Source organism: Vigna umbellata, chromosome 1, assembly GCF_029865625.1.
Source record: "Vigna umbellata cultivar VRB3 chromosome 1, Vumbellata_1.0, whole genome shotgun sequence".
Lineage (NCBI taxonomy): Eukaryota > Viridiplantae > Streptophyta > Magnoliopsida > Fabales > Fabaceae > Vigna > Vigna umbellata.
Window position 1 is genome coordinate 106,946,230 of NC_142165.1, and position 72,089 is coordinate 107,018,318.

Sequence of the window (72,089 nt, forward strand, 5' to 3'; positions counted from 1 at the left end):
CAATCAAAGGATTAACACATTTATGAATAGCATCACTCACAAATGCAGGACCAGAAAAAACGTGTGCAGGGATTGCTTGGTGAAAAGATTTGGTGAGTTACTTTTGTCAGCCATAGTAAGAAGTTACCATTTTATTTATTAAGCATGTTTGGACTTTTGTTCCACGAAACTGAACTGAGGTTTAATGCCCTTATAATACACTGACTCATTCCAATACACTGTTTACTAAGAAACCAAGAAAATGTAAGTTTGAAATAACATTGGTCAAAGACATCTTGAACAGAAAAACAAGTATACTATACGTCTTTCGTTTATCTTTTCCAAGATAGGTTCCAAAGTATTTTTATTGGCATATCACGGAGAATAATAACACCCCAAATCGACCAGTTCACATTTATAGAAAAGCAACATGAATTGATTTTCATAACATCGGTTGCACTACTGACATACTTAGACTCTCGAATCCAGTCCACACAGATCTATTGTATGTAAGCAGAACCAATCTATATAAAAATGTACGTTAGTGTTAAAGAATAAAGCCTGGGCTACTGCAAAATTACAGTTTCGGCACAAAAGGCTTCGTAATACGAAATACGGAAAAGAAAAAGACAAGATCGATGCAAGGTTCGCGGCTGCAACACGCATCAATAATTAACCAATGCAAAATCCAGTTACGATGTAGAAAAACTGCATAAGAGTTTTTTGCAATACTCAACAGTTTAATAGATTTACAACGGCTGACGATTCCCTACATTAGTGAAAAATGGGCCTTAGATACTCACTGCACGTATTCCCATAACCGAAATAAAGGAGGAAAAAAGACACATGGAAGAGCTGTGTAGGACAAGATATTGATGACCTCAATCATGAAGTTCAAACACTGAGAAGGGATACGATATGACATGATTACCCCTCATTTGCACCTTGGATACCCTGACAAACTTCGAAAATAAATGAGCTGGAAGAGGTAAATTTTGGGGACGGGAAAAGTTAAGAAAATTATTTCAGGAATATCATACAAAAACAACTATTTGCTCAAAGGCCCAAAATAGCAAACTGAAGAATTGAAGCATATCCACCCACGTTGCTGTATTAATATCTCCCCGCCTCTCAGTGGCACTGTACAGTATTCTCACGTCCTCGATGCAACGCATAAGCTGAATTTACCCCTTTGTAGGTAAATTTCCTTCGTTTCAAAGCTCTATGTATGTAGTCAGAACCACTTACCCACCAGCAAATCTAGACATCAAATGAAACAAATAATCTCCCTTCCTGCATGAGTGAAAGCTTACGATCCATTTACAGCCATCTCTGGTGAGGACTTTGGGGCAACCAATGGACGCTCCTCTCCACCCAATTGTATGTTATCTGATTTTGCATGCAAGCAATCGGAAAAGTTTCTAGAGTCTTCAGCCTCTTTCTCTATGTGATTGTCTTCTCCTGCAGTGTTGCTATTATCGGAACTGCTTCTAGAAATACTTTGTACATCTCCCTGATTATTTTCACTAGAGCCCATCCTCCCCTCAACTATTCGAGCACTCGTCTGAATGCTGATTGACGTTTTCTTACTAGGTAGCGCAGCTTGGCTCAATGTTGAACACAAGGCAGCAAAGACACTATCTTTAGATTTAGAATTCTTTGATAACTTCTGTTTCTTCACAAGTTCAGGTTCCTTATCTTTTGAAGGCAACTTCCTCTTCAGCCTGAGAGACTCCAGTACCCCATCATCTTCCTCAGAAGTTTCAGGCTGCTTCCTTGGTGGTGGTTTGTAATCTTCATCGTCCTCATCATCCTCATAGTCAACCAGTGACCTTGGACTAAAAAGCAAGATGAACAAATAATTTTATAGCATATGGACTACAGAAAGTTAAACATAATACTAAGAAACAGAAGTCTACCTTAACTGTGAATAGCTTGAAGCAACTCCATTGGACAGATTAGGTTGCTGGTGTCCTTTCTGATTCCGCGGAACAGATGCAGAAGCAATATCCTCCTCATCACTAATCAAATACTCGAAAAGTAAGACTCCATGCTAGTTATATAAACAACTGAATCTCCTTAGAATGATCAAGAAAGACGATAATGTACCTGTCCTCATTAAAGTATCGTTCTTCTTCTTTCTCCAAAGCACGCTCATCATTTCGTCTACGAAGGTCCACAACAGTAGCAGCATCTTTTGTCCCACCATTATCCAAACACTGCAAGCAAGCACATAAATTCAAGCCTGTATTTCAACCGCAAGTCATGCTCAAAGAAAAAGATTTACCTGCTCATATTTTACTTTCAGTGCGTGAATGGACGCCAAATACTCAAATTTCACCAGCTGGTCCCAAAAAGAATCAACTATGTATTTCAGCAATGCTTTAAGATTCTCCTGTACAATGCAATGTATCAGTTCAACATTTCTTGAGGCATTTAAGATCCACAACACTTACTAAAGATTCACACCTTCCTAATAAACTCAAAAAGCTCCAGAACAGCAGAATGGAGCAGATTGTAGCGATTGCCGTTAGAAACAAAGGCATCAATGATTGGTTTGAGTACATTATTCCTAGTAACATAATTTATCAAATGCTCATCCTGCAGTTTAACACTCCAAATTGTTAGATAAAATGCAAGTAAATCAGCCAATGAACTGTCTTTTTAAAAGGAAAAACAACCTTGGTAATAAGGTTTACAAATCACATGATTTTTACAATAATCATGAAGTATATTTAAATGAGAAAAAACATTAAATTCTTTTCAGGCTTTCACTGCAGCAAAAGTCAGTTTTATGATAGACAGCTGTCATATCAGAAGCCATGGTGACAATACTAAAGACAAAACCCCCTAAATTATCAAACCAGGTCATCAATGCAGCTGACAAAACTGAGATATCTACCACAAAATAAAATTCTTGTCTTCTTGCACCAATGGGTATTATCTCCACAAATCATAATGAAACAGTAAAAGTTGTACTTTATTTTACTGTATTTGTGCCCAGATTTATTTCTCAATCACCTTTTATTTGGACAGATTTGAAACTTTAGCTATCATAAGAATGTAATAATAGGCCTCTGTCCACATATTGTAAATACCCCCCCTGAACAGTGATAAAATCAGATTAATTCTTTTTGAAGTCAAGGCAATTTGAACTTACATGACGCGAGAGAATAGTTCGTACAAACCGGACAGCACCAATAACTAAGTATCTTTCTGCTCTTCGTGTCAATAGCAATATTTTTTCAAACACATTATTAAGAAGAAAGTTACACCTAAAAACAGCAAAGAGAAAACCATAAACATAATTTCCATGCTTAACAGTACAAAATCAACTGGACACTGCAGAGCAGCAAGAAAATACTTTATTCTGTATGGATGATGTAGGACGCAAAAGCATAGTAATTCACATATGTTTGATAGTATCTCTGGCTTAGTTCCACTTTGACAATGAGCTCTTCGCCGAGAACCTATTGATTTGTCACTTTCACCAGCAGTAGTTTCCGAAGGACAAGATGATGTTATAACCTCAATCAATTGCCCCAAATGCCTCTCAAAGAATATGTCAATAATGGTGTCCCTCTGTCAGATAAAACTAAAATCGTCAATAAAACAAGTTCAAGAATTACCCATCATACAAACATAGAAATAGACTTCATCTTACGTGAAACTTTAACTGACAAGTTTTTCCAACAATTTTCAGCAGATATAATATAAAATACAATTCAATATTCAAAATTTATCCCTGCACAAACAAAACTTAGTGTGTTGGCTTCAAAATGCAAGAAAAGAAAAGAACGATGGAACACCAGCTGATAAATTGAAAAATAGTATTTTTTTTTTTTAAATCATAAAAAAGTACTGCAGACTTTGGCTATCACATGGTCAAAAAGATGTTAGATGAGTTCACTGTTCAAATTACCAGATAAGACATCAATCTTCCTATTACACATTAAATAAAATATAACTGCTCGTAACTTTCTCCATCGACATAACAGTTACTATTCATCATATTCTAATAACCCATAAAAACAGTTAGTATTACATGTTCTAGTATGTAACTGTTTCTGTTCCTACTTTCTGCCAATAACTATCTTAGGTGTCCTTAAATTTAAATTCTCACTATTAAGAAATGGATTTTAATCCTAACTCAATTCCACAAAACTAGCTTATAATGTGAGATTTGTACCCACATATATACTTTAAATTGACATTATCTTTAGTCGATGTGGAACTTCTAACACATTCTTCTCATACCGAGATATATACATCTTGTGCGTGGAACTAAATATTAATGAGTGATTCTAAATTTAAATCTAGAAAGAAAAGGAACACCCAAATACAGTGACTCCAAATGAAAAGCTACCACCAGTAGATTCTAAATTGCACCACCCTCCAACATCAATACATGTTATTAGTTTTCATCAAAGTATAGCAAGCAAAGAAATTCACCATAATAAAATACCACCATAGAAACGTATGCAAGTGCAAAAGAAACTAATATCAGGGCTTGAAAATGTATGTAAATTTTAAGTCAAAGAATTGATTGACAAATTATTAATTTAAGATGAGACACTTAAAAATTAACTACTACAAAAGAAAAACAAACATAAATATTGTTAGAATAATTACTAAGTCTACTTGTTAGTGTAGTCAGTAGGACTAAAATAGAGGGTAGTGAGTTGGGTTATCTCTAATCATTGTACCTAGCAGTCTAGGACAGTGACTTGACCTTCTATCTCTCTATTGTATCAACTCCTTATCTATATAAATAACAGAACATGAGAGGTGTCTTTCAAGCCCTCAAGAACATATTTTTATCTCAAGTAATATATCAGTCAAGAAAGATATCGATCATACAACAAGAAGTTACAAGCAAGGTAAGAATTGATAGGCTCCAGAAAATAGCAGAAATCATGAACCTGTGATCCAGTCAATGTGCATGAGTCCAATAAATTGCGAAGAATTTCAAGAAACTGGCAGTGCATGTTCTCTTCAAAATCTGTTAGCATTCCTTTAACCTGTGTAAAAGATAGCATGCGTAATAAATATGAGCTGGGCTACCCTTTCCAATAAACCATAACTAGATATATAGCAAATCAACTAGTAAATATTGAAACTACGTGGATAGTTTCCACAAATCGCATATTATGTGCAGGTGTATAACTCCATTGTATATAGAAGTTTGTTATTATTTGCTGTAATTGATTTAGTTAGTTAGATGCCTGTTACAACCATTGTGATCAGTTGTTACAAACATTGTGATCAGTTGTTACAACTGTCATGGTCAGTCACAACTGTTTTACCATTGAGTCTGTGTCACAACCGCCGTGGTGTTAACAGAAAAGCAGTAGTCTTAATGTGCAATACAGTCAATAATACCATAAACTCATTTCTTTTCAATATTATGCCTCCCAATAATTACATTTTAATTAGATCCAGAGTGAGGACATGGTGTGGCTGCTTTATCTAAAGGTGGTAGATGCAACACAAGTAGTTTATATAATAAAAATATGCAAAAGCTCACCTTATTAATTTTTATTTTGCAATAAGAAAAGGTCATAAAGACACAAACATAATCTAAAGCATAACTAATTAAAGATATAATAAATTTCAGAATCGTTTTGTATAAACTTATTTAAACAAAAATGCATTAAATTTCAGAATATTTTTTTCCATGTTCCCAGAAATGCAATCAAAAACCCAGAAGCAAGCATCAGTTTCATTAATTTGTGCACGTGAGAGCCTGGTGACTGCATCTTCCAAACTAAATTTACTACCAGGGAACTATATAAAGGCCAAAACACTATCTCCCCCCAAATTGTTTTGAAAAAAACTCACAGAAACATCACTGCAATGAATCACTATCCAGCTTATGGATTTCCAGCCACTTAATTATATTTGGAATTGGAACATCAGATTGGGGCTTCGAATCTCAAAGGAAAACAGACCAATCTGCAACCCACAGATGGGGCCCAATTAAAGAATTCGCACAAAGTCCAATAGAATAATAAGGAACCAAGGATTAGATCAATGGAAAGAAGGCCTCTTCCTATCCTTATCAATGTGGCTGTTAGTCAGAGCAACAATTTCCGCAAGTCAGAAATGAAACAATATTCAAATTTCAAAAAATTTGTTTACTGATTCTAGGAAGAACTTATTTTTCAAATCCTGAGTTGCTTCCAAACACAGGATTAAGCACCCAATTCCACTGAACTGAATTATCCTACTTGGATGATTTTAAAATTGTCAGATGCCCATTTGTCAGATGATTTTAGGTTTTGAAATAAAAATAGAAGTTTGACAGCATGCTTTTATCAACTATTTTAAAAAGAAGAAAACATAGTACATTACAATCCTATTTAGAGTTTCACCTCAGTAATGAGATACATTTAATAAACATTAAAATATCAAAGTAAAACTCCAAATTTGATTGGAGAATAGCACCTACAGTACCACAGATACCGTACGTAAGTTTTGTTCTTCTGAAAATTCAAAATCAGAAAACTGTCTTTAAATTTAAAAGAATAAAAAAAGCTTCTGCAACTTCTAAAACTGTCATAAACAAATTTCTTTTATTTTCTTTTTTAAAATAAATTGTAAAACTATTTTGCAAAAAAGTATAGAATAACCAAAAACAAAAACACTGAAGCACAATCAAACTTATCTATCTAAACCTATCCCCAATTTTCCATTTTTGCCCAGACTTTTTGCAGTAACTGTTCAAAGTTAATGCTAACAGAACAGTCCTCTGGTTAATCATTAATTTCTTTCCCTTGGTTTTGAATCGTTAATCTTTATATCATGGCCTGTATTCATTCTTTGATGTCCGACATCAGTTTTACCATCACTGAATACACACTTATCCTACAACAGTTAGCAGCACTAATACAAGGAAACAAGCAAAACACTCCACTAATAACACAACTGACTTCTGGTTTCAAAATGCAGTTTAGCAACAGAGAACACCATACATAGGTTCACCGATAAAAAATTCTGTCTATTATAAATCTCTGTATACGAATGTCACATAGAAGATATATGTAAACTCATTGCATACAAAACATACCAAAAGTCCTAGAAGGGTAAATCCTTCCTGTCGAACAAAATAGGATCGCAAGAGATTAGGATCTTGATTCAAGAAAAGAATGAGGATATCTGTTCTGCAACCATCACAGTGATTTCATATTAGAAATTAATCATAAGGAATGTACCAAATATAATAATTGAATTGAATTTTACACAAATCAAATTCACAAGGGAGCAATACCCAGTTAGCACAAGCTTCTTGTCTTCACTTTGTAAGACATCAGTGACAACATCAAAGATGCCTTCGTTCATTAGATCCCTGCATACATTCAAATTTGAAATTAATAACCAATGGAATTAAATAACTCCTCAGTTCTATAATAAATAAATGGCATTACAAATGTAATCAGCGTGAGTCAGGTACAAGTATTATGAGTCAAAAAAGTGTAGTAAAAGGTTTCCTACAATGGTTTCATTTAAAAGCTACTATATACATGACTTATCACAGACTATCAAAAGTTTCCTTGACAAATGTGTGCAAATTGTTCTTCAGGTGTTCCACTAGAGCTCAATCAAAAAACCTAATTGGGCTCACCATCACATACTCCATAGCAGACTAAGGAAAAATGTTTTCCACTGAAAGGTACTGAATAACTCCAAAATAAATGGAAGGAAAGCAAGAAGCATCTGTTCATTTAATATACTAAACCAGATTCATTCTTAAGAGACCAGCAGAAAAACCAGCTATCTCATGAGACCATTCAAATGTAACATACCTAAAAAGCCGAAGCTGCTGGACCATCTGCAAGCTCTTGCTCAAACTACAAAATTCATGCAAGAAATAAACCTGTTCACCCCAATAAGAGGAAAACACTGTTTAGAATATAATCTTCGGAAAATCATAAACATCAAACAAGGCATTATTTGGCCACTAAAGAAATATAGCCATACAAGATAGGAAGAACTAATAGTATATAGCCTCAACATAGATGATAACAGCTACATAGACATGATTCATTTTAAAGAAAGTAAAACATAGACCCTATTCTGATAATGAGGTATCTACCAAGTTACTCTATTATGGTGCATATGGGTTTACCTGACTTTTTTGGAAGAAAAGAAATGTGAAGAATAAACAAAGTATTAGAAAGTGGGTTTTAAGCCTAATTCAACTCCACAAAACCGCCTTGTAAAGTGAGGTTTGCACCCCATGTATATATATTATAATTTGACCTTATCTCTAGTAGATGTGGGACTTCCAACACACCCCCTTCACGCCGAGGTATAGACATCTCGTGCGTGATAGTAGAAATTGGGTGGTCTGATAACGGTTTGATAGCGGGTGGAATAAAATAATAGAATGCCCACATAGATCTCGCTAGGATAGGCTTCAACCATGGCTCTGATACCATATTAAGAAAGTGGGTTTTAAGCCTAACTAACAACAAATTATCAATAGAGATAAGGCCAATTCATAGTTTATTAGTGAGTGCAAACCTCACCCTACAAGCCGGTTTTGTGGGGTTGAGTTAGGCTTAAAGTCCACTTCTAACATGGTATCAGAGCCATGGTTAGAGCCTATCCTAGCGATATTTGTTGTTTACGCTCGAGATGTATATACCTCGGCGTGAGAGGGGTATGTTGGAAGTCCCACATCGACTAGAGATAAGACCAATTTATAATACCTCACCCTACAAGCCGGTTTTGTGGGGTTGAGTTAGGCTTAAAGTCCACTTCTAACATGGAATCAGAGCCATGGTTAGAGCCTATCCTAGCGATATTTGTTGTTTACGCTCGAGATGTATATACCTCGGCGTGAGAGGGGTGTTGGAAGTCCCACATCGACTAGAGATAAGGCCAATTTATAGTTTATAAGTGGGTGCAAACCTCACCCTACAGGGGTTGAGTTAGGCTTAAAGCCCACTTTCTAATACAAAGCACTTCACTATTTTCGTTTCAAGTGTGCTGAATGGCATCATTTGATCAATGTAATCAAAATTTCCAAGGGAGATAAGGCTTTGTTGTTGTTACTGCTATTATACTTACACATATGACACAAGAACCTACAAGTATCTGCACTCGTACATGCTTGACAACCAGCCAACAGCATAATGCAGTTACAAACATACTTGCACTTATTTTTCACAGCTAGTGCAAGGATTTTTACAGTCATGAGAAGCCCTCTACTTTTCTCAGGGGAGATTTGCTCTAGTCAAATCCGATTTACACACAGGTACTTGCACTTATGTCTGATCACTATGACTACAGCATGCAGAAGACCTTGGCCCCAAGAGAATCCAGTTGGGACTCAGACAATTTGCAGCAGTCCAGACCAGTTTATGTATGGATTGATGACATCAGTGTCAATTCATTAGCACACCCGATTCAGTATCTAAACTGAACCAGTGATTGGCCTGTTTCATAGTCAAACAGGTCCAGCTGGTGGCCAAGCTTGGTCAGATTTAGTAACATTGATTACAACTACCTTGGTCTAAACTCTATCAATATATATCCTCTGTTCCATCAAAGCAGATGTCAAACTAGCAGATGATGTGAATGCACCACTGCAACTACAAACACTTCAGATTACATGGGTTCACTTTAAACAAACACATTCTTCGAAGGTTTGAACATCACAGGTTGGATATTTAGTTTGTGATCAAGGTGAAGACCGTAGAATAGGAAAACCTTTACTGGAGTAGACAGTGCCCAGCAACAAAGGACATGCATTGTTCAAGGAAATCTGAAAGTGGAGCACAAGGTGTTCCACACCAATAGCACTTACATTGATTAACAATAGAAAACACGACTCAAGACAAAGTATATATTCCAAAGTTTTTAACCATAAAAGCTGATTAGGGGGAATAAATGAAACAGAACAGAGAGACCATTTACAGGGATTGTATTTCTTTTACAAGTGAAAATGTAAAATTTAACCAGATGCGACCTAAAATGTGTAATAATATAAAGCAGGAACAAATTCAAATATGATATGACATCAAGATAGAATTGTACAATAGCACTGCCATATATAAGTTTATTTATTAGATGAGTGGACGTAATAGGGATGGAAGGAGAAGAATTCAAACTCAAGGGATGGTGATCTATGTCCAGAGTACAGAATGTAACTGGAAGGGAATGTTATTAAAAATCATTCCCCTCAATCACATATATTGGTATGAGCATGGTTATCAAACTCGTGAATTTACTCGTTAACACGAGTTTAAGTTTCTACACACAGCGTCCGAGTTAACTCGGAAGTAAACTCATTTTTGGAGTAAACTCGGTAGAATTAGAAGCAAACTCAGTCAACTTGCTCAAACTCGTGAGTTTGCAACCGAGTTGGCAAGTTCAAAGGAGAAATTGTTTAAACCCAAAACAACAAAAACCATAGTCATTTGTGTGCGAACTGGAAAACAAATAACTCGCCGTGATTAGATTGGGGTTTCACCACTCCTCACTGCGTCACCGTCACTTGCCGCTCGTGGCGCACTGCTTGCTCACTGCGCTGTCATTCGTGATGTTGAGGTTACCTCCATTTCGTTCTTCTTCAGCTTTGTGTAGTGGGGCTCTTTTATATTCCAAAAGGTGGGTCTTTTTGATGGTCAGATGCAGCACCGCACTGTTTAGGAGGAAGGGATTATTAAGCAATTTTTATTTTGTAGTGGTGTGCTGCAGCTTTTTGGAAGGGCAATATATATATTATATATTAGACTTTTTAGTTAGGAATTAGGAAATTATTAAGGACTTTTAATTTCATTTTTAAATTAAGAATTAGGGATTATTTTTAGTTATTTAATAATTGTATAATATTTTTTTAATGTTGTAGTTCAAAACTGAAATCAGCAATCAATTTAAAGTGACTAGGAATGAACCAAATTTAATTGAGTGCAGTCTAAGCGTATCCTATTTATTAAAAATAGAAGCAAAAATGCTTCGGAAGAGGTTAGATATTTAAAGTATTTTGAATTGAACTTGTATTTGTATGAACTTGTTTCCTTTGACTATTTTGATTAATTATTTTATTGTAATATTTGAATTAGTATGTTATTTACAATTTTCTTCGTGTGAAGTAAACTCTTACAACGAGTTGAGTCTCTGAGTCAAGTTTACAAAACTTTTTCAAGTTTATGTAAACTCTTGAATTTGACAACCTTGGGTAAGAGATCAAACCCGCAAAGGAGGAACAGCTTTCTTCCAATTATAGCAAAGGAAAAGCAGGTAAAACAAATCTTCAACAAGGCTTACCAAATTCTTTTTGGATTCTTGAGTCGTGGTGGGTGATTTTAGCCTAGCAAACAACTCCTGGATGAATGTACTGTCATCCTTTAATGAAGAGACAACCTAAAAAATAACAGCAGACAACCATAAAGACAACATTCACCAAACAAAATTATATGTCTCCATTCTTTGTTAATCAAATCTTACATAGGCATTGTTTGAATGTATTATGGAGTTAAGATTTGCACCAATACCCTCATCCAATAATCTAGCCAGAACAACATCCTGAAAGTGAGAAGGGAAGGTAAAAATCATAGTGAAGAGGAAAGCAATTAGCCATGAAAGCATAATATAAACCCAAACCTTCAAAAAACCAACTCTATATGTCTGATGAATCTTTGACAGCACAACTGGGTCTTTTATAGGTATAGCCTACAACAGAAAACAGGCAACATACTATTAGGAACAAAATTCCTAAGACATTTACAGAGTAAGGATCCACCTAACTTACAGCTTTCCAAAAGATAAAAAAGAAATAGCATATGATACCTCCTTAAAAACAACATGCTCCTTTAAGAATTTACGATGATGTTGAATATGGGGAAGCTCTGGATCATCTGCATATTGCTAAAACAAGTGGTTCAGAAAAGGTGGAGAGAAAGAATGAAGAAATGAAATTGGGTAAATCACGTAAATCAAATTTAAACCTTTATAAGCCCTGAATACAGCCAACAAATTATTATAAATATTAAAGCAAAACCACATGAGAATAGACATGAAAAAGACTAAACACTTACACTCGAGGGCACCAATAATGTCCACTATAAAGTCATCACAAAAAATTCTCTCAAAAATCGCTGGACTATTTAGCAAAACTGCAATGCAGAAACATATCACTAGAATGAATGAAACATAATTGACAAAATCAGGATCCAAATGAAAAGGGTTTAAGATTGAAGACTGACCAATCCCTTTGACTATTTTGAAAATCATGTGAAGGCCATCAATATTTTCTAAGTCTTCGCACATTCTGAATACTTCCATCAGCTTCCGAAAAAACTCTTGCTGCAATATAAACCCCAATGAAAAAAGAATGTACACGTATATAATATACTAGAAGAAAAGCAGGTAGTGCAGCTCAAAGTGACAGAGTGATAGCACCATTCTCACATGCATTATATGAACAACTATGATGCTCAAATCACAGTGAATTTGATTATATATAGGAACTGGGATAAGGACTGTCCTAGGTCTGTGATATGCACCATTACAGTAAACTCTCTAATCAATTCATAAATTAAAAAAAAAAAAAACTATAAATCATTATACGAAAAGCACAAGTTTGCAAAATGAAGGTCACCAGTGTACCCAATGAAGAAAAAACATGCACAATCACCGGAGTTTTATGTTAGCTTACATCACTTAATATTAGTTCTGTAAGCCGCAACTGATCTGCAAAGCCAGTGTCAACCACAGTCTGCAAACCAAAAGAAAAAATCAACAAAAACATATTAAGTTTAATGGTATGCATGCGTGTATGGTTTCTATTCTAGAAAGATATAAAAAAATCCCAGTCACTAGAAATATGCTCATAGTGTATAATCGGATGCAAACCTCCCTTTACAAGTTAATTTTATGATATAGGTTAGGTTTAAAGTCCCACTTTGAAAGCAAAAAATAGTAAGATTAACATAATGTCCAAACCTTTAAAATCAAAGGAAGTGTTGAAAGCTCAACAGCAGGCAACTCCCTTGGTTCACTATTCACACTGTGAAATGGCTCATCTGAGATATCCAGAAAAAACAATCAGACTTATTCAATAAACCCATAAAAAAGTACATAAATAGCACAATTCAGCGGTATACATTACATTCCTCTGTTGCAGACGCTAAAACTAGCTCATAGGAAATAATATTCATTGGTGATCTTTTGAACATTCAAATATTGACACAAAACATATGCACATCCAACAGAGAGCTAGTAATGAGATTAAATTCGCATTACTTACTATTTAATGTATTAAAATGCATATTCCTCTGCACATTGCAAATATGGTCCCTAAACAAAACATGTATGTTAATTAAGCTCGATATACAGCAGCAGTAAAAAAAAACCAGAAAAATGCAACTTAATAGACAATCATAAGTTAAGTTTTAACCATATGTAAGAGCAACCACTAGTCTCTTGAAAGCTAAGTGCCAGTTCTGTAGCATATTCTGGATCTCTCCATGAGATGATTGTATCTGAAGAGCAAAAAGCATCCATCAAACTGATAAAACAACAGCCCCTTATATTTCAAACATAAATGAATGACAACTTCCCTTTACAGAGAAAGAGAGGAAGGAAGCATAAAAGCTACCAACTACCTTCTTGTTTCCTATAAATATCATCAGAACTGATGCGATGCAACAGTATGGTCTCATTATCGTCTTCATCATAAACAAATAAGCCCAGCTCTTCTGATCGCTGCATTAAGATTTATACTTTAATACTTTAATTATTTTCTATGCAAGGAATCTCAAAATTTGTCCAATAAAAAAAGAAAAAGAAAATATTAAAAACAGGTATAAATGACATGCATTTACATGCAGTAATACCAAATAAGAATATATTTTGTTAATACACAAACCATATTAGCTCTACATCATATACATTTTATCATGGGGAAATCTGAAGATAAAATGGTACTCATATCAGAAGACAGCAGAACTCACCAGTAAAATTAATACTTTCACCAATCCTTCAAATAATGTGTATTAAAAATAGATAATTTTATAATTTTCCAATTCAAAGACAGATAAAAGGCTCCATGGTCGTTAAAATCGTGAACTGATCATGGGATTACGCAACTCAACAATCTTCAGTACCCTACATGACCTGTTTTTCATGCAGCATCTGAAATTGGTGAAATTGACAAGCTGGATTATGGGATAGGTCCATTCATTAGTTATTATGGTTGCCCATTTCACAAACAGAACTTTAACATAATTGAGGTTTAAGAAGATAGTTCAGATATAATGCACAGTGCAAACACTTTAACATAAACTATTTTACAGTCTAACCTCAATTCAAGACTAACAGTTCACCCATTTTATCATGGTGCACCCAACTTTCTTCCATTCAAAAGCCTTAACATGTTGTAGACTATTTTATTAACCCTCAATCACATTATAATCGAGGTGTGACTATATGAATACATTGTCTTACAAGGATGTGGTTGATCCGGAAAACAACATATGGTTGACATATAACTTTTCAAGGACCAACTCAGCTTGGAGGTCCTTTAGCAGAAATGATAGTTTACAAGATTCCAACAAATTGGTGGGAGCATGGGAGTCTGATGGAGATGAACACGTATTTTTAAAAATGTCAATTGGAAATTAAGCTAGAAATGTATACTTGCAGATCCTCAAAGTGTGAACATAACTGAGATTTGCTGTGTTAACATTTTCAAGAGAATGAAAATTCTAATCCGTTGTTAGCCTTTTTAAAATTACATGCTAGTCAACTACTTTTTCATCTTAAATCTTAATTGCATTTTCTTTTGTTTAGGACCACCCCAAAAAGAAGAAATTGACCAAAGCAATAAAGAGATGTTGTATCAATTATGCTAAATCTAGAATGCCCAGAAAGCAATCCAACAATGACGCAACTGGGAGGATGGTGGTGGAGACAACAAAGTTCGGATGTGGACAACTTGGATGGGGATGCTCCAAATTGAAGATAACATGGTTCAAGACAACGGTGAACATCGGTGATGCTTCTAATTGGAGAATTTGGATGATGGACCAAGCAAATATCTTTTGGAGGGTCACTTTTTTACTAACATTTTAGATATGATAATTATATATATAGACTTTAATTTCTGTTCTTGAGTTTCAAAAACTTCATACTGAGTTACTAGTTTATGAGTTATAACCTTATAGATTATGAACTTTTTAATGCAAGTATTTTACAATGACTTTAAGTCTTTGTGTTTTCTTATTAATTGTATATATGTCTGTGAGTGTAAAATTAATAGATCATGAATTCGTAGGATCTTATGAACCATGTTACAATGACATGATTTAAAATCTTCAGTCCCCTTCCCAATTATAAGTTAGATCTTCATTCTAACTACCTTCAAATAACAACAAAAATTGGCAGTATGTTTGAGTGAGGAATTTTGTGAGAGGAAGTCAACTTTTAAGTGAATTTAACATACCACATAAAATTATTTGTTTTTGGCATCATATACAAAGAACTTTCAAAATTAAAGGAATTTTCTACGGGAATTTTTTTCAAATAAAATGAAGGGGTTGCAACTTATGTCTACAGTGAAAAAATTTGGAAGTTCATTTTTACCACGAACTCTCACCTATGTAAGAATCTAGAAAATCGTTTAAGAAAATATATGGTTTTATAAATGACACTCAAATATTTTATTATTAAAAAGTCAATCTATAAATAGAATTTCTATTAAACAAGTTTCATTTTATAAAAACATTCACCTCTCTAAAACTTTTTCTCTAAACATCATCAGCCATCTCTCTAAGATTTTGACTTCATCCTTTGTCTCTTTGAAGATCCGAGCCCACCTTAGGACTCCTAGTGTAGAGACCATCACAACCAACCGATAATATTTGTGATTAGAGTAAGTTTCTCTTTCTCTTGAGTCAGTATTGATCATGGTTGCATGTGGCCTTTAAGGGGACGCATGTGACCTTAGGTAGCTCAATATGAATCACAGCTCTTTTGTGGTTATTTTGTGGTTATGAGAGTATGTTCGGATCATTGATCTGGTTTTTCTTTGTGTAGTTAGAGCTACTTGTGAGAGTTGAGTTGTGTGGACACATGTGGGTGTGTAAATTCTACTTTTGAGGTAAGGGAAGCTAGTAAATTATACAGAGCTAATTGAGTTTGAATGGTTAGGATAAAGTAATGGTTTGATTGATAGTATAATTGATGATTGTACTGGTGTATTGAGATAGTTAGAACTGCTGAAGGTGAAATTATTGTTTTGCAAATTGTTTTTTACAGTATAAAATTGGTGTATAATCTGAAATTGTGGGTTTGATCTGCCAATGGGACCAAGAGGGCATAGTTTGGTAAATGAGATGTTATGAGATGAAATGATTGATAAATGAATTGTTATGAGAATGAATGAGGGCATAGTGGCTTCCAAGGAGGAAGTGTTATACTGAGTGAGTTTAGGGTGTATCGAGTTGTGATGAGATTATCCTAACTCTGTGAGCATCCAACTCACATAGTTGTGAAAGTCAATGGAGGTTCCTACCGATTGGTGCTTCAATATGAAACAATCAAACCCCCATGTATAAAGAATTTACCATGTCATTCTTGAGGAGGGCCATTGGTCCTAGTTTATTGCTCCATGGAAGTGTGAGATGGTATGACAAGTGCAAAATATTTGAGTTTACTCAATACATGTGTCTTCCAAAAGTAGAGTCAAATGTCTAAGTAATTGAAAGTCTTGTCAATGAGGGCAGGTTTGATATAAACATTTGATTCTTGATAAATATGATGAATGGTTGAATTGATGAGAATTGCCTATGTTGTACGAGAATTGTATATCTTATTAGTTTATTACAATTGCACTAGCTTACCTTGTTGTTTATTGTTTGTGTTTTGTTCATCTGCTATGATGTTATACGTGAGAAGAGAGTGCAGGTGGGAGTGGTGGACAGCAGTAAGACTACTAATGTGTTGTTTGGCAAATAGTATTTACACCCTTTATATAATTGTATTTTGTACGTTACTCCTTTGTTAAAAGAGTATTTAATTTTGAAAGATACTATTTTTTTATTTTGAAGGATTGTAAATACAATGTATATATTTATGTGCTTGTTTATGCTAAATATAAAAACTGTAATGCTCTAATCAGTAGTAGTAGAATTATACTAATATAGGGTGTTACAACCTCAACTTTAGTGCATCCCTATCCACATTTCAAGCCCACTACTAAATATAAAATAATAATCGAAGCAATTAAATTCCCATACATTTCAAATTTCTTATAATTTAGCAGTTATCAATGTAAACACTACGTGAGGGAAAACAAAGCAGCTAAAAGTGATGGCAGGTCATTCACTAATGAAAGCTTCAAGCAAATCAAAAGCCTTTTTTCCACTAAGTGTAACAAGCTACTCAAATTAAATGATGTCGTTAACCAAGCTGTCATATCACAAATTAAAGCTTCAAAAAATAAAAAAAGATTCACAAACCTCTAGATAATCAACAGTGACATGACCAGTACCCTGGTCATCCCATTTCCCTTCATCATTTAGACGATATACCTTGACACGCTGAAATCCAGTTAGGAGAGAGATTAAGTAAAAAGAAATTATCATGTGTGCTTCACAACCACACGTTAAAGCAATACAGAAGCCAGGGTTGATAAGAGCACATTGCATGTCAAATACATAATATTGTGTTACAATATAAGTAAAAACAAAACCAAAAAACATGCATAAATCTTCAGTAGACAGCTACGGTCTCATGCAAATATCTATTATTCATGTTATTGAACATGTGAATCTAAATTATAACGTATTAATTCAAAAACAATCTAAATATTCTGCAATAAAGAATGTGAAGCAACTAGCAAATAATAAAAGGCCAAAAAGGAAAATGAAACAAAGTATGAGCCAAATGAAACAATAATGCCCAAACTTCCAAAACTGGTTCGAGAAAAATCAGAAGAACAACAAAGAAGAAAAGAAATATATAATGAATTGCAAAGTATAACAAAAACAATTTGTCTTCCAAGTTGATAGTAGTTAATAAACATGAAGCACTGAAAATTAATATCAACATTATTATGAATCCTCAGTCCAAAACTATACAATTCCTGTCTTCAGTTTTGAAGACCAAGTGGATAATGTTTAGGCTTCCTAATTTATCAACAAACATCATTTCCAATCATTTCTCTCAAAAGAGTACTAAAGTATCTTTTCAAGTTAAGCTGTAAATATCAAAGGAGACGAATTCTGTTAATTTAAAAACCTAGTCCTAACTGTTTAACTAAATTGGCACAAGAGAATAATATTATTGAAATGAAACAAAAGTTTGATCATGCCTCACATGAGAACACGAAAACCATATGATCTACTTTCCACAGATGTAATAAGCATGTTTCACAATAAAACCAACATTAAAGCATTAAACATGTTCTTGATTTAGTTGATCGTTTCCCAAGTGATTAATGTACTTAAATTCAAATGTAATCAGAGATAGAACATTCCTAATGTGAAAATACTAAAACCAGATATAATATTCTTTCCTCGATTGTAATGAGGGTGTTTTGCAATAAAACCAACGTTTAAGCACTAAAAAGACAAATATACTACTTGTGAGTGTTGATCTTTGAATAAAAATCAGATTTATTAGTTTACAATATGTGAATTTTTTATTATTAATGAAATTGATTGATAAATTCTAATAAAAAGTTAAACTAAATAACTGACCAGTCTACACATGAGCCGAACAAGTAGGTGAAAGAAAACAAGCCAAGAGACAAACAACTACACAAACATCCAATTAAAATTCCAAAGAAACTATAACAAATGGATATATTATATTTTTAGATTTAAGTATGATGCCAACAATCACTAGGGAAACAATCAACAGTATTAAGAACACAGTACTAAGTATCCTATTATGAGTCTCGCATCCCTAACACATTGACTAGGATAGGAAGCTCAATGTAGCAAACTAGTAGTTTAGCCATTAGACTCCAGCTGATGAACTAGTCTTTCCAGTCGGCTTCTCCTAATGTGCTTAAGGCATAACAATTCACGTTCAAGCATTGATAAAGTGAACTGAGTACAATTTCAACTCTGAATAGAAGGTGGTAGTAAACACGTCACCACAGGCTTAATACTGAGTATTAACAATCAAAAAGGTTGAGAAAAGTAAAAAAGGGAAATGAGTGCAAGTAACTCACTGAAAAAAATGCTTTGTACATTCAATGACCACCAAGCTAACAGCAGCAAATCATAACAAGACTATAAATTGGACCATAAATACATAACTGGCTCACTGCACTGTGACAATACAACAACTGCACAAATTCTAACCACTCTGCACTGTGACAATATAACACTGCTGGATCCTTGTCAATAAATTCCACCCGTGATTATCTCCAAGACAAGGTCTAAAGACAAAAACTATATTCTTAACCTTCACTTCAATTTCTAACATCCTAAAATTCCAGGGTATAATTTCCAAGAAATTATAACCATATATTAATATAACAAGAAATGTATATCTAGCCTACTTGCTTTGATTCTTTAATTGACACCAAACAATCCCAATTCTCTAAAAGCATAAAGCATCTAACCATGTTTCAATTGGTAACCAGTCCCAGACGATTCAAAGTCAATATCTTATGAGACGAACTTGCTACCATACAAACCACATATATACAAAAGGAACCGTCAGTGACAAAAACTAGATTGCATATAGCATGGAAACATCCAAATAAGCTGTTTACGAAACCAAGCAAGGGAGGAAGCATACCGGGACCCATACCGGGACCCGAGTGATACCATATGAAAACCAATCCAAGTGAATTTACGAAGCTAACACTTAAGTACATTAAAAGGCTCCAATAAATTAAATCGAAACACGAAGTCCAAACAACATCCAAAAAGCAAAAAAAAAACTGCAGAGACTATTTCTAGGAAAAAGCATAAGGTGTCAAATTAAAATAGAGAAGCTTGCCTGCATCGAATTAGTGCTAGCCTGTGATTTCTCTGGCGCTCCCATCGCAGCTCCTCGAAATTGAAGCAACGGACACACTTAATCTTGGGGGCTTCGAATTAGGGTTTTTGAGGAGAAGGAGAATGAGAAGGAAAACAATTACAGCAAAAGAAGTAAGTTTCGCGGGATCAACAAGAAACCCTAACCGCCATCAACATAGCAGTGCGTGAACTTTCTCCTCTCCTTCTTATCTCTCTCTTTCTCTCTCTCTTCTCTCTTCCCTTAAATATTTTTCTCTGTGCAAGACTGTCCCCGACCTTCTATTAAGCAAAAAGAGAACTAGAAAACTCTTAAGGCATTGAATTAATGACTTGGAATCGCATTAATACCCTTGGAGGTTTCACAAAATTTACAACTTGACCATTGACTTCAGTGCGATCCGTGGGATTGCGCGCTTCTTTCTTTCTTTCGCAATTTAATCACATGGCATGGGTAATAAGTACTGTTTGGAACTTTTGAAAAACTATACAAAAACGATTAATTGAGCGAATGTATGTTTACATTGTCATGCCGCTATAGCTCCTGTGTTTTGAATTTTCCTGTTTTTCATTGAGATGAACTACTAAGTGATATATTTTAATTTGTTTTTGTATATGGTCTTTCTTAGATATAATTTAGTTAGTGCAACTTTGCGCAAAATATATATATATATAAATATATATTTATATGTTTTTCAAAATATTTCATATCATAAGTAGATAAGTAGGAATAGTTTATATTTATTGATTTTTTTAATAAATACTAAAGTTTTAGTAGGAAGAAAAAGTAAAGATTAGGGTTTACTTAAATAAAAGCTAAATTATTTCATAAACTTCTTTTACTGACATAAATGGGTGACCTTCCTAAGTAAGTGATGTTTGTTTTTGACTAATTATTTTTACATGTTATAACATATTAGTAAAAACACACTTTATTGAAATTAATTGATATTTATTTGACAAACTGACAATATTTGAAATTATATGAAAGTGAACTATCTAACCCTCCCACAATCCCATATTTCTTATATCTCAATCTTTTTTCACTTGAAAGAATATATATATATATATATATATATATATATATATATATATATATATATATATATATATATATATATATATATATTATTCAATTTTTTATAATATTTTTTTAATTATGTATATAAACTATTATGCATATAAGTGACACTTTAATTTTACAATAACTCACATGTTTTCTTTTCATATGTTGAAACAATGTAAACACACAAGTTTTTCTGTTTAGTTTGAGAAATCACATGCTATATAAAAACAATGGTATAATTTGAGGGATTAATTATCAAATATGTAGATATTTTAATTCAAAATAACACCTTATACCAAGATATTGACGGATGAAATTAAATACTATTTTATACTTATTTGACACAAAAAGTCCTTAGGTGATAGATATATATTATTTTTGTAAGTAGAGAGGTGATAAAAAAATAAATAAAATTTATATTAATATGTTGAACTATAAACATTCAACTACCTACTACTTTTCCATATAACTTTTTGAACTTTTGAAGTTGATGGTTAATGATAGATTAATATATTTAATAGATAAGTATTGAATATTTGGACTCTTAATATTGAGTTTTTATTATTTATTCTTAAATCTTAAACACGTTGAAATTAATATAGAGATTTTCAAAAGTATTTTTTTCGTGTTTTTTTTCTCATACTTCAACGTGAGTAAAAAATAAATTTGTTGATAGAATTTTACAAATTTTGTTCACAAGATACATCATATTTGATATTTCACTTTAAAATGTCACTTTATTAACATTATTAGTATTGATTTAAACTTAAATAGCTATTTTAATATACTATTATTATAATTATAAAAAATTATCTTAATTAATATTTAGACCTATAATAAGATTCATTGTGGATTTTTTTCTTAATTCTATACTCAATGTCTTCGACTTGAAAAGAAAAGGTTGGAAGCATAAGCATAAATAAGACTAAATTACACTAAACAAAACAATTTGTATTTTATTCAACAGAATTTGTAGAATTAAGTAAGATTTAAACTCGTTAATATAATATATAAGATTAAATTAATATATATTCATTCGATTATATATATTACATGTACTTTAATGTAAAATATTTTATAAATTATAATTATTCAATTATATATATTATTTTATTTTGAAAATTCGTAAAAATTATTCATTTTATACCCACTTACTATTTTTATATTTGTTTCATAAATTCAATAATAAAAATATTTTTTTATTATCTTGAGATAAAATAAAATACATGAAAATGTATTTTTACTTGTCTGTAACTATTATAAATGGACCATCTATTATAAAGTTTTTTTTAATTGCGGCTATTTTGGTACATACATTATACTATCAATTTTACCCTTATGTACAATTATTATAAAAGAAACTATTTTATAAAAAATTGTAATATATATATATATATATATATATATATATATATATATATATATATATTACACAATTTATTTTTTTTTCACTTTCTGAGCTAACCTTAGTGAGTCAGATTCAAAATTAATTTATATCAAAATTTATTTTATTTTTTTTAACTTAATCAAATTCAAACATATTAGACTGAATTGACTCAAGTTTCAATAATACTAAAAAATATTTTAATTACGTGAATTTTAAGAAGTGAATCTTGATTTAGAGTTGAGAAGATTTAAAAAAAAATATTCTTTGAAATAATTTTATAGGATAAAATCTCTCGGTGTTATTATTTGAAATTTGGTATGTTTTTACATCACATAAAAATACTATGTTTTAAAAAATATTTACTAATTTTAGTTTTAATTTATACTTAGGAGATTAGACTTTTAAAACCTTATTTTATTTGTGAAAGCCAACTACTATGTTACCAATTTAAATTGACTTGATATTGGATTATTTAAAAATGAATGTTTAGTTTTATTTTATTTTTTTAAAAAAAAAAAGAAAGAGAATTGCAAATCTCAATAATTGAATTATTGTATTTGTGTGATTTATCATATGATATAATTGATTGTAAATTCTGATGTGAATTTGTTATAACAGTGTTATTATGAAAATTTGAATATGGGGATTTTGATGACTAACACTTTTTTTTTTATTATTTATAGTGATTTTGGTAATTAAAGATAAATAAAATGTAATTAAAAGAGTATACTTTTGTGGGTTATAAAGTATTAATCTTGATATCCATATTTAGTACATAACGAAATTCTTTATTTGTCCTTTGAACATAAAATGTACTCAAGACCCTTACTAATAGTATATTTGAGTATTGAGAGAGTGAGAGATATGCATACAACTTAATAAAATTGTACTTAGGACTCTTATATTTTAAATGTTATGTCAGAGATGTTTGTGTGATTTAAGAGGTCACATTTTCGTGATGAAGCCATTATGATTTTGATATGAATATTGAAAATGAGGGAATGTTGAAACAGCAAAAGTACAAGAAAAAGACAATCAAATGGGTTGTTCTAGCTTTAAGAACATTCAAGCTCATGAAAGAAAGACGAATGACATTAGCCTAGTGTGATGAGAGACACACGTTTCCTCGTAATGAAGAAAGTGACGAGGTTGGAACACTGTGTCAACTTGTTATCGTTTAGTACAAATAATGAGATCCCAAGGAATGACATTTGTGAAAATGGTCACGTGTGGAAGTTCCGTCTACAATGAGTAATATGCTATAAAATGACGGAGTCTTTTTACCCTAACTTTTCTTAGCCACTCTTACACGATAAAAACTAATTTTAAATATTTAGTTGGTGAGACAAACTTTCTCATTAAATGAAATTATAAAAAGAATTATTATACTTAAAGCATAACATTATTATTTTATCACATTCAAAATTACAATTTCATTTTAGCGATAACAAAACAACGTTTAGATTTATATTAAAAGAAGAGAAAATTAATACATTTTTTTAAAAACTTTTAATAGCTATTTTTATCACAGTATATGACATCGTAAATAATACGTCTCTCCGTATCTAAATTTATATTTCTCGTAATTTTTATCATAATTCATTTTATTTTTATCAAAAAATTTATATTTTAAAATATTTTATAAATTGTAAAAATAGTATTATTGAGGAATTAACATAATCTTGTTCTCTTATAATAAGTACCAAATTAATGTTAGAAATTAAAAATAAGTCATAAATTAACAAAGTAATAATTGATAAATTGTTGAATATAAAAAAATGGTAAAGTAGAGGGAAAAAAAATGTGAATAATAACGAAAAGTTCAAAGCAAACAAAAGTAGTTGATCGACCCCTCTTTGATTTCTCCGCCTCTTTCTTCTCCCTTCTCACTGTTCATAACTCCCAACGGATTCCTCGAGGTTTCATTCTCTCTCATATACTCTTGGACTCTCTAGCTCTGTCAGATCTCGTTTTCTCCATACATCTACACTTCACCATTTCCATTTCCGTCTTCCTTCAAAATGCAATCCTCGCTTTCACTCTCGTTCTCTGCCACCTCCTCCTCCGCCGCCACCGTCTCCAGATCACGCCACTCCTTCCACGTCCCCGAGGTCACGCCTCTCAATCTCCGCTTCTGCGGCTTGCGGCGTGAGGCATTTGATTCAGGTCTCTCTGCTTCTCTCAACCGCCACCACTCCCACCTCCCTCGCTGCCCTCACTCCGCCGCAGTCTCGGCCGCGCTCTCCACCAATGGCAGCCCTCCCAAATCGTTCGACTACGATTTGCTCATTATCGGCGCCGGCGTTGGTGGCCACGGCGCAGCGCTTCATGCCGTCGAGAAGGTTCGATCTGGGAAAACATGAACACGTTCCAACTTGTTATTGCGAGATTCGTATCTGATAATCAAATTCAAAACTAAGTTACTAATCCGATATTTGATGTGGTGACTATTCTTTATAAAATCAATCCAGAAATAGATAGGCGTTATGGAATGCTGATTGTGTGATGAAGCGACTCGAGTTTAGCATTACATTTTTATGAGAGTTTTAACGGAATAACTGCAGGGTTTGAAAACCGCAATTGTGGAAGGAGATGTGGTGGGAGGGACATGTGTGAACAGAGGCTGTGTTCCTTCGAAAGCTCTTTTGGCAGTGAGTGGTCGTATGCGAGAACTGAAGAGCGATCATCACTTGAAGTCCTTCGGCTTACAGGTGAGAGCGTTGTATTATGTGCGAATAGTTGTGCAATGATGTCGGAATAATGAATTTAATTAAAACGAATATTGTATATCACATATAGAGGTGCATGGTAAGGTTTGCATAAGAAAATATGCTATGTATTGATAGGGCAAAATAATTTTACTGTGTCATTCAATCACCAAGGTTGTTGACTTTGAGAATAATTATCTTATACGGTCATACCTGTTGGATTAATAGAAGAAAAAAGAGGCAACGAGAAAATGAAGAAGGAAGACGGTGGAGAATTCCTTAATTCTGGAAAAGGATATTTTATTCAATATATCTCAGATACATTTATAATGATAAAATTGAAAGCATCCACGTAGCAATAGCAGTTTTCAGAAACCACGTAACAGTAGCAGTTTCCAGAAACGAGACTTGCTCCTAAAGTGTAGCAACTAATAAATTAAAATAAATGGAAATAAATTAAGGCAGTTATAAAAAACAAGTTTTAACACTCCTCCTTGTTTTTTGAACTGCAAATTCCAATCTTCTCTCTTAAGAATTCAAATTTGTTGATTGGAAGTGACTTTGTAAACATGTCAGCCAATTGATCTTCAGATTTGCAGTAAACTAAGTTTACTTCTCCATTTTGCTGCATCTCCCTCAAAAAATAGAGCTTGATGTTGAAATGTTTAGTTTTTCCATGACACACGGGATTATTTGCAATTGCAATTGCTGCCTGATTGTCAATATAAACTTCAGTTTTATTCTTCTGCTGAATATGTAAATCACATAAAATCTTCTTCAGCCATAAAACTTGATTTACAGCTGCTGTTGCTGCTATGAATTCAGCCTCTGCAGTGGATTGTGCTACAATCTCTTGCTTCTTTGTACACCATGAGAAAAAACCTGAGCCTAGGCTAAAACAATATCCTGAAGTACTTTTCATATCATCAATGGATCCAGCCCAATCACTATCAGAAAATCCATACAGCATGAATTCTTTACACTTCTTAAATTTAACACCATAATCAACAGTGCCTTTTATATATCTCAGTATTCTTTTTGCTGCTCTTAAATGCATTTCACTAGCACAATGCATAAACCGAGATAAGAGACTTACAGCAAATAGAATGTCTGGCCTTGTTGCAGTGAGATACATTAGACATCCAATCAAGCTCCTAAAGTATCTTTCATCAACTTTATCAGTTCCATCTTCCTTTGTGAACTTTTCCCTTTGATTCATCGGTGTGCTAATTGCTTTGCACTCCTCCATTTGAAATTTCTTCAATATTTCTTTTGCATATTTTCTTTGGCAAATAAAGACTTCATCCTCACTTTGTTTGATCTCAAGTCCAAGAAAATAGGACATGAGACCAAGATCCGTCATTTCAAAGGCTTGCATCATTTCTTGCTTGAACTCCTCAACTAGCTTTGTGTCATCTCCTGTCACCAAAAGATCATCAACATAGAGAGAAACTATGAGAAGGTTATTTCCCTTATGTTTCACATAAAGAGTGGACTCAGATAAGCTTTTTTTGAAGCCTATGTTCAATAGGTGATCATTTATCCTACTGTACCAGGCCCTTGGTGCTTGTTTTAGGCCGTATAGGGCCTTTTTAAGTAGATAAACTTTATCTTCTTCACCATGCTTCACAAATCCTTCCGGTTGCTCCACATATATTTCTTCTTCTAGAACTCCATTTAAGAAGGCTGATTTGACATCTAATTGGAATATTTTCCAGCCCTTTTGCGCAGCTACAGTTAGCACCAATCTGATTGTATCTAATCTAGACACAGGAGCAAAAGTGTCAGAATAATCAACACCAAAAATTTGTGCATACCCTTTAACGACTAGTCTAGCCTTGTATTTGTTGATTGTGCAATCTGCATTAAGCTTTGTTCTGAAAACCCATTTGACTCCAATGACTTTTCTGTTTTTAGGCCTGTCAACTAGTTCCCACGTTTTGTTTTTTTGTATCATAGACATTTCCTCCTCCATTGCAATTTTCCATTTTGGGAGTTGTAGTGCTTCCTGACAACTAGCAGGTTCACAAATGGCTACATTACATCTTTGATAGATATCAGTCAATAGCCTTGTGCCCCTAATTGGAGGTTCATCTTCCAATTCATTCTGCAACAACTCTGTGGTTTGCTCTCCAGGATTATCATCTTGTATATTGTGAAAGGATTCAGTTGTGCTTTGTGAATTCTTCCATTCCCATTGCTGCCCTTCATTGAAATGCACATCTCTAGTGATAGTCATCTTTCCGGTTTGAGGATGATAAACTTTGTAGGCTTTCGAAATTGTACAGGCTTCAAATGGAGTTTTGTCTTTCAAGGCTTTAGTTGGAAGCCGGTTTTGCAAGTAAACTGTTGTATTAGCAGCTTCTGCCCAAAATGTTTTAGGTAGCTCCTTCTCATGTAACATGCATCTAGCCATCTCCATTATCGATCTGTTTCTCCTTTCACTAACCCCATTTTGTTGAGGAGTGTAAGGAGTTGTTAATTGATGCTCAATCCCAGCTTCTTCACAGAATTGATTGAATTTGGTTGATGTATATTCCTTCCCATTGTCTGACCTTATAAATTGAATCTTGTAGCCACTTTGAGTTTCTACCATTTTCTTGAATTTCATAAATACTCCAGCCACTTCATGCTTGAATTTCAAGAAAAATATCCAACACATTCTTGTAAAATCATCTATGAACAGAACAAAGTAAAGACTACCTTGTAGTGATGGTGTTCTTTGGGGTCCTGCTACATCAGTGTGAATTAGTTGCAACTTTTGAGAGGCTCTCCAAGCTGATTTGGGAAATGTCTTCCTGTTTTGTTTACCAAATTGACAAGCATTACAATTTGGCAAATTATCAGAAAATATTGGTACACCTGTTGACATGTCATTCTTCTTTATTTTTAACATTCTTTCAAGGTGACAATGACCAAGTCTCTTATGCCAGAGTTCTGTAGGACTGAACTGAGTGTAATAGGCTGTCTGCTCCTCCTCTGTTGGATCAAATGAGAAGCTTTTACCTCTCATTTTAATTTTTAGAATTTCCCGGTCAGCAATGTCATAAATAAGGCAATGTTGATGTTCAAAGGACACTTTAAATCCCTTTTCCATCAACTGACCTACACTTAGCAAATTTTGATCAATGTCAGGTACATAAAGAACATTTGAGATTGTTATTGTACCTGTGCTCGTTGAAATTACTATGGTTCCTTTTCCTTTTGCAGAAATATAGCTACCATTTCCTATTCTGACTTTCGAGACTTTAGTGGGCTTCAAGTCCTTGAATAGAGTTTTGTCATATGTCATATGGTTGGTACACCCACTGTCAACCAGCCAGCATTCTGAGTTGCCCCTTGCTGAAAAACATGCTGCAGTAAAAATGTGATCTTCTTCGTCTTGCTCAACAACTTGGGCATTGGCTTCATGCTGTTGAAGTTTGCTTCTACAAATGACAGCTTCATGGCCAAGCTGATTGCATTTACTGCACTTCGCGTCTGGTCTTTTCCAACATCTAAATGGTGGATGTCCCATTTTTCCGCAATGCTTACAAGGTGGATAATTTTTCTTTTTATCCTTGCCTTTGTTTATAATATCTTCGCTGCTTGTTGGATGGAATTTCTTGAAGCTTTTCTTCTTACTGGTTGCAGCAACTTGATGCTTTACTGGTAAAGCATCTTCAACCACATGTTCTTGCCTCATAAGCCTCCGTTGTTCTTGGGCCTGCAAAGCATGTAACACTTCCGCCAAAGTAATCTTGGACAGATTCTTTGTGTTTTCCAATGAGGCAATAGACGCTTCGTACCTTTCTGGAACTGTCACAAGGATTTTCTCGACGATTCTGGAGTCTGCAAAGTCACTGCCTAACAACTTTATTTTGTTGGCAATGCCCAATAACGTGTTTGAGTACTCCTTGATTGTCTCTGACTCTTTCATCCTTTGCATCTCAAATTCCCTCCTTAGGTTCAACACTTGCATGCTTTTTATTCTGTCATCTCCTTCATATTCTTCCTTCAAAAAATCCCAAATTTTTTTTGGTGATTTAAGAGTCATGATTCTGGTGAAGATCAATTTTGTAACACCAGAAAACAAGGATGACTTTGCCTTTGCCTTCTTTGTTTTTTGTTCCTTGTGATTTTTGATTTGAGCCAAGGTAGGGTTCTCTGGCAGCGGTTGAACAGTGTAATCCTCTTCCACAGCTTCCCATAAATCCAGTCCCTCTAGATAGGACTGCATTTTTACAGCCCACATATCATAGTCTTCCCCATTAAAGATGGGAAGTGTTACTGGAAAGGAAGTTGACTCTCCTTCCATTCTACAGGTCCCTTAAGAAAAAGATGCTCTTGATACCAATTTGTTGGATTAATAGAAGAAAAAAGAGGCAACGAGAAAATGAAGAAGGAAGACGGTGGAGAATTCCTTAATTCTGGAAAAGGATATTTTATTCAATATATCTCAGATACATTTATAATGATAAAATTGAAAGCATCCACGTAGCAATAGCAGTTTTCAGAAACCACGTAACAGTAGCAGTTTCCAGAAACGAGACTTGCTCCTAAAGTGTAGCAACTAATAAATTAAAATAAATGGAAATAAATTAAGGCAGTTATAAAAAACAAGTTTTAACAATACCACAGGTAATTTATGAATGGTTAACATTTTTATAATATCTGAAAGTGATGTGAACACTGATTTCTGATCGGTTGACTACAAGACTGCTAAGCTCTTTGAATGCTATTATCTCTTGGTAGAAGTGTAGAGCAAGTTACACGATCATTTTTCTCTATTTTGTGTTCGCTTTAGGTATCTGCGGCTGGGTATGACAGACAAGGAGTCGCTGATCATGCTAATAATCTTGCTTCGAAAATTCGTAACAATTTGACAAACTCAATGAAAGCGCTTGGAGTGGACATACTTACTGGTTTTGGAACCATATTGGTAATGTGACTTTGATATTATGCTGTGAGGTTTCTATGGCATTATAATTGTAAATGCTTAAATAGATATTAGTATGATCACTTACTTTGAGTTTGGAATGTTTGAAAATAGGAAATTATTGGAAGAAATTGATTTAGAAATAAAACTTTTGCAGGGCCCTCAAAAGGTGAAAGTTGGCTCTTCAAACAAAGTAGTAACTGCTAAAGATATCATCATTGCTACTGGGTCTGTTCCTTTTGTACCAAAGGGCATTGAAGTTGATGGTACATATCAATTTTTTCTTCCTCATTCAAGTTTTACTGAATTCAGTGCCTTTTAGGCTTTCCTTCCAGCTACAATAAAGTAGAAACTAGACTGCCATCAATTGAAAAAGGGGTGATCAATTGTAAATTGGAGATACTCTTTTTCTGGTAGTAGGTAGGATAATAGACTCTATTGACATTTGCATAAAGAAAGTCTTTCTTCAGAGTAGAGGGATATTCTTATCTCTAATCTGAAAAGTCAGTTCAGTGATTCATGCAGTCCTATCTGTACTCATTTTTTAGGGGAAGGGATATGCTCATCTTTGTTTTTTCAGAGGTAGCCTGCAACGATCATTATCTCTTTGGCAATTAAATATTTCAGAAAACTTCCCTATATGCTAAACATAAGGATAGATATTCAATGTATAGTTTAGCTTCCATATAATTTGAAATTTTAACATTTGTCATATATTAGTCATGAGGGAATCTTCTCCCTAATTTATGACACAAGTTTGATAAATTCACACCTTGTACCTTTATTTTTTTTCCATCTTTCTAACTTTTATAAGATTTATTGGGTATAATTACTCTTTAGTGAAACATTTTCTAAAATTTATCTTCAGGGAAGACTGTGATTACCAGTGACCATGCACTTAAACTGGAGTCTGTTCCTGATTGGATAGCAATTGTAGGAAGTGGGTATATTGGCCTTGAATTCAGTGATGTCTATACAGCACTTGGAAGTGAGGTACCATATCTTTGTGATTCTTTTTCTCTCTTTTCTCATTACCTTTTGTACTTGGGAAATATTAACAAATAATTGATCCCGTCATTTGAAATCAGAAAAATGTAGATGTATTGTTAAATCATATTGATCTTTATACTTTTTATTTGTCCTAAAAGTTAACAAATATTTACTCTTTTTATTACTTCCTTATTTGTAAAATTCATGATCCCCAATTTATCACTGAAATGATACAGTAGTAATTGGTATTCTGCAGGTTACTTTTGTAGAGGCTTTAGATCAACTTATGCCTGGATTTGATCCTGAAATTAGCAAGTTGGCTCAGAGGGTCCTTATAAATCCCCGGAATATTGATTACCATACTGGAGTTTTTGCCACCAAGGTAACTACATCTTGTGACATTTTATATAATTTTGTTTGGCTACTTTGAGACGCAACAGTGCTCATGTTTATTGTATATAGATCACACCTGCAAGGGATGGAAAACCTGTCTTGATCGAACTTATTGATGCAAAAACTAAGGAGCCAAAGGAGACTTTGGAGGTAACTTAATCTTTTCTAGAAAACTTTTTGGTTTATGTGCATATCATTAATTGTTAACATTTCTCCCACACAAGGGAGAAAATTATTAATTGTTATTAGAACTTAGAAAATATATAAAATGTTATGTTGTTATTGTAACATAGAATCTCTTAGGGGTAGTTCTCATGTTTCATTATTTTTAATTTTATTCTAACTTAACTAATTCAATTAGAATTAGAAGTCTATTATAGGTATAAATAGGAGCTGGTGCTTAGTATATATGTTATGATACACAATATCACTGCAGTATTGTCCGTGTTTCCCTACCTAAACTTCATAATTTCGCTAGTGTGAAAGGAATCACTGGAATATGTCTGGACAGCCTTTTTCATGTGTGTGCTGCCTTTTTTTCCTTCCACGTACACCATTGTTTGGCTCACTGTACCTTCTCCTTCATTGTCTCTGCCTGCCATCTTATTGTCGCTGTTTGACTCCTTTGGGCTTCAATAAGAACCAACAATGAAATTAACACAAGGAAATGGAAACAATAGTTGTATTATGGAATTTGGTCTGATCAACTTGATTCCAGACCAAGTCCGTTGTTATATTATGAAATATCATAAAAACAAAAGGACCGTTGATGGATAGCAGAGCGGGACTGTACCTACTTTGAAACCAACTTGATACATTGAGAAGATAAGTCAGTTGCTCATATTGTCACTCAGCTGTATTTTATATACATACATACATACATAAACACACACATATATATGTGTGTGTGTGTGTATATATATATATAAGGAGCAATGGGTTCACTGACAGAAAAGAAAGCAGAGCAAACTGTTACTATAGATGGCAACAGGCTACAATTTAGAATAGGAGAGAAGAAAACAACTTCTTACAATTACAAGAAGGATATGTAATATATTAGTTAAAGTCAAGATGTAAATTAACATACAATTGGGGGGGACCAAGTTGGGAGGTGATTCTCTATTTTGTGCATTTTCACAAATGAATCATACTGGTGCTAACTTATCTCAATAATGATCCTTGCGATTATGATTTCTTTACCATTTGTGAGTCATACTAATGGTGACTTATTTTGGTCATGACTCATGCCAGCCCTATCCTTGTCCTAGTCATATTCTTGCCCAATCTCTCTCAAACAATGTTTTTGGCTGTCTCGATTCTCAAAACAAGTCCCACCGGAACTGTTCTCCTGTCAGGCTCAGCATAAAAGCGGTCGTGCACAATATTGATATCAAACTGTTTGATTCAAACGATAAAACCTGGGAAAAAAATTGGTTCAACATAAAGAAACGACAATTGTAACTTTTTTCCTTAAAATGACAATCAACTTAAAATATTAGTCATTTTCTCTTTTATTCTACATATAAACTTATTATTAATAAATACTGCTGTATATTGTTGAAATTTTAATCTATGATACACATTTTATTTTAACTTTAAATGTTAAGAATCTATCAATTTATGTTTTATTTTAGTTTTTAGCTTCATAAAATTTCGATATTATATATTTGTAATATTATTTTTGTGTATTTTTAATTATTAAAAATAATTTTATTCATATGGGTTTGATCCTGGTTTAATTCCGGTTGAACCATTAAACCTTGAAGCCGCGCCTTGATCGGTTTATGACTGGTCTAGTTTTCAAAACATTGTTGGCCATAGGCGCAATTACATGCACTGCATTATTTCTTAATTTTCTTTGGCCTGTTTCCTTCCGTATTTGCTATTATGTATCATGGGTCAAGACATCAATTTTTACTTTTTCTTTTTTGTGGATTTTTCAGTTGTATAAAGTTTAAAGTCGTCTAAGCTTTTAGCTTAAGCAAGACTTTTTGAATATCTAGAAAATATGTCATAATATCATTATGACATATTAAAAAATTGCAGACTATCTTAGATGATTACTTAGGAGTATTTGTTTTTTCATTATATTTTATGATCTGTTTCCTTAATTAATTAGGATTAGGATGTAACCAGCTGAAGATTGATCTCCCATTTCTTTTACCTGTATATTTAATTAATGCAGATTATTTACTAATGGTTGTCTTTGCTTTGCTACAGGTGGATGCTGCACTAATAGCAACTGGCAGGGCTCCATTCACACAAAATCTTGGATTGGAGAATGTAAGCAATTATATCAGAGATGTTTTTTGGGATTAGGAGATTTTCTCTGACAAAGTAATCAAATACGTTTTGTAACTTGTACCAACAGATTGATGTCGTAACACAGCGTGGCTTTGTTCCCGTGGATGAGCGCATGCGTGTAATTGATGCAAATGGCAAACTGGTCTGTCTCCATTTCTTGAATTATCCCTCTCCGACTTATTGTTACTGACAAGATTTGGTATGTCAGGTGCCGCATTTATTCTGTATTGGTGATGCAAATGGCAAGATGATGCTTGCTCATGCTGCCAGTGCGCAAGGAATTTCAGGTAAGTGGTAACTGATGTAATTTTTCCACAAGTTCTAGTTTTGGCTTCAATATCATTTGATGAAAAATTTGTCCAACAGTGGTTGAACAAGTTACTGGAAGAGATCATGTGCTGAATCATTTAAGCATCCCAGCTGCTTGTTTCACTCATCCTGAAATAAGCATGGTTGGGTTAACAGAGGTATATCATAATTTTTTTTTGTTTGATGTGTCATTCACCGCAACATGTTATAATGAATGAGTTATCTTTCATTTGTGGCTAAATTTCTCTCTATTCTTTTATCCTTTCATACTTTTTCCCCTTGTATTATTTATACATATAATTATTACCTTTCATTTGTGGTTACAAATCTTTCCATCTTTTACCCTTTCATACTTTTTCTTCTTGTAATATTTATACAATATAATTATTAATTGTAGTTCTTTACTTGAATTCTTATGTGTTGTGATCAAACATAAAATCTACAGCCTCAAGCAAGGGAGAAAGGGGAAAAAGAGGGGTTTGAAGTAAGTGTTGCCAAAACAAGTTTTAAAGCCAACACAAAGGCCCTAGCAGAAAACGAAGGAGAGGGACTTGCCAAGGTTATAATTTTGTATTTTTCCTCTTTTACTATTCCCGTATAGAAAGATTATAAAAGTTCTGAAATTTGTTGTCGAGCCCTCTATTAGTTACTTTAGAAGTGCCATACTTATTTCGTCACGAGACTTGTTCTACACACATTCATTTTCTGTGGATGCATTTATTTATCTGTTCTCACCCACTTGACATTGCTAAATATCATTTATGCTTTCTTGCAGTTGATATACAGGCCTGACAATGGAGAGATACTGGGAGTTCATATTTTTGGTTTGCATGCAGCAGATCTCATCCATGAAGCATCCAATGCTATAGCATTAGGGACACGTATTCAGGTAAAATTTCTACCGTTGCTGTCATTTATGTATGTGCCTGGCATTTTGTTATCAAAAATCTTAGGCTGCTTGTTTGGTAAATTTCAACACTGTGGTACACTGCAGGACATAAAATTTGCAGTTCATGCACATCCAACCTTGTCCGAGGTTCTTGATGAACTATTCAAATCAGCAAAGGTAAGCTAATCCGTAATATTTTCTATTCCATTATAGCCAACTAAGACAATGACATGGTGTGAGTGAATTAATGGTTGCGAATTCTTCTTTTGATTTAAACATAACACGAGATCTGGGAAAAGGGTTGGGGGGTTAATAATACGGAGTTAAGAGTTGAAACATAGAAGATACAACTTCAGACTTGCACAGACAGCTAGTTTATTATGGCAGGTGTATTAATACGTGCCATTTTATATTACTGAGACAGGTTAAAGAACAAGCTTCTAGCCCAGTAAGTGAACCAGTTGCAGTCTAATCTTCCCAAACAAAGTTAAAATTTTGAAGAAATTTACTTGTATTAGGGACTTCCAAATTATAATGCATCTTCAGGAGGAAGACAAGACACTCAGAATCCTGTAAATGAGGGGAACAGTTGGAGGAGGGAGATCAATAATGGCCTGATAATGGATGAACGCCCAAGAATACATGTTCTGGTTTCTTTTCTACTTGCTATTCTTAGTGCCTGTAAAAGATGCTTATCTTCATTATTATTGCATTTTTTAAACTAGTTTGCTTCATCTAATTATAGTCAATGAGAAAACCTTTTTGAGAAAGGCATATTTTTTCAGTGATTCAAGCTTTGCATCGAATCCGTGTGTACCATTGACAGTTTTCCAAATTATCCTTGTTGGCACATTCACCACGTAAAGATTGGAATTGGTCTGTCAAATTTATTTATTGGTATTGCATATGATATGATGCAATGACAAATAATTCCTCTTCAAGTGTCCTTTAATTTTTTTTGAGAAATTAAAAAATGCAATATATTTTTTTTTTTACTTTAATAAAATATTTAGATTTTCGATTTTACTATTTTCATCATTGTATTATACTAAATACACATATCTAAACTAATAGTGGTAAAAGGTAAAAGTATAACTGATAAAAAAAATACATAATATTATCTTGAACTTTGTAAATATAAATTAAATCAACTGTTTTTTTTAAATGCCATACATATATTGAAACAGTGAGAGTAAATAAGATAATATTAAAATACTCTGGAGACACATTTAATATGTTTTGTATTTTACGGCATGTAAAACATGTTTAATCTACATTATTTAAAAACTTTTTTCATCTAAACGAAAACGATTTCAAACTCATTTTCAACAAATTTAAACAATGTAGATACTTATTATTGAAATGATATCATTATTACAATTGTTCCAAACACACACAACTACTCTGATTTATGAGATAAATCATTAACTTTCTCCCCATTTAGCTATTCATTTGTAGCTTGTTAGATGTTGTTCACGATATTATCATATTCAACCATATTAAGTGTTGCTTAATATTCCCAAAATACCAGATTGAGAATAAAGAGAAACAAAATATGATGATGTTATTTAGGCATATGAAATATTAACTAGCAAAATCGTTAATTTCTCAGTTTACTGAGTAGGGTTATGAACTCCCTCATAGTGTTTTAATTCTTATGGACAAAAAATTACAAACTCATTTTAAAATGCCCAAATGCTCCATCTCTTTAAGAACATTTGATCTCTAAAATTTTTTAAAGAGAATTCCATCCCTTTAGATTGAAATATGAGAAAAATACTTAAATATAAGAAAGTTTTAATTCCCTAGATTTCATTCAATAATACCATTGCAAAAATAATTTTGTCCTTAATTTTTTTATTAAACTCAAACAGTATTCTTAGTAGATATAATTTAAGAATAAATTATAAAAAGTATCTTTACTGAATGAAATAAAAATCTTAACGAATTTAAATACTTTTCTAAATATGTCATAGTAGTTACTTTTCCATGTAATTGAATGATGGCACTAATATTTAAATTCGTTGTCTGGGAAACACTAATTATCAACAAAGCGTTGTAGAAAATAGTATTTCTTCTCTGATACATATATTTTATGGGAGTATTTTATGAAGGATTAGCATTTTCACATATTTAAATCTTCATCACAATTTTAAGTAAATCATAAAGCGTTGGTTGGTTGAAGTGTGATAGATTTTAACCTATTCCACACCCGAACAATCTTGGCATAAAACACAAGGGATCATGATAAAACTAAAGATCAAAATTACTTAGACTAACGGATGAAGTCTTAAGAAAACAATACTGGAAAGATTATGCTTAAGAAAACAATACTTGAATAACTAAATCGAGCCTAACAAACTTATTAAAAATTATACTTAAAATCTTCGGATAGATCAAAAGCTTTTAAAATTATCAAAACAAATACATTTAGAATGAAAAAAAGTTGCTCAACATCACTACAAAAATAGCTGTAGTCTGTTTATCCTGGCTTTAATGTTATCATACCACTCTTGGGCCCCAGGTTCACTAGACTATAGCAACCAACAGACCAAAAATCTACATAAAAGAATTCACTAGACTATGTTCAGAGATATTAGAGATATTTGACCAAAAAAGAATCAACTCCCTAACAACAATCAACTTCTCTAGTGAACGAAAAATCCCATCTCTCCGTCTGCCCAGATGAAGTTTTATATATATAAACACAATTGAAAAGTGAAAACATAACACAGACAGTTTAAAATGAAAGATTCTTTTCCTTAGCTTTATAATAACAAAGTAAACTAGTAATGAAATTGACATAAAATAAATCATCTCGCTACGAATAATCAAATTCCTTGAGCATATGCAAAATATAACCATTAACATGAATACAATCAAACGTAAACATTCTATAGCAGTTACTGAAATCACAAGCAACTAAATAATAATCCATTGATAAAATTTAAAAGGTCGCATAACAAAAACAAGCAAAGATGCTATAAGAGTAAGTACTGCATTCTCTGGATTAAATTAACTCATAAAAATGACTATACTACTGAGGATAAATTTGACACAAAAACACACCGGGCTTGAATAATAAATCAAAGAAGATAATCATCATAGCCCCATCTTAGAGTGACACTTTACTCTTCCTCAGAGGCTGTTTCACCGCTCTTCTTGTTGTGCTTCCTCGCGTACCTCTGGTTCCTCAAAAACTTGGGATCCATCTGCAGTTATTCCCAGCAAGAAATCATTAAAAAAAAAAACAATTACATTTTTTATGCATAAAATGTGAATTATCCGAAAATACGTAAACGCAACTCAATAAAGAAAGAAAAACCCAGAATAGAAGAAGAGGAGAGTACCCCTTTGGTGGAAGTGTGGCGATGCCTCTTTGGCTTTTTGATGCCATTCTTGTGGGCCTTGTAGGACTGGTTGTGAGCAGTATGGTTCTTCGACTTTGCCATCTCTGCAATTCAATGAAAATAAAAAGTAACAAAAGAAGAGGGAACACAAAAAAGAGTGAACATTCAAATGAAATCTAAGAGATCGAACCCTAATCGTGAAGATCCGGTTGCGCTAGGGTTTTCTGCGGAACAGAACTCTCTGGGAAGAATATACAGCTATATATCTTACCACCATATGAGGCAAAACCCTAAGACTTTCATTGAAATGACGATAATACCCTTGCTTATCGTAAGTTGCGTGGGTTGCTGTAAGGGGAGACATGGGCTTTCGGCCCATGAGAACAAGACGCTTGAGGCCCAATTATTGAAAAAAAACAAACATAAAGTTGATTTGAATGCTTTGTGAAATAGTTGAGAGTTAATTTATATCTGAAGTTGAGAGTTAATATTAAAAAATATATTTTCTGTTTTTTTAATTTATAATTCTACGGGATAACTCACATCTCTATTTATTTTATTCTTCAAATAACTTTTATTGAAGTTCGTTGATTAAAATAGTTGATTTTAGTGTATTTTTTTAAGTAATTAACAAATTTGATTGAATCCAATGAGTTATGTTTTAATAGTTTATGAATAATTAAATAGATTTACTCTATTAATCATTGTAATTGTAAATTTTTTTAGGAATATTTAATCCAGTCATACTCGTAATGTTATTTTATAATAAGAAGTATGTGTGTTTTTGCATAGCATGAAAATAACAGTCACAGTAGAGAAGTTGTTTTAGAGGAATGGGTCCCTCGCTCTCTGTTCTTAGTTAGATGTGGTGTTTGGAAGAAAATAAAAAAGAAAAAAAGAGGAGAATTCCTACCACATGCGTTTGAAACGCTGAATTGAATTAATTGCCTAAAAAGACAATCAATCTAAGACTTGGTTTGGTGGGATCTAGGTTAGTTTACCTTCTCCTCTTCGATCTGGGACTTCTCTTTTCTCCCCCAACACCGACACAACACCTACATCTGCAATTCAAGCATGTTCCTCTTCGACTGGTTCTATGGCATTCTAGCTTCCCTCGGCCTTTGGCAGAAAGAAGCCAAGATTCTCTTCCTCGGTCTCGATAATGCCGGAAAGACTACCCTCCTTCACATGCTCAAAGACGAGGTTTCTCTTCTTTGACGTCAGATACCCTTTTTTTTTCTAATTTATTTTTCTTTACTGAAAAAAGTTTTCACCTTTTCGATGCAATTGCAGAGATTAGTTCAGCACCAGCCGACCCAGCACCCCACTTCGGAGGAATTGAGCATTGGAAAGATCAAGTTTAAGGCTTTTGATTTGGGGGGTCATCAAGTTGCCCGTAGAGTCTGGAAAGACTACTATGCCAAGGTCAATAATGTCTTCAATCATTTTGGGTTATCAATTTTGGATTCTTTTCCTTTTCAATGATAAATTCTTGTAATACTGGGTTTTTACAGTTTCTTACAAGCAAGACTTGGTAGTGCCTTATAATAAAAATTAGACCTACTTGGATATCACTTATGCCCTCTACTATTTAATCTAGTTAGTGCCTTGTCCCTGTTAGCGCCTTGGGAATATTTTCTTTCAGTTGGAATTGGATGTGTACATTTCTGATTTTTCTTTTCAAATCTTGATATTTTGCCTCTGGAAAATAGTACTTCTTTTGTGCTTCTGAAGAAAAGGGGTGGATTTTTTCAGGTGGCTAGGGTGCATTTGTTATCACTCTGTCACCAATCAGCCCTGGTATACATGTGCATGTTTTTCAAATGTTTCCGGATAGTTTCGTAGTGAAGATTTGCTCTCTGTTGGATGTGATTGAACATTGTTCTTAACGTTTCCTCTCTTCCTAAATGGAAGGTCTTTGGACTTGCCCACTTGTTGATGTTTTGAAGATCCAGTGGCTGTAGGGCTGTCTTATTCATTGTTGTTCACTTCCTATTTGATGTGCCTGCTAGCTTTTTATACGAGTTGCTTTGTCTCTACTCTACATTCATGTCATATTTTGCTGATGTACTGTTGCTGTTCTGAAACCCTTCTTGATTTTCACATGTGCTCACTGATTTAGATTTCAAATTGTATTTATGGTCTGATTCATGAGAGGTAAATATTGTCTGTGAAAATTTTACAGATAACACTTCTTTCAACGTTGTAGGGTAGGGTGTGCTTTACTAGTATATTTCCTGACATGCCTAACATATTCTTGATGATTTTTAGAAAGAAAAGAGCACACGGATAAAGGTTTTATAGATCTCTGAAAGAGCTAGAGTAGATACATCTATTCAATTTAAGAAGTAGTGAAAATTCTAAATTGATGCATTCTCCTAGTCGTGAAGGTAGATATTCAATAAGATAAGCATGAAATCAGTTTGATGGTCATCACCTATCAATGTTCCCAATTCAAGTATACATTTTTATTTCACAATTTTTTTCTGCGAGTGTGCAATGCATGGCTAGTCTTCCATTGAGCTATAACTTATTGATGATGGTGGTTTCCTACTTTCTTCATCAAGAGCCGTTTAATGTGCAATCACAGGAATGGTGCTTAGAATTATTTGAAAATGGTTTAGAATTGACAATCACTTTGCTTTTCCAGGTGGATGCAGTGGTTTACCTGGTTGATGCCTATGACAAAGAGAGGTTCACAGAATCAAAGAAGGAGCTTGATGCCTTGCTTTCGGACGAATCATTGGCAAATGTTCCATTTCTTGTGCTAGGAAACAAGATTGACATTCCATATGCTGCATCAGAAGAAGAGCTACGTTATCATCTGGGTCTGACCAATTTCACCACAGGGAAGGGGAAGGTGAACCTGACAGAGTCCAACCTTCGGCCTCTGGAAGTGTTCATGTGCAGCATTGTCCGCAAAATGGGATATGGAGATGGCTTCCAGTGGGTGTCTCAGTACATTAAGTAGATTCTTTCATCATTTCCCCCTTTCTTTGATCTACTAGCACAGTCTGCAGTTACATCAGAAGAGGTTTTATCTTTGGTTTTTGCTTTTGATGATTTCATTTTCATTGGATTATTTGATACAACTGCAGTGATGTTATGTGTCACAATTTGTATCTTTAGAAGTTTTCTCTTGTCGGGGGATATTTTCTGTCTGAAACACTGGATTCTGTTGTAGGGACTATGTATGATTTTAAGGAACACAGTAATAAATCCGCTGATGTCTTCTTCCTCATCTTTTCCAACGATTTTCTCTTGTCTTTTTCTATTGTGATCAGATGATGTTTGACAAATATGAAAATAAAGGAAAAGGCATCCGAATTGCTTTGTGCATGTCTCATGGCATGGCAAGGACTTAGAAAATGGAAAACTTATTATTTAGTAAAATAATATGCTTAGAATGTATATAATCTTTAAAATTATGTACATTATTTTTTAAAATTATATACATTATAAATTATATAATCTTTAAATTATATAGACATTATAAAAAAAATGTGGACATACATATCTATGTATGTTATTTTTCATTAACTATAATAGAATTTGATTTTATTAAATATGAAATTATGTGATCTTTTAGATAAGATTATTAAATAGATTGATTACCAACAAATTATAATTAGAAATGGATATAGAAAAAATGGTTACTAGTGTAGTCTTGGAAGTTAAATTATTTGAAAACGAGTAAATTGATAAAAACTATTTTTGTTGTAGTTTTGGTATACAGTGAAGAAATTATACATATATACATAAAGATAAACATGTTATTATCTATGTTTATTTAAATTCATTAGACTTGCAAAATTTTGTAATGTCTTATACAATGATTTCGTAATATAATGTTGATTATTATAGCTACTCTTGGACGTATATTTTTAATAAAATATTTTTGTTGTCAATATCTAAATTCAATAAATCTTATTTTTTTTTAAAAACGGTTTAATATGTCATGTTATGTGTATCCATATAATTTGTTACTTTGTATACAAATTGTAGTGTAAATTGTTGTACGCACAATTAAATTAACTTTTTTGTATTTTATTAAAAAAAAATAGAATTGTTGCATGTAACATCCCGATTATATAGAGAACATATATAATAAAGACGTCATCATGCATAATATAGAAAAACAGTCAGGAATAATTAGAATTACAGTCATCCTCAAAAGGTCTTCAGAATTTAAAACTTAACATACTGGAGTGTTTTGAAAGATAAGGAAACACTTAAATTCCTAATGAACTAAACAACAGTATTGTCTTTCTCCAAAGCCTACTCACCTCATCCGCCTATGCTCACATCCAAGTGGATGATCATTGCAAAAGAAAGCGTATAGCAAACATAAACACACAAGCAAGGGTGAGCTAGATATACAAAAATCATGTTATACCAATCACACACAATATGCAATTAAAGGCAGATATATTAGACTACGCAACATAACTTCTTACACTTTACACTTGACTCGTCCAGATTAGAATGATTGCCGAGCTATGGCGGGTTATGCACTCGTGGTGGCCTCTACTTCTTTGCAAAGTCATTGCCAATGGATTTCACCCTACCACACTCACGAGGTTAGTCCGTTATCACTCACCTTGGGCCATACTAGAAGCACCCAAGACTAGGACCTCGTGCTATTCCTCACCACATGGATCAATCCTCTCTACTTGAGAATGAAAGACCATTGGAGCGTCAGGAAACCCCCCAAAACTGAGCTACCATGCATTCATTCCAAGCACTGAGGGCATCACCATGAATCCTCACCTTGAGGCCATGAAATTACGTTCATTACACATAGGGCACCACCATGTGACCTCCCTTAAGATCCATGGAATTACTTCCATTACACATACTTGTTACATTTAACCACCAAACATGTCTCATACATTCACATACTTTCAATATAATAACATTAACACGATCATACTATACATTTCAATCACATTTCAATCATTCCGCACACTTAATTCAAACCAAAACAAGATTATTATAGCTACTCTTGGACGTATATTTTTAATAAAATATTTTTGTTGTCAATATCTAAATTCAATAAATCTTATTTTCTTAAAACGGTTTAATATGTCATGTTAATTTATTTTTAATATTTAAAATATATATGTATTGTAAATTTGGTAATTATATGTGTATCTATATAATTTGTTACTTTATATACAAATTGTAGTGTAAATTGTTGTACGCACAATTAAATTAACTTTTTTGTATTTTATTAAAACAAAAATAGAATTGTTGCACCATTTAAAAAAAAATTATGATGTATGTTGTTTTCTTCAATACGTTGCATTTTGAAAATTAAATCTAGGGATATTTAATTATGCTGTACAGAATTAAATATATGTATGTATAATATAAACGCGATGTCACAGATTTTTTTTACCATTTTTTTTTCTTGTCATTGATGAATAGTATTGAGTTTAAATGTAAAATTTTTGTGAAAGTAAAAAAATAAAAATTGATAAAAAGAGAAAAATACTTGGGAAAGAAGCATCATTTTAATGAAGTACATTTGCTTTATGGAGTTCAAAGGAATTGAAAAACGCCTTTCACTCACGCCATTCTTTTCGTAGTTATGTGACAACAACTTTTCACGTCAGTGTAAATTTGATTTGTTCTCTTCTTTAGCTTCTTCTGGAGCTAACATGTTCTGAAAAATCTGTGTTTTTATTATTTACTATATATATTTATATATATAAACTGTTCAACCCAGTGACGCGTACCAACCAATCAAATTCGGACAACTGGAATTTTCACCCAATAACAGGCTGCTCCGGTAACTCCTAAAGCATTTTTGCTTCAATGTTCTCTGCGACTGCTCAGTCCATATTTTTCACCGAACTAGCCGGTGACCACAATTCCACCATATATATTCGATGTGATGAAAAGTAACTGAAGGCAGAAAACATAAAGAAAATAGAAAAGGAGAAGAAAACCGGTTCTTTTGGCCTTGCGTTTTCTTGGTTTATCTGTGGATTCTTCTTCTGAACTAATACTTAGGAAGTTTAGTTTTCTCTCTTGGGTTTGCAGGTTGGAGTTGCCGGCGACTTTGACGGCGTTGGAGATTTTGTTGTTTATTTTTCACACCACTTTTGAAGGTTTCCGAGAGAGAGGAGGATTATAAAAAAGAAAGAATGTTTCTTTTTGATTGGTTCTATGGAATTTTGGCAAGTCTTGGTCTGTGGCAGAAGGAGGCAAAGATTTTGTTCCTGGGGTTAGATAATGCTGGCAAGACCACTTTGCTTCACATGCTCAAAGATGAGGTTTTTTTCTTTTAAATTTTTTTAACTTTGCTTTTTCTGATTTCCTGTTATTGGGTTATTATACCAGTTTGAAGGTTTTCTTTGATGATAACTTCAATTTGTGCAGAGATTAGTTCAGCATCAACCTACTCAATATCCCACCTCAGAGGAGTTGAGTATTGGGAAGATAAAGTTTAAGGCTTTCGATTTGGGGGGCCACCAGATTGCTCGTAGGGTTTGGAAGGATTATTACGCCAAGGTTTGTATATTCTTTTTTTTTTTTCAATTGTTATTTCATTTTCTTGTTAAGTTTCATGTTTATGAATACAGGACATTTGAATGACTTTGGTTTATTACTATTGTTGAAAGTATTATTGGGCGTGGTATATTAGGATAGTAGTTTGAGTTTACATCTTATTATTAGGTTTTTTAATTGATGGTTCAAAGCATGCTCGAACTTTCTGTCTTGTAAATACCATGTCACTTGAGTATGGATTTGGCAAATGCTAAATGATGAATACATTTTATAAGAAAATGCTTAATAAACGCACAAAAAGAGATGAGAATGTGTTATTTTTTTAGTTCATTAAAATGTTCGGTTTTTGTTGGAAAATGAAACTGTAGTTCTTTGAATTTTCAATGCAATTCTATCCTTCTGATCTTCGTCAAAACAAGGACTGTTGCTTGTTGTATCTGTAGTTCTTGCAAAACAGTGTTTGGAACTGTGTACCAATGCCGATTCTATAATCTGAATCATCTTGTCTTTTTCTGTTCCCCGTTTTGTTTTTTCCCTTTACCAGTGGTTGGCATTAGCTGGTTTTTTGGCCAATTAAGGAAAACAGTGCTGCTTGGTGCAGATTTTTTATCTGGTTTAACACGAAATATACTAATGTTTATTGCCTGGTTGTGGAAGTATCTTTTCTGCACGGCTTCTTTTGCTGCTTACATATGGTAGGAAGAGTGGTGGGGTTTTAGGTGTAGGGTCAATTGAGTATTAGGAAGACTAAAACCTACATATCAAATTACTTACATGGTAGCCATCTACTTCTCAAATCAAAACATTGACATGGACATGAAACTTATCCGAGTCCAGATTCTTTGCTGGTTTTTTGGTGCTGTCCTCTGTTGGGTATGGAAAATATACTGTTGGTATATTAAAATTCTTTTTAATATATGTTAAAATATCAAAATTAGTGTCTGAGTGTATTTTGAAGGCACTGCAGAGGGACGGAAAGAAAAGCCATAGAGAATCGAAATTCAATTTATCTGGTATCATGATGATGTAGGTGGATGCTGTTATATACCTGGTTGATGCATATGACAAAGAAAGATTTTCAGAATCAAAGAAGGAGTTGGATGCACTTCTTTCTGATGAGTCACTTGCAAATGTGCCTTTCCTTATATTGGGAAACAAGATTGACATACCTTATGCTGCCTCAGAGGATGAGCTACGTTATCACATGGGTCTGAGTAACTTCACCACAGGCAAGGGCAAGGTTAATTTGGCTGACTCTAATGTTCGTCCTTTGGAGGTGTTCATGTGCAGTATTGTCCGCAAGATGGGGTATGGTGAAGGCTTTCAGTGGCTTTCTCAGTACATTAAATAGAACAGATCAAGTGTGTTTCTAGACGTATCTGCTCATGTAAATTCAATGCTTGAATATGGTGGTTTTACTTTTTGTTATGAAATATGTAAGCTTGTGTTGCTGTTCTGTATAGGTTATTGAAATTACAGGAGTAATAAATAATGGCTTTTAATGTTACTATGCTTGACAATGTTTTTCGTTTTAGTTGACAATCTTGGGGAAATTGGTTCACATCGGTCACAAGGAGAATGTTTTTGATGGTTGGTAGGTAATCTTAGGATACTTTTGACAATCTCACGTTTTCAAGAAAAACGGCTTGAAAGAGGTCTTATAAGTGATCGTACCTCTAACTCGGCAATAAATTCGGTACGCATTTGATTTATTTGAAGAAAACAACTTATTTATTGGCTATGATTCCACAATTTAATGAAATATTCATAAACACAATTCTGAAATAAGTACTTTATTAAGAAAAGTGTGTAGAGACATGTTTGAAGTGTAAGAATCACTTAATTATTATCAAAATAGATATCCTATTAATTGAGAGAATTATTCTTATGTGATAATAATGCGAGTAAATGCTGTATGCCAAAGGTTCACGGATCATTAAGGAAAAATTTGATGAAGTGGAAAAAGAAGGAAATGAAAAGAGAGATTATATATGAGTAATGTAGTATAGAAGAGGGGCAAACAGGTAAGATTGTATTTGATCGTTGGTTTTCTCTGTGAGTGTTTCATCAATTCGAACAAAGTTACTCACATTTCAATCAAGCATATGCAAATACAACGTTAAAAAAAATTATGTATTTCATATTTTAATCTTTAATCATTCTCGCAAGATCTAATTATCTATTCTAATTTTCGATTAAGAATATATCCTTATAATTATGTCCGGCCTCATTCAAACGAAGGTAGAAGTTGCGTGCAAAATGAAAGGGCGTGTTTTATTTGAACTAAAAGTTATTTAAAAGTTATATGAATATGACTTTAAGAAGAAAAAAAACATGATTTATTTTATTAATCTATCTTCACTCATTTCACATGAAATAATTGTCGCCTTTATTCTCTCTACACACAAACAACACCGTGGGGATATAAATTTGCAAATCTTTTGAAATAATTTTGAATATCATGCAATATCTTCTACTATTTTTATTATAAGTATTTTGAGTGCCTCTGCATTTATTCTCTCCACACACAATCAACACCATGCGGATATGATTTTGCAAATGTTTTGGAATAACTTCCCCAGTTATTGAGGCGAGCATGATATAATATAACAACCTTATAATCATCAAAGAGATCACTGATATTGGACATTGTACGAATCACAAAAAGTTTCTTTGTACATACAGGCTAATTTTGAAGATGTGTGGGAGCCTTTGGTTGCCTCAGTTCCTATCTGTAACTATTCTAGTATTCTGTAAATCTTTGGGGTGGCAGAGTGTTTCAATTGAGCCAAGATCTTTGTATGAGAATATAATGAACAGAGAGGCCAGTGACACATGAAAACCTAATATGATGTCCCATTCTAGGATATTAAGTTAGTCTAAAAGGGTGAAAGGGAACTTACAAGATCCCACAGGATATATAAAAAAAGATTGCAACCCTAAAAGAAGACTCTGCTTGGGTAACCTATGCCTTCAGTTCCATGTCAACTTCAGTACTAAGAAGTTGTTCGTATTCCCGTTCCAGCTGCATAAAGGAATAATAGTGTACAGTGAACAAACATGGAAAACCAAATCCTCCAAGTACTAATGAAATGTATAATTTAAGTGTCACCTTTGCTTGATCTAGGGCCACTTTCATCCTCCTATACTCTTCTTGTGCTTTCTTGGAACGGAACATAGCCTGAACCCTCACCACTGATCTCTCAACACGTTCTTCAGCCTGTTTCCTACCAGTCTTAAAGAATTCCTCCTCTACAACATTTTCCTTATCCTGATCTCCTTTTCCCACTTCAACAGTTCTGACATGGAGCCCTCGGAAGCCCCTTCTCTTCAAACGCCAACGCAGCACTGCTTTCTCAACCACACCTACAGACCAAAGAATTTTGCGATAATGCTTCCGTAGTTGAAAGCACCTGAAAGCAGCCTGCGTTGTAACAAAGATGTTAGTCAATTTATCCAACCAAATCAGCTGTTAATATATGAGCCAACTGGCAGAGAAGATTTTACTTGAATTTTAACAGCCTGACGACGCATGAGGAGAAATTCTTTACGAATCTTCCATGTGCGGAATGTACACTGAATGCGAGCAGCAGCTCCCATCATTTTCTTTGTCTCGAAGTTCCTGAACGCATGTTGAATTTTCATTGCTGCAACTATTTTGCGTGCTTCAGCCTCTGGATTGGAAGACATAACTGCGTTAGTTCTCAGTTTTAGATTGTGCTCCCTAAATGCAGCCTGTATGCGGGCAGCTGCATCAGCAGCGGTTCGGTAAGCTGCCAATGTGTCCTTCATGTTCTGCTGCTCATCAGTAAGGCTTGCAGAATTTACTGTATCAGTTGTGCTAGTTTCCAACGAGCCGCTGATATTTCCAGCTAAGCTCATGTCATTAAAGTGCTGAACCAGACATTTTTCTGAAAGATAAGCAGCTAAACCATCATGACCCCTCATATAAGCAAGATCAGCAGCAGTGCAACCACCAGGATTTTTTGGCGTGGGATCAGTAACCAAATTTGACTTTGCCCCGGCAGACAGCAGAGTAGCAACCATTTTTTCCCTGAAGATACAAATTTTAAAACAAATATATTAGAAAATTTTCATTCAAAGTTCAAGCAGCCTACTTATCCAAGATCATGCTAAATTCAATTGATTATTTTAATGCCTGGTTTTATATAGGAAAAGAAGGAACACAAAGAACATGAATAGTGAAACCTCGTCAGAAAAGGATTTTTTTATCAATGTATCTGCAGAAGGGTGAACAGTGTAAACAAGTGGGTGTCTGTGTATTATACCTTCCACAATATGCTGCCCAATGAAGAGCTGTCCATCCAAATCTATCACGGAAATCCAGCGACAAGCCTGACCATGAAAATAAGGAAACAGCCCAAGTATATCCTAAAATAGCACACAAATGGATTACACTCTGGCCATGTGAATCATACTCAGTCGTCTTATAGCCTAGAACAATTCTTTCGAAAAGCCATTCCCTTAGCCTGTTTTTCAATGCAATTCCAAAGAGGGCATCTTTTGCTTGTGAAAATGGAATCTGGTTGTCTTCAGTTGACTTGATTAAATACTGCCAACTATTGGAAATAAATGATGTTCTGAGGGCAAATTGCCTAGCTTCCTTAAGTCTATTAGGTGGTACTTTACAGGAGATAACATCTAGGCTCAGTTGTTTAGCAAATAGCAAATACGCAAGCCTCATTTGTAGTCGAAACTCGTCCCAATTGTTATTCTCTTCCATTGCAGCTGTAGGATCATGCAAGACAAGCGTACGATATTCAAAATTAACAACTTGGCTAATAGGCTTATGGTCATCAAGACTCAAGTAGAGATTCACGATTCCTGGAGAATGTGGTGGTACCCAGCACCGATAGAATCCAACCTGAACAATTTCTGCAGGAACGCTAACATCACCACAGACACATAATAGATTGGACTTTGAAAGGTGCATATAATCCTTATGAAAGAATCCAGTCACCAGGACCTGCAAGTAAAGTAATTCAGAAATCAAAATAACAGGTAGCAAACATGTGAATTCATCATGCAGATAGAATGTACTCTGTTAAATACAGTTACAATTTACCCCGCATGCATGTACCAAAGAGCAACTCATAACACCAATTAAAGAATAATTTTGGTTAGACTGAAAATAACAGTTATTCATATTTCATGGTTTATATATTTGCAGTTTTCAGCTTTGGAATTCAACAAGAATTCAAGATTGAAAGAAATGACGCATTAGAGTTAATTGTAAAGAAAGATAAGCTTGTTACAGAAAATAATTGATACCAAGTAGATATACAAGAAGGGAAAAGGAAACCTTTGATTTCTCAGAGGAAGACACCCATGTAGGGGATACATCTGTGATAGTAAATACTTGTTCTGGCTGAGAAATTTGCTGACCATCCACTACCGGGGACAAATATGGTTCATGAACAGACGAAACTGGTGACTCGAGAGCTGGGTCATCTACTGAACATGGTGAATCAGACATGATGTGGTTCACCCACATTCCAAAACTGCCCTGGCTTTGCAATCTATCACCGACCAAAGGGTCAAAGGAACCAGCACTTAAAGAAACAATATTATTCCTCTGCTCATTTGGATTTGCTTGATTGCCCATCATCTGAAGTGTGGCACTTTCTGAAAAATTGTAAGTAACACTGTTGCTCCCAGCATTTGGCAGAGGATGACAATTAATAGAAGAAATTTCTGCAGATTGATTGTTGACTACCTGGTGACAAAACAAGTATACCAAAGGAGTGGCTATTACAAAGCAAGTATCCCGAGAAAAAGAAGGAAAACAAGAAGAACAAAAAAAAAAACAGATACAGATGAGGTAGAAAACATAAAATAAACATGTTCTTCACTATAATTTCAAGAACTCTTCTTCAAAATGGTCGTGGCCTTTTTATACGTGATTACAAATTTGAAAATAGTATCATAAAGGTAAAACAGTATCTTAAATCCTTATCATGTATAATGAAACTGTTGACTGGATGACTCATGGAACTGATTTTTACATTCTTGCTAGTTTATAGGACCCGTGATTTTTTGTGTATTTATTAGGAACCATCTGATGTGTATTTAGCGGGATTTTAGGCATTAAGTAGAAACTATTTTCCAGTATTTCCATGCTCTCTTCTCTAAAAATTATGATCAACAAGATACACTTCATATTTTTATGTATCCAACAGAAACAATAATCTGATGGTGAAAAAACACTTGAATGCTGAATGCCTGAACATCTATTAAATATGTTGTCTACAAAATATAACAAATTCTCTACATGCATACTTAAAAGAGGATGAAAAGTCTTATGATAAACTTCAAAGGACAGACAATAAGGAGGCCAAAGTTGTGACACTGCAGTTTTTGCAGCTCTTTGGCCCGTTTGGTTGAAGCAGATCACCTGCCATTTTAGAATCTCTTATCCGCTTTAGTTTGCTTAAGGAGGTTAGTACTTTTAGCTACTCTGGTGATTACCACATGGTTATTTCATAAGTTTCCACTATCAACATAAGAGAGTTTGGGCAGCCTTGCTGCATATTGGAAACTTTCTCCTTTCTTGTCCTTTCCATTTTTAATAGTAGAATAGAGGATATTTTATCCTCGCCCTAGTTATTCTCGGTGCTTTACTCAGTTTATTTCGAATAAAATTTCTTTTCCAGTGTAAGGGAAAAAAGTCAAAGAACTAAACTGCCTTTTACAGAAATCACGTTAAAAGGACAATAAAGAAGAGAATAATGAATACAAATAAAGGAAAGATAATTATCTTACATTGCTGAAACTGCCATTCAGTAAAATTTGATCTTGTTGATTAAAATATGCAACACTACCTGCAGAAACTTAAGTTAAAATAAATTCATGATGCACTCCAAAAAAGTGGCTGACTGTGCTTTAATCAGCTACGATTTACCTCCATTAGGCATGGTAGAGGCATTATGATCATTTGCATCCACTAGGTCATCCCACTCAAGTGTATTAATCTCATGAAGTCTCAGTTCATGACTTTTGTCTTTTACATTGTCAGTCATGTCTGTTTTTGTCCAACCAGAAAGGATGAGATTATACACCTTATCAACCAAACAATAAGAAATTCGTAGCTTTATAAACCAACAAAAAAAATATTATTTTCTGCTTCCTTTGGAAAGATGAGCAGAATAAAAATAAGGCATGTTCTTTTCTTGCAAGCCGTTGTTTCCAGACAAACACTTGCCATTTTCAAAATTAAAATATGATATTTTAAGCAACAGCCATGAACCCTTCATACTGAGAGCTTTCAACAGTACAACTTTTAAGAAGATATACAGCAAAAATATAAGTTATTTCTCACCACCAGCATATGTGGTTGTGGTCCCTGAATCTATTTCATCCAATACAACCCATGGTGCAGGAGGATCAGAGACAGAACTGGAGTGTGAATTAACAGGAGTGACGGGAGAACCTTGCATCTGTATCACAAACAACAATCCAAAGGCAACAAAGCCAAGTTATATCCATTTTCACAATAAAATTTAGAACCCAAATGGAACCTTAAACATGAGTTTGTTTCTAATTATAAAGATGTTTGAACTTCTAAGAGTCATTAAGAGAAACTAAATGATTAAATACTATAACTGATAGGTGTTTTTGGAATACTAGATTTTATGTTTATAGATAAAACAAATTAACTTATTCTGAAATGCAGTTTTCAATATTTTGAAAAAGTAGACTTCCCATATACTCAATTTCACAAAACTGACTTGTAAGGTGATATTTGCACCAACTTATATACTATATATTGTCATGTCTTTAGTTAATGCGAGATCTTGGAACAAACATAATGAAACAATGAGTGGGATATAACTTTTACATTAGCAAACGGTTTTAACACCACTGCAAGGAAAACAACCTTCAAGTCTTTTAAAAATTTCCATGGATATGATATGAATCACCTCTGCCATAAATGCCATCAGTTTCCATTTAGTTAAAAAGAAATACAATACAGATAAGTAGACTCCAAGTCTAGGCAAATTTGAAGTAAAAAGAAAGAGGATTATATAATACACTAGAATGTATAAAGATGCACTTGGACATCTTTTGATGCTAGATAATAAACTCTCATGCTCATACTAATGATGGTTCTGTTAATATTTTTTCATGGCCTGTGCAATCATCCAACTTATGAAATAAGACCAAAACACTGGACTTTAAAAAAATTATTATCCCACTTATCTTGAAATCAGCTTTTGAAGCTTATATTCATCATCAAAACTGTTAAAAATATATTGTTGGACTTGGCTACCTTTCAAAGTTCAAATAAATATAATGGAAATCAAGACTATGAAAGAGTCTGTGCACACTGTACACAGAAAACAAATGAGGTTTCCATCCAGACCAACTGAAAAAAACATTACTGTAAGAAAAAATTGATATAGACAGAATAATGCTGTATCCAGACAAATTCAAAAGCATAAAACTACATTAAAAAACTTAAATCAGTAGATCACAATAATGACTTTAGATGTACATGGTCTTCCTTTTAGACAAAACTACAGTAAACGCATAAATCATGGTTTGTGCAGTTAAATTGAACTTTTGAAAGGGAAAAAAATAGAGGAAATAGTGAACAAACTGACTAATGAATAAATATGAGTATGGTTTTTCTTCGAGACAAAGCAACATACAAAAGACACATAAACCATGGTCTGTGAGGTTAAATTCAACTTTTGAAAGCGAAAAAATAGTGGAAATGCTGAACTTAACACTACCTCTTGTGTTTCACGATAATGAACAAGGACTATGTGTTCCATACTCCTGAAAAGAAAATAGTGAAAAGAATTTAAGTCAAATGTTATTGGAAAATTTATTTTAATTTTATGCTTTAATCAATAAATGCAAGAATAACAGAAGCACCATGCTACAACATAACTCAGCAGAATGAACATGCGTAAAATTTTAGAATTGGAGCTTTAAGAGACAACTCATATGCATACTTATCAAGCAGCCAATAACATCTTCGCACAAAATTTGAGTTATCCTGACCATGTGCATAATATACATGTATCCTTTCTTCATTACCAACCTGTTGGGTGCGGAAAAGAAATAAATGACAAAAAAGAAAGTAAAAAATCAGATATTATGGTAATTAATCAATGATAACAAAAAACTTGAGGAAGGAATTATCATCATAGATAATAAACACCACATTTGATGAAAAAATCAAGAGCAGAAAGCCACAAACTGATCTATCTGCCAAATGGCAAATACTACCCAGGAAGAAAGATAGATATACTGGATCATTGTACAAAAATCATATGACATACAAAGCGAAGATAATGCATTATGTAAATTAAATATCACCATAATCTAACAGTGGATGATATCTAAAACTACTAGACTCCAGACTCCCCTAATTAAAAAACTACTATATATGGAGAGTACACAATAAATTGAACAGCATTGGTAAAATAGAAAACTGATCTCCAAGAAGCCTTGTGTCTTTTAACATTTAACAACGTCTAATTAGTGTTTAGTTCATTCACATTCCACATTAACGATGAGCGATTATCACAAACAATCTGTTAAAGAAACAAAACTAAAATAAAATTAACTCGAGTGAAAACACCAAAGAATGAAAATCCTCACTTTTAAGTGCTCGTGAGCTTCTTTAACAGTTTTGCCGTCCTTTTTCTTTTTCCAGTTGTGTCCATCTTTTCGAAAGTTCCTAAGCATCTTGCGATCAAATAAGACAATAGTACCGCCTGTTCACACACAAAATAATAATAATAATAACAACAACAAACATTTTAACTAGACATTTGACATTGTCTTATGACTAATAGTAAAAAATCATTTGGATGCAAAATAACTATATGAAATTCCATCAGATACATAACGAAGCCATTTGCAGTTACATTTTATATTGTCTTATTCATGTTATAAACAAATAACTGGCGTGTGCTTTTATGAAAGAAGAAAATCATTGTGAGTAAAACCAGAAGATTACAAAGAGATTTGAGGGAAATGAAACAAAATAAACTTTAAAACCAATAGTGTAGAAGCTTAAAATTAAGCAAATAAACTTGAAAGCACAAAAGTTCCAAAGTATGATTATCATGGAATGCTTTCTACCAGTAGGTAAAAAGTTTATGGACGTTAAGAGATGCATACATAATTTAATATCTATAAGACATCACACGGCAGGGCAGAATGGAAACTATGCACCCACTATTTAAATATGAAGTACAGATAACTGATAATTACTTTTTGGCAAATTCACTGGCTTGACATTAATGGGAAAATACTTGTAATTACAAAGCATGGCATGAATTTCATTGGGACGAAGCCATCTGGTTCTCGCTTCCTCCATAATGCTCCTCACATCCAAATCTGAGGAATATATAAGAAAACATGTCAGAACAACAGCAATACAGATTTCCTTTCATTTTGACATAGCCTAAATAAAATCTACTTCAGGGGATAATCACTCCCCCAGATGACAAAAACTAACATCCATGCAACGCAATAGTAGGCTTACGCTTACCAGATGATTTATCAAACCTGGGGATCAACTTGCTCCAATTAAATGCTAGAACAAAGTGTTTGAACATCTATTACTCTAATAGCTAATTATAAACTAACAAGAAACAAAAACTACATCTTGGTCTTGATCGCAGACACTTGATCAAAATGAACTTAGGCATGATTCAGAAATCAACAGTGAAGTACATACCTTGCAATGTGTGAAATCCATGTATCTCTGAACCAACAAGTTGTGCGGTCAAGTTATTCGCCATGTACACAAAAACCTATGGAGATTCCGAACACTTTTCTCTTGCTCCAAAGTCAGCAACTGCATATATTACATGAAAAATTAAAAAAAAAAAAGTACAAATTGGTGATGACTCAACAAAAAAAAGAACAATCATCGTTCCCAACTAAAAAACAATAATCAAAATTAAGAGGGTAGTGAGAAACAAATAGAAAGCTGATAAATTTACCTAATTGCAGAGAAGGGTGGGTCTATTGTCCGAATTAGAACAGATAGAAATATGATCGCCTCGTTAGAACTGAATCACTCTTTCTTCTTCCTTTCTGTTTTTTTCTATTCTACACTCTGACTCTAACTTTTATTATATTATAAAATATAAATATAATTCATAAGAAATAAAATAAGAGTATCTTTATTTATTTAAATAAATTAGGAGTTTAGTAAATGTAATAAATAAATAGATGAGAAAATTAAAAGTTTAACTGTAAGGAAGGTATTCAGACATTCATTATGGGTATAAAAGTAAAAATAATGATTGTTGGAAAACTTTAAAATACGTTTTATGAAATAATATTGAAATTCTTTAATTTTTTTTTAAAATATGTTAAATGTTATTTAATAAATATTTATTTATGTTTAATTAAATATATTAAATTTTATTTAATCAATGTTCTTGTAACGTTTTAATTAAAAAAAAATGTATTAAAATGGCATGACAAACATTTATTAACTGGCCAAACTTTTATAGACACCCTCTTCTTTTTAAGATGGCATGACATTCTCATAAAAGTATTATTCACATTTTAGAAGTTTCATTTTATTTCAATGCTTCATCACAAAATAAAAAGAAATTATTTTAGTTTTCAACAATACCTTTGTTTATTTATTTGTTGTAGTATAAAAAGCTATTAGACAATATGGTATATAACTTTACTTCAGTTTTTTTAAGAAGCCATTTTAATTAGAATATAAATATATATATATATATATATATATATATATATATATATATATATATATATATATATATATATTATTGTTATAGGTGAAAATGTAAGGTCTCTCGAATGATAATTTATTTTAAAAATAAAAATAGACAGGGGTACAGCAATTATTATTGGGGAATAAAATGAAAGCTTAAGCAATATTTAATACATTAACAGATTAAAAATATATACATGTTGAATAAACAGTTAATCCTTTTTCATGCAGGATAAATCATCTATTTAGTTTTTATTTTAGGTTTTTACAAATATTTTTAAGAAATAATATAGTAAAAAGGTTAAAATATTTGTAATTTTCGATAAATAATCATAATATGCTGGTTAGCTATAGCTGTACAGTTTCACTTAATAAAATATATTGTTTGATATTGCTAGTCACACAATAATAAAGTCACTAAATTGGAAGATGCTATATGAGACACTTTAGTTAGTTAAAAATGTAGTATAATTTTATCATTTAAAATACTTTTAAGAATCATCTTATATAGTTTTTATCAAAATATATTTATAGTGATATATTCTTAACTAATATACCATTAATTAACACTGATTGGTGATCTAGCTTCTATTTTGGCAGCATTAATACTTTTAAAATGAAAATGGCAGTCTACAGGGGGAAGTTTTGCTGAAGAGGTTATTTTCTCATTTTTGTTATCATTTTCATTTTTTTAATATTTTCTTACAATTAAATAAAAAAATCACTTTTATTATTTTCATAACATTTTCATTTACTTCACACAAACCAAATATATTCTTAGCGTCTTCTCTTTTTTTATACCCTCTTTTGTTTTCATATTTTCTTGTCTGTTGTTTAAGTTTTCTTTCCTTTTACTTATTCCATTTTTTTTATCTTCAATCCACGTTTTTTAAATTAAAATAAACGAAAGAAAAAACTTTTTGTTTCTTTCATCAGCATGAAGTTAAAAAAAGAATTTAAAAAAAAAAACTGCAGTATAAAAAATATTTACAACTTTTAAGGATACAGGAAATCCTGCAATTGAGAGGAAGAATATGTCGAAGTTACCTTACCACACTGTATGGTCGTGAAAATAGATTAGTTGTGGTCAATTTATCTAAATCAAGTTCTTAAAAGTAAGATAAACTAAAATCGAATTGGATTGTTTTTTTTTTTAATGATTTAATATGACTTGTAAGTAGAGTTGTGATTTGATCCGCTTACTTTATGGGTTGATTATAATCTCTTTAAAATCAAGTATTTTTTTCTATTTAAAAGAGAGTTTTGAAAAAGTTTTAGAAAGCGTTGTATAAAGTGTGTAGAAATAAGACTGGGATATGATTTACCTTTCAAAATTAAATTAATTCATTTTTAATATATTTAATTATTATTTTCATTGTTTTGTAATCTCTAATATTTTATTAATATTTTCTTTTTCTTTTTCACTCTAAACATCTTTATGCATAACATCTTTATGCATGTTGAATATCCACATTTTATTTAACAATATAGTTTTTTATTATTTAATAAAAAGACATAGTTTATAGAAATTAGTCTAATAAAGATTTTGAAAAATTAGTTAATTTATATTTACTTATAATCTATTATCTCTAAAGAATATGTAAACATTAGTTTAATAAAAAGTTATACAATATAATTCTTTAATTCTAATCTAAAATATACATAATTTCATTACTTTTGAAAAGTTGAAAATATAATATATGTCGAATTTGTTTAAGCTTTGAAAATAAAGTAATTTTTATAGAAATAAAATGTTCAAATAAGTCAATTTTTATAAGTTAAAAAAGTATTTGTATTTGGATGCAATTGTAAAAATAATTTTCCTTTTAATTCCTTCGTTTTTTTTAAGTTTTTATGAATTTATTTTGATAAACTATTTTAAAAATATTATGTATAAATAAGGTTTTAACTTATTTTTAGTTTTGACATCTAAAATATAATAAGTGTGTTTCAGTTAAAAAAAATATTTTCTCTCCTAATAATAATAATCCATAAAAAAAATCAAATAAGTTATTATTTTTACAAAATAGAGCTAATATAATATAAAAAATTTTATATATCAAAATTGAATAAAAAATACATACAATTCTATAAAAAAAAAAAACTAGATGTTAATATAATTATATAATTTGAATTACGAACACAAAACTAGTCAATATGATTAAATTAAACATTAGTTAGTTAGATCAATGTGTTAACTTAGTTAGAAAACTTTTAAATATTATTATAAATATATTATTGAAAATAAAATAATTAACATGTTAAAAGAAGATACATGTATAATCCATATCACTTTATGAATATTTGGTCATGTGAATGTTCTTAATAAATGATTTTTTTTTGTCGGCTTTTCTTGTTCCAAACCATGTAAGTTAGGATCAAGTAAGGTAGTTTAATTTGACAAGATTATGTATAAGTATAATTGAGTTTATATCAAGTTAATTAATGAGATTATGGATCTTTCATAAATTTCAAACTTTTTTTGTATATCACTTTAAATGAGTTAGGTAGTTCGTTTACATAATTTATAAAAAAGAAATATATTATATTTTTTTTACCACCATCTTATAACTTAATTAATATAATTTTTTATTTAAAAAAAATTAAAACATCATTTTTATGTAATGAGTTTCTATAACTTAGTTAAATGTATTTGATTCAATTAAAGATATAATTCAAACATCAATTATATTATTATAATTCTAAATTATGATATACTTTTATTAATCTAATTTCGCATGTAAGCATAAAAAAAAACATATGCAACCAATAAATCAAAGAGAAAGGTGAGAGACATAAAATAGAAAAAAAATTATAGTAAAAAGTTTCTCCTTGATTAATTAGACTTATCATGTAACTTCGAAAAGAAAACTTCATAATTGATAAGGTTTAATAAAAAGTTTAATTGTCTACACAGAGTGCAAAATTGTTCAAAAAGATGTGTTTTGAGTTAGTTTACAAAAAGAAAAATAGTAACATTAAGACTATGCTTTTGTATTCTTCCAAAAGTATATAATGTTTAGACATGGGTTTACTTATGTATCTAATAACAGGGTATCACATAAACAACAGTCAACACAAAAAAGTAAATTACAGAAATAAATTATAATAAATGTGCAAATTCTAATTTTATATAATGCAATGCTAAAATATATATATAATTTCAAACAATTCATCGTATTTATTCATATTAGGTATATATGCATGTATCACAAATATCAAAGAATATTCACAAAGAAATATTTATTTATATCTTTTGAGATACTCGTATAAAGCATTTTTTACTAAAGATTTAACCCTTGAGTCATTTTAACACATGAAATATGCACATCCTCGACTATACGTATTAGTGTAAATTTTAAGTATATTTTTATCCAAATTCAAACATATATTTTCATTCATTTTTCCATACTCTAATGTGATTTAATGATATAATAAACTCACATTTAGCTTATCACTATTTAATGTATTAGTCTATGTAATTTGGATCACTAGTTAAGTTAGAAAATTGTGGTTCCAAATATAAATATTTGCTTAATATCCTAATTATACATTGTTCGTATGTCATCCCATATTTGTAACCTCAAAATCATATATCATACATAAGTATTCTATTCATATTCTATTACATACTCATTATATATATATATATATATATATATATATATATATATATATAGACACACGTGTGTGTCACAATCCATTTCAAACTAAAACAATAATCATTTAAGCACACAATTATACAATTTCTACCCAATGATACATATACATAACACATAAATTCAAAAAAGATCACAAAAATCACTCAAATACAAACATCAAACAATTTTTCTATATAACAAAAATAATTTTGTTAGGTGAGGACATTAAATTAAACATCCACTATAATAGCTCAGACAATATCATCGATAAAACACTCACTAAAGTGACTTAAACCAATACTCTCACTTGACAAATCTAATAAAACATTTACCTAACATGTTTACTTTCATTCAATGAGAATATTAAGTAAAGTACTCACTAAAATAACTTAAGTGTACTTTCATTTGATAATTCAATCTAAACCTTTTAATAACTCTCTTTATCAGAGTCTTTATTTTTAAAAAGTATCAAACTCACATAATAAATCATTTTATTTTAGAACTCTAATTGAAGTGCAATTGGATTATAAAAGAGAAATGATACTGAATGAATAAATATATTAAAAATAAGAAGAAAAAACTTTAAAAATAATGACCAAAATTAAATGAAACTCAAATTTAAAAAACATTAACATTGATAAAAATAATTTAAGCTAAATATTAACTTTGATTGATTTGACTTAAAATCGAAATAAATCAATTTTAATTTAAAGTAAAGAGATATCAACCTATGACATTTAAAAAAAAAATAATATTTTATTTATATTTAAAAAGAAAGTCTACTTGACCCATCTATAAATATTTTGATTATAGGAACTTTTTTAATTATGTAAAGTCCCAACCATGTTGGATGACAACTCTACCACCACTATTCTTAAAAACTTTCTTGATTTAGATAAGAAAAGTGGAAAAAATAAAAATTAAGAGACAGGGTAATATCACAAGACTTTTCAAATGTTAATTTAATAAGGTCACATTAACATATAAGATGGACATCATGGGCTACTTTCAAACATCATCGCCGAATGTCTCATCCACCTAATCCATTGGATTTTATTAATAATTTTGCTTGGGTGACGAAGGAGACATGTGGGAATTGGCCACTTCAATCTTCAACACTGCATAACCATTGCTTTCTGAAAAAGTTTCAGTAGCACAATTAATAATCTTACATTCTCAACAACTATCATTTAATATTTCTCACAAGACAAAAAGGAATGCCGTTCAAACAATCAGTGAGAAACGCCAACTGTTATCGAAAAGGTAATTTTATTGAAGGAAAATTTAAGAGAGTTTGGGCTGTGAATTTATTTATTTATTTAATAATTTTGCTAATAGAAAAGTAAAATGAAAAATACTTTCTTTTTTCTTTAGTAAGGTCCTGAACTTGGGATGGTGTAATCTATAATTATAGTTAATGCGAGTTTCTAACATGTGAGTATTCCATGTTAAGGATATAAATGTGAGAGTTGTGAAGATTTCAAGATAGCTGACTAAAATAAATACTTAATAATTTTGATACTATATCATGATATCGGAATTTATTTCTAATTTAACTCAAATTATTTTTTAATCAGCACAAAAATGTTTTATTTTCTCTTCCTTCAAATTCTTGGGAGGATGAATTAAAATCTAGCTGATAGAGTTTATATGACTCGGAGATGTGTGCCATCTAAAGTTATGGTAGATTGAAAAATATAATCACAACAGGCTATTTGAAACAGAATTTTTCAAAACTTTCAAAATCATGTTTATACTTATGTGAATTTTATTTTGAGTAAATCTTAGAACACACTATTAAAATAGACTCAACCCACAATAAATTTTGTCAAGATAAAGAATAATTTTAACATATTAACTTAATTCTAAAAGATTGTAAATGAGATTTGTACGTATGTATTTATATATTATAAATTAATTTATTTTTTAATTAATGTAATTTCTATTAATAATTTGGATTATATATATAATAAATAATTAAATGTATTATATTATTAGCCAAAATATTAAAGTAATATAATTAACTATATCTATAATTAAAATTATATATGTTATAAAATATTAATTGTGTAGAATATTATATGTAATATTCTAATTTGATGATAAACCAAATTACCAATATTGATTTTTAGAAAATAGTAACAGATAGAAATTATAAAGGTTATAGTTTCTATCTGTAAATAGGTACAGTTTTTTGTGTTTCTTTTTTTAATATTGAAAAATCAAATATCTTTCGTTTATATTTTTTTCAGTAAGCAATCCAAATACACTTTCATCTGCTTAATATAATAGAGAATAATTTATTATATAATAGAGTTTGATTACTTGTTTTTTATTAATTTTTTTTTCATAATCTAACACTTCCAACCTATTTTGTAACTAAATTTTTCTTTGGATGTAATGTAACCCGTTTCCAATTCTAAAAATTCTGTATTTTAGGATATTAAATTATCATATATTTTTATTTTATTATTTAGTATTTAATTTTCTCTTTTATATTTAATATAATATTCAACTTAATACTTCAAATATGTACATAAAAATAAAAATTTATTATTCATGTATTATTTTAATTTTATCTTTTAAACCAAGTATGTTATTTTATTTGAGAGAGGTGACTATTATAAGAATAATTTTAAATAGATAATAAAATATTATAAATATTTTTTTTATTTATTATAATCCTTTTAAATTTATAATGTTTCTGTAATTTTCTTAAGTATAAATAATTAAACTTTTGTTACATTGTCAAATAAATATGCCCAAAGGTAACAAGGTAAAATAGTATTGGTCTAGAGACCAAACAACTAATTTAACATTTTTCTTAATATCAGAATGGATATGAATATAAATTAAGTTATTCATGAGCTGCATTCAAAATCGAACTTATAACTATTGTTATAAAGTATGCGAGGTCTAAGTTTCTATAAAAAAAAAAAAGATCATATAATTTAAAAACTCAAAACTACGAACCTCACATATATAAATAACTTTTTATTAATATTATTATATAAAATTGATTATAACATATCAAAATATTATTACCTTTCTTTATTATTTTATATTATTTAAGAAATTATATGCAATACATATATTATGTGTTTCGGTAGATACTTTTGGGGACCGAGAGACTAACCTGCTGACGTGTCTGGGCCGCTCGCTCGCTTCCAAACTCCTGCTATTGGCCGATCGGTGTTGGCACAAATCGACCGGTCTCCTTCTTGACGAGGGAGGATGTACCTGCAAAAGGTACTCCGACGCCCAAGTTAGGCGTGTGATTTGAAGAGCCTCGGCTCTTGGTTGAATATTTAGTGAATGATTATCACTATTGAGTATTTGAGAGTCATGTAGAGTAAGTGGAACGTATGTAGGGTAAGTGGAACGTACCTGGCTTTTGGCCCTGGCTTTGTATTTATAATTTATCTCATGGATCCTGAGCTGATATAAGTCCAATAAAATATAAACAGAATAAGATATAAACAGATTACCTGAATATCCGGTTGGTTGTTTGTAACCACTCGGTTAATATTTTATACTATACATTATAATGTAAAACATATAATTATAATAAATTTCTTCAAGCACAATAAATTTAAGAAAATTTTCAAAGACTTTATTTACAAAATAAACTTTTAAACAAAATTAATAGTCAAACTAATTATAAGGATCCTAAAACTCGTTTTCTCTGCTCCTCCAGTTTGTTTGTGACGTTTGGCACGTGGCACATGTCGTCAATTCTGAAACGGTGTTACTTGAATTTGGTCTCAAATAATTTAAAGGCAAATTAATTAGATTCATGTAACATTCTTTTTCAATAAAGAACATCAACGTCTTCAATTTCTCTATCTTAAAAGTTAAAAACAGGTCCCGCGTGTTAAGGAAGTAACATGTTACAGGTAATTTTTAATTTAATAAATTAAAAAGCAATAAAAAATATATCTAATTGGCTATTTTTCAAATTGAATCAGTCAATGTACGGTTCGGAATTTATAATTCAATGGTCAAATCGGTCTCATTAAAAATGTTTGATAAATTAGTACTTTTAAGAAAATAATATTTTTTTTTTGCGTAATTTTAAAAGTGTTAGATCTTTTCAGGAACATATCCTCTATTCTCGTGTATCCTCGCTCAAATATTTGTAAAAATATCATGTGCTTTTTATGTGTATGGATTTCTATGTCAAAACGTTTATACTAATTATTTAATTGGTATATGAATATAATTAATATAAGACAAATTTTACCTCAAATTTACTGATATTATACAAATTATTTCCACAATAACTGTATTAATACTTATACTATACATTAATAACTTAATATTACAATTTTAGTAACTACTTATATTATCACCAATCACGCACTGTGATTTAATTGTAGATATGTTTTAGTTATAACATTATTTTAATTCAATTATCATAATAAAAAACATAAAAATGTCATGACATTCAATTAATGTTGACTTGTTGGTACTTAGAGAATTTTTATTGGAAAAATTTGAGATTGTTGAGTAAACTTAATTAAATAAATTGTTTAATGCTTTCAAGGTGAAAATTGGAAGTGTAAGACCATAAAAAATATTTAAGATAGTAACAATTTTATTACTAGATTTCTTTTTGTGAATAGAAAATATAATAAGTTTATGTAAAAATAAAAAGTGGAAAACTAAATAAGAAATTTTGGTAGCTTAATTGGTAGAAAATTGTGGTGATTTCAAGAAGATGAGTTCAAACTCTTTTCTACCTTTTTCTTTAAAAAAATTAAAAAATTAAAAAAAAATTAATTAAAATATTGATAGTGGATAAAGCACTCTATTCTGCACAAAGAGAGGAAGAATCGTAGAGGTTCGGCTAACCTTTCTAAGCTTTTATATTATGATTTAATATTGTTTTATTACTATTCATGTCTTGAAATTCTGTCTGAATACTGTTAATGAAAAACACAGGTGCTTGTTATATATCTATCTATATTGAATTTTTGTGTTAATATTATATGTTGTTTTGAATCTGTAAATAAGAAATTTGTTAAAACTAGTTGAGGAACACTTTGGCTAAGGAAAGACATGGTACTTAAGTTGTTCATTGTGACGCACCTCTCTTTTCTAGAAGTCTACTCGACAAGTTTTTAACTTAAATCTTGTTGAACAGATTATGTACTGTTAAATTATTGTGCAATATATCTTGTTAGAATGAAAATTTCTGATGAATTCATGTTATTGTGGTAGATATAGAATTATGAATTATAATCCACTCCCAACGCATTTCAGTGACATATACCTGGTACTCTACATGTAGTGGCAAATACACAATATTTTCTTTCTCTTTAACGTTAAACTTTTTCCTCTCATTCGATGAGTTGTGTGAGACTGTAGTAGAATTTTATTACGTGGTGTGCGTGGGAGGTTGCAAAGGTTGGTGGTGGTGGTGGAAGGAATTGATCCAGTGCCAGAAGTCGGTCTTGGTGGTGTGGTGGTGCTCGAAGGTTGCAGTGGTGCTTCGTCCAGGTGCGTAATCAAATAAACCCTAAAATAAAGATTTAAACTTTAAACGGATGTCATCCTTCAGCGGATATCCCACATCCGTTCTTGGCCTTCGCGGCTCTGAGAGACAACCAAGCACAACAACAACACATGATAAACAAATATACAGATTTAAACTAACCTGAGATGGAGATGAAAAATCAGATTCACTGTTAGATCTACGCTCCACCTCTGCGTTTCTCCACACTAGGAATCAACACCAACAATGGAAGGAAGCAAAGAGAAAGGGAAGTGAGGAATAGAAGGTTGAAAGGAAAAAAAAGAGAAGGAAGAAGAAAACCTTGAACGAATATGGGAAGAGAAGAGGAGTGAAATTTATGTGGTGTGGTGGTGGGGTGCAACTATCGCGTGAGTGAAAGTGAGAATAAAATTAAGATTTTAAAATATGTTAAAAAATCTCAAAGTGAGGGGGTGGTGCTGAAGGGAGCAACGCCCTTCCACGGCAAAGTAACCTCTGATATTGGATCTAAGAGAGTTACTCCCTACACCACCACACATTGCTCCCTACACCACCACACTTTTTTTAAATTTCAAAACTATCCTTTATATTTTAAAATATCCTACACCTCATCCTTTTCTCTTGAACGGATGTCGACATCCGTTGAAGAAAAAATTATTCAACGGATGTGCCACATCCGTTTAGTTTTTTTTTTTTTTTTTTAAATTTTCAGTTTTTTTAAAATTTTAAATTAATATATAAATATTATTTAATTTTTTTTAAATTATTACTTGATTATTTATAAATTAATTTTATTTTATTTAATAAAATTATTATTATTAATTTAATTTATGTATTATTATTTTAAATAATAATTAAAATATTTTTTAAAAATTTATTAAAATGGATCCGTGAAGTTTTTTTCTTTTTAAAGTTTTTAATTTTTAATTTTATTATATTTTAAATTAATATATAAATATTATTTAATATTTTTAAAATTATTATTTAATTAATTATAAATTAATTTTATTTAATAAAATAATTATTATTAATTTAATTTATGTATTATTATTTAAATAATAAAATAGTTTTTAAAAATTTATTAAAATGGATATGGCAACATCCATGAAGTTTTTTCTTTTTAAATTTTTAGTTTTTAATTTATTATATTTTAAATTAATATATAAATATTATTTAATTAATTTAAAATTATTATTTAATTATTTATAAATTAATTTTTTTTTATTTAATAAAATAATTATTATTAATTTAGTTAATATATTATTATTTAAATAATAATCAAAATAGTTTTAAAAACTTTATTAAAGCGGATGTGGCAATCCATTAACGGATGTCACCACATCCGTTGAAGATTGCTTTTTTTTTTAAATAAAAATAATAAATTAAAATATAAAATATATGTTAAAAATAATAAATTAAAATATAAAATATGTGAACGGACGGATGTCAACATTCGTTGAAGGTGAAACGGATATTGACATCCGTTTTAGAGAAGGGTAAAATTGGTATGGAGTGATGCAGGGAGTATTCGGTGATGGTACAGGAATCAACTGCCTGGATCTAAAACAAACCACCACTTTAAGTAAAAGCCTTGAGCATGTTCTTGCTGCACCCCACAAATTGCTTTCTGCACTTATAGATTTTAAATACAATCGTCGCTCACCGTATCATTTCTGAAAATAGTATTGAAGGTGTAAACGGATGAAAAATATAGTCTTGCATGTTTAAGAATAAAATTTATGATAAATAATTATTAGTAATGATTAAATATATTTAATTTTTAGTAATTATCACGAATGTTTATTAAAGTAAAAAATAGTTATAGCTAGGATTTAACAAAAATAAACCCTAAACAGTTTGATAATATAAAACGTGAAAAAATAAATAGCATTGCGCTCGAGGTTGTAGTGATGTGACTCAAACGCGTAATGTTAACTTTTGGAAAAATTCAAAGTTTAAGGAGACGTATTAAAACGAGTAATTTAAAATAATCAAAACTCAATTTCAAATTAATCACTTTGAAACTAGGTAAAATGTAACATCGGAACAATATGTACCTTAAATGTTATACCAATTTTACGGAACATTTATTCTAAAATGATAAAAAGTTGTAGGAATTTTTTCATCTTCCATGAATAACTGCTATTTTAGGGGGTCATATGCTTGGTATATGCTAGTGGAGGCAAAGGCATGTGTATGTAATTAATCAATGGAGTTTTAAAAGGTATTTAAGTGGATAAATGTTACCAAATCACATGTTAATATTTATTATTTTTTGTGTTTTTATAAAATATCATTTTAGATTTTACTATTTTTTTATAAAATAACACAGTGGAGTTTCTAAGATTCCTCGAAGTAAACGATAAAAACCGAAGCTGATAGTATCATTTCATTTGGCACTGTAAGTTACAACCAAATAACACAATATATATAATACAATAAATAGATAATACTTTTATTATGTAATCGTATTATTTTGAACTCGTCAATTTTAAAATCAATAAATCTATTACTTGATTAAATATAATTCTATATATCTACACACTAAAACATCTGAATAAAAAGCTAATGGAATCTAAACGTGCTTTTTCTTCTACGAATTGGAGAAAAGCATGATGAATGAATGATAACAAAACAAATTAAAATTCCACTTTCTTTTGCCTCCAAATACAGAAGCTAACAAAAAGAAAAATCCTGAAATAAATGGTCATGGCTGCTGAGAAGCACTGAATCAAACGTTCTTTTGGTTTCATTGTTGGTGACGTCTTATGGTTTGTTTTTGTTGACTGTGAGCAATCTCATTATTACACGAAATGACTACTATCTTTGACTTTAGTTATATACTTATTTTTATACTATCTGAGAATAATAATACAATTTGCATATCTTTTATTTTATTTTCATGTAATATTTCATTAGTGTTAATTTTTGAAAAATTATTTGTCTTTTTTACAATACGATTTTATTTAACGTAGATAAAGCTTAACTAGTGATAGAATTTTTGTTCGTTAAACTAAGAGAACCCTAAACCAATTCATCACAAATTTTATAATACCTGCTCTATTTTTAAATGTTTAGGATGATTTTAAAAAGCATAAAAGCTATGATTATAAGTCGTGTTTAAAATATAAATTAACTTTTTAAATATTTAGTAATATATTTTACAAACTTCATTGTCTCTTGGACTCTTTTATTTTTATGTTTTCTCTACCTTCTTTTAAAAATTTTAAATTACTTTTGATCTTTTTTATCAATAACGTATTTTAGAAAATAACAAAGTTTCGACATTCTAATTTAGTTAAATTGTGTTTTTGAGTAAGTGTTTTTTTCTCAAGTCTCAAGTTCTTTATATATATATATATATATATATATATATATATATATATATATATATATATATATATATATATATATATATATATATAAGGTTTTGTATATACGTACGAGATTGAAGTCGAATAATTTAGGTTCTTGGTAATATGTTTGGTTTACGAATCAAGTATCTTGAATAGCAAGTTGGGTATTCCCTAACTTTGCTAATTGTCTGGGTAATGTCCTAAACAAATATGGAAATTGAAGTAAGGAGAATTGATAGTTTAGTTGATTTTTATTTTATTCTTAAGTTAGATATTTGGTGAATTTTGATGAGTTGATGCTTTCCAAAGTTAATCAAACTTTGGATATTTGAAGTAACTAGTTTGCAACTTAATACTTTACTAAAGGAATATTTAAGATTGTGTTTGTTTTTAAAGAGAAATTTAAGAGTGTGGATTTGAGAGAAAACAAACATGAAATTAAGATTGTTTAGATTAAGGAAAAAATGATGAGAAATGAAAATATTTGAGGAAAAATAGGAATTTTTGTGAATGATTGGATGAATTTGATAAATTAAAGAAAACGTTTTAATTATTAAAATTAGAAGATTATTATTTTATTTTTGACCGTAAAAGTAAGTTAAAATAAAAAAATATAATAAAGGTGAATTATGTTAAAATGAAATGTGAATTATTATTTTAAAAAATATAAATGATAAAACTACATGAGATTGATAGAAATTAAATTCAAATAAATTATGAGTAAGTGATTAGTTCAAATAAAAATATTATTATTAAATGTGGGTTAGTGTTAATATAAATTAAAATGTAAGTAGTTTATTAAAAGTATGTATTTATCGATGAAAAATAATTTAAATTAAATTGTCTACCGTGATAAAAAGGTATAACATAAAAGAGGTGATTATTATTATAATTTAAGATATGTTGACGTGATTATTTTCTCTATTCTCTCTACCGATACAAAGATCTCTTCACTTATACATGGACCCAGGAATTCAAACTCTCAAATTTGTATGCCCAAATTACTTCGTCCAAACAACTTTAAACACCTGTATTTATTTCCTCAACCACAATAAATTACTCCAAACAAACACATAATTAGATTAGTTGTGTCTGTGTTTAAGAATGTTATAACATTAACAAGTTGGGAAATTGATCATTTACGATTGATGAATTGATTTAATTGAGTTTGATTTTTGGATTATTATTATTTTTGTTCAAAAGTAAATTGTATTAATGGTGTTCCAAAAATTATGAGTTAATATGCTATATTTGAATTGAAATGATTTTATCCTTGAATTTGAGACAGTATTTTTGAATTAGTGATATGTGAGTTTTGAAGCCTAAAGATAAATTAATGTTGCATAAAAATTGTTAAAGATACTTTAACTAAGAAAATAGGGTTTTTGGTAAGTTCTAGGGTGCTTTTAGGTTGCTCTATAATGTCTTTTCTAATATATTTTCATTAGAGCTATTTTTTTTTTGCATAGGATAGAGACACAGGTTATTTCTTCTAATGTGCTTTTTCTCAGGTTAAAATATCCAACAACAAAAAATGTATTCTCTTTTAATGTTTCTAAAATTTTGTTAAAATGAGATTGTGTTGCAGAAACAAAATTTATACGATAAAATTGACATACTTTTAAGTTCATAAATGTTTTTTTTTTCTGATAGTTTGTGATAGATGTTATATGATATATATGGTGTTGTATATACAAAAAACTTAATTGTACCATAGGGTCGAATGACCTAAAAAAATGTGAGGCATATCACTCGAGGTGGACGGTTTTGGAACAATCAAGACAACAACACATTACTCAGATGCAAAAATTAAAAGCCGAACAACATCTTTGACGTTGGACAGTGTTGTTCGACACACAAGTTTTCTTTATGAGAATTAAAATTTCATTAATCTCAAGTTCAAGTGAAAAACTATAAATATGTGTTAAAGATAAAAAGTAGATGATTGTATTTATTGTGTATTTAATACAATTACTCTGAATTTCCCGCGGACCATTTATTAACTTAAACATTGAAGAACCCTTGACAGGTATCACTCTGGATGGTGAAGTGAAGACAAAGATGGGAAGAAGCAACTATCCGAAACATTAATGATATTAATATGTGATTTTAATATATATATATATATATATATATATATATATATATATATATATATATATATATATATATATATATCCTCAATTCTGGATATATTATGAGGAAACAATACTGACAATATATCCAGAATTAAAATAAAGCAGGGAATCTTTGAGAGCTTAAATTGAAACTCTAGAAATAATATCGTTTTATCAATTCAAAGCACATTCCCACACAGATCAACTTTCTCTCTCGTGCACGGAGAAAAGGCAAGGAGGGAGAAATCCACGCCGCAGTCGGCAATGGCCCCGGTGGCGATTGGTGTTGCCGGCGACGCCTTGGATTGAGCGGAAGGTCCGACGAGGCGGCTGGTCCGATGGAGGCTAGGGTGCGTGCATGTAAGGGGAGGCAAACCCCTCTCTAGGGCTCCCTTGTTTGAAGAAGGGGCTCCGTTGTTTGGATTCTTTGTAGGTGAATAATGGAGATGCTTGCTTGATCTACCAGAGAAGATGAACGAAGCGAAACTATGGATGCTCTGCCGGAAAAGATGAACGAAGTTCTCAAGCACAAGCAACGTGGCAGAGAGTGAAGAGGCAAGCTGGCATAAGACGTGACCTCGCCGTTTGCCACATCAAATAAAAGTTAATGCCGTTTAATTTTAAGGACTAATAGGAATAGTTTCAAAACTACGAGGACTAAAAGCAATCAACGTTTCGAGTAGGGACTAAACCCAAAATTGTGTGATACTTAAGAGACGAAAAACATATTTAACCCTATATATATATATATATATATATATATATATATATATATATGTGTGTGTTTGTTGCAAATAAGATATATCTAGTGTGGTAATGTGATTCTTTTATGGGTGATGTATTGCACTGTAACAGGAAAAAAATGATGTTTTGGAAGATACTCGTTTGAATGAGTTAGCATGAGAATCGGTTCATAATAAATTTACAAGATATCATAACAT

At 31.6% G+C, this 72,089-nt stretch overlaps 6 protein-coding genes across 8 annotated transcripts; 3 read left to right on the forward strand and 3 right to left on the reverse strand.

Moving 5' to 3' along the window:
* Positions 1–616: 616 nt before the first annotated feature.
* Positions 617–20,264, reverse strand: LOC124825138 (uncharacterized). Its single transcript, XM_047297678.2, has 24 exons — positions 19,951–20,264; positions 17,451–17,531; positions 13,596–13,695; positions 13,388–13,472; positions 13,238–13,287; positions 12,934–13,013; positions 12,647–12,706; positions 12,195–12,294; positions 12,027–12,104; positions 11,779–11,846; positions 11,593–11,661; positions 11,437–11,514; positions 11,257–11,352; positions 7,785–7,855; positions 7,250–7,327; positions 7,049–7,142; positions 4,902–5,000; positions 3,344–3,561; positions 3,140–3,254; positions 2,449–2,580; positions 2,267–2,374; positions 2,089–2,198; positions 1,899–2,000; positions 617–1,817 (listed from the first exon to the last, which is right to left on the reverse strand). The coding sequence occupies exons 1-24, from the start codon at positions 19,993–19,995 to the stop codon at positions 1,289–1,291; spliced, it is 2,646 nt and encodes an 881-aa protein (XP_047153634.1). The 5' UTR covers positions 19,996–20,264; the 3' UTR covers positions 617–1,288.
* Positions 20,265–24,257: 3,993 nt separating this feature from the next.
* Positions 24,258–35,737, forward strand: LPD1 (lipoamide dehydrogenase 1). Of its 3 annotated transcripts, none has more exons than XM_088105444.1 (16): positions 24,258–24,762; positions 24,985–25,131; positions 29,915–30,049; positions 30,204–30,312; positions 30,915–31,039; positions 31,293–31,418; positions 31,499–31,579; positions 33,650–33,712; positions 33,801–33,875; positions 33,942–34,020; positions 34,100–34,200; positions 34,488–34,601; positions 34,818–34,931; positions 35,037–35,108; positions 35,356–35,379; positions 35,450–35,737. In XM_088105444.1, exons 1-16 carry the CDS (start codon positions 24,442–24,444, stop codon positions 35,654–35,656), a joined length of 1,893 nt encoding a protein of 630 aa, XP_087961570.1. In that variant the 5' UTR covers positions 24,258–24,441; the 3' UTR covers positions 35,657–35,737. The 3 variants fall into 3 exon arrangements, with proteins under 3 accessions (XP_087961570.1, XP_087961568.1, XP_087961569.1); XM_088105442.1 differs by having other exon boundaries at positions 35,478–35,737; XM_088105443.1 differs by having other exon boundaries at positions 24,260–24,762; positions 35,356–35,701.
* A 2,101-nt stretch (positions 35,738–37,838) lies between these two features.
* LOC124847269 (large ribosomal subunit protein eL29z) lies at positions 37,839–38,605 on the reverse strand. The gene is made up of 3 exons (XM_047324726.2): positions 38,472–38,605; positions 38,282–38,385; positions 37,839–38,143 (listed from the first exon to the last, which is right to left on the reverse strand). The coding sequence occupies exons 2-3, from the start codon at positions 38,381–38,383 to the stop codon at positions 38,060–38,062; spliced, it is 186 nt and encodes a 61-aa protein (XP_047180682.1). The 5' UTR covers positions 38,384–38,385; positions 38,472–38,605; the 3' UTR covers positions 37,839–38,059.
* A 543-nt stretch (positions 38,606–39,148) lies between these two features.
* On the forward strand, positions 39,149–41,522 carry LOC124847277 (small COPII coat GTPase SAR1A-like). Its single transcript, XM_047324736.2, has 3 exons — positions 39,149–39,484; positions 39,575–39,706; positions 40,932–41,522. Exons 1-3 carry the CDS (start codon positions 39,356–39,358, stop codon positions 41,250–41,252), a joined length of 582 nt encoding a protein of 193 aa, XP_047180692.1. The 5' UTR covers positions 39,149–39,355; the 3' UTR covers positions 41,253–41,522.
* Positions 41,523–44,183: 2,661 nt separating this feature from the next.
* On the forward strand, positions 44,184–46,304 carry LOC124847295 (small COPII coat GTPase SAR1A-like). The gene is made up of 3 exons (XM_047324756.2): positions 44,184–44,562; positions 44,669–44,800; positions 45,828–46,304. Exons 1-3 carry the CDS (start codon positions 44,434–44,436, stop codon positions 46,146–46,148), a joined length of 582 nt encoding a protein of 193 aa, XP_047180712.1. The 5' UTR covers positions 44,184–44,433; the 3' UTR covers positions 46,149–46,304.
* A 1,095-nt stretch (positions 46,305–47,399) lies between these two features.
* Positions 47,400–55,898, reverse strand: LOC124847305 (calmodulin-binding transcription activator 5-like). Its single transcript, XM_047324766.2, has 14 exons — positions 55,786–55,898; positions 55,518–55,637; positions 55,049–55,174; positions 54,431–54,546; positions 53,779–53,867; positions 53,554–53,599; positions 52,137–52,254; positions 51,720–51,839; positions 51,581–51,639; positions 50,121–50,534; positions 49,087–49,784; positions 48,305–48,851; positions 47,910–48,221; positions 47,400–47,822 (listed from the first exon to the last, which is right to left on the reverse strand). Exons 2-14 carry the CDS (start codon positions 55,579–55,581, stop codon positions 47,763–47,765), a joined length of 2,769 nt encoding a protein of 922 aa, XP_047180722.1. The 5' UTR covers positions 55,582–55,637; positions 55,786–55,898; the 3' UTR covers positions 47,400–47,762.
* Between the last annotated feature and the right edge of the window lie 16,191 nt (positions 55,899–72,089).

Coding starts and splice junctions, on each gene's coding strand:
- LOC124847305 (XM_047324766.2), bottom strand. CDS start 55,581: ATGGCGAATAACTTGACCGCACAACTTGTTGGTTCAGAGATACATGGA. Junction 52,255..53,553: donor ATTATCGTGAAACACAAGAG/GTAGTGTTAAGT, acceptor TTTGTGATACAG/ATGCAAGGTTCTCCCGTCAC. Junction 48,852..49,086: donor TGGGCAGCATATTGTGGAAG/GTATAATACACA, acceptor TTGTATCTTCAG/GGAAAAAATGGTTGCTACTC.
- LOC124847295 (XM_047324756.2), top strand. CDS start 44,434: ATGTTTCTTTTTGATTGGTTCTATGGAATTTTGGCAAGTCTTGGTCTG. Junction 44,563..44,668: donor TTCACATGCTCAAAGATGAG/GTTTTTTTCTTT, acceptor CAATTTGTGCAG/AGATTAGTTCAGCATCAACC. Junction 44,801..45,827: donor GGAAGGATTATTACGCCAAG/GTTTGTATATTC, acceptor ATGATGATGTAG/GTGGATGCTGTTATATACCT.
- LOC124847277 (XM_047324736.2), top strand. CDS start 39,356: ATGTTCCTCTTCGACTGGTTCTATGGCATTCTAGCTTCCCTCGGCCTT. Junction 39,485..39,574: donor TTCACATGCTCAAAGACGAG/GTTTCTCTTCTT, acceptor ATGCAATTGCAG/AGATTAGTTCAGCACCAGCC. Junction 39,707..40,931: donor GGAAAGACTACTATGCCAAG/GTCAATAATGTC, acceptor TTGCTTTTCCAG/GTGGATGCAGTGGTTTACCT.
- LPD1 (XM_088105444.1), top strand. CDS start 24,442: ATGCAATCCTCGCTTTCACTCTCGTTCTCTGCCACCTCCTCCTCCGCC. Junction 25,132..29,914: donor TGAAGTCCTTCGGCTTACAG/GTGAGAGCGTTG, acceptor TGTTCGCTTTAG/GTATCTGCGGCTGGGTATGA. Junction 34,201..34,487: donor GCATGGTTGGGTTAACAGAG/GTATATCATAAT, acceptor TAAAATCTACAG/CCTCAAGCAAGGGAGAAAGG.
- LOC124825138 (XM_047297678.2), bottom strand. CDS start 19,995: ATGGGAGCGCCAGAGAAATCACAGGCTAGCACTAATTCGATGCAG. Junction 11,353..11,436: donor TACATTCAAACAATGCCTAT/GTAAGATTTGAT, acceptor GTTATTTTTTAG/GTTGTCTCTTCATTAAAGGA. Junction 2,001..2,088: donor CGATACTTTAATGAGGACAG/GTACATTATCGT, acceptor GTATTTGATTAG/TGATGAGGAGGATATTGCTT.
- LOC124847269 (XM_047324726.2), bottom strand. CDS start 38,383: ATGGCAAAGTCGAAGAACCATACTGCTCACAACCAGTCCTACAAGGCC. Junction 38,144..38,281: donor GCCACACTTCCACCAAAGGG/GTACTCTCCTCT, acceptor GAATAACTGCAG/ATGGATCCCAAGTTTTTGAG.